At 27.5% G+C, this 64,025-nt stretch overlaps 5 protein-coding genes across 15 annotated transcripts; 3 read left to right on the forward strand and 2 right to left on the reverse strand.

Moving 5' to 3' along the window:
- Positions 1–990: 990 nt before the first annotated feature.
- On the reverse strand, positions 991–30,463 carry LOC132905672 (phospholipid phosphatase 1-like). 4 transcript variants are annotated; one of them, XM_060957222.1, is made up of 7 exons: positions 24,981–25,417; positions 24,333–24,456; positions 19,509–19,671; positions 9,610–9,764; positions 7,838–8,061; positions 7,410–7,530; positions 991–5,499 (listed from the first exon to the last, which is right to left on the reverse strand). In XM_060957222.1, the coding sequence occupies exons 3-7, from the start codon at positions 19,570–19,572 to the stop codon at positions 5,134–5,136; spliced, it is 930 nt and encodes a 309-aa protein (XP_060813205.1). In that variant the 5' UTR covers positions 19,573–19,671; positions 24,333–24,456; positions 24,981–25,417; the 3' UTR covers positions 991–5,133. The 4 variants fall into 4 exon arrangements, with proteins under 4 accessions (XP_060813205.1, XP_060813202.1, XP_060813204.1 ...); XM_060957219.1 differs by lacking the exons at positions 24,333–24,456; positions 24,981–25,417 and adding an exon at positions 30,114–30,463; XM_060957221.1 differs by having other exon boundaries at positions 24,333–25,417.
- A 1,057-nt stretch (positions 30,464–31,520) lies between these two features.
- On the forward strand, positions 31,521–34,982 carry LOC132905677 (uncharacterized). The gene is made up of 5 exons (XM_060957231.1): positions 31,521–31,702; positions 32,392–32,544; positions 32,843–32,932; positions 33,009–33,350; positions 33,425–34,982. Exons 2-5 carry the CDS (start codon positions 32,404–32,406, stop codon positions 33,677–33,679), a joined length of 828 nt encoding a protein of 275 aa, XP_060813214.1. The 5' UTR covers positions 31,521–31,702; positions 32,392–32,403; the 3' UTR covers positions 33,680–34,982.
- On the forward strand, positions 33,426–51,179 carry LOC132905657 (DNA (cytosine-5)-methyltransferase 1-like). 6 transcript variants are annotated; one of them, XM_060957170.1, is made up of 16 exons: positions 33,426–33,502; positions 41,409–41,912; positions 41,981–42,344; positions 42,418–42,744; positions 42,915–43,067; positions 43,138–43,588; positions 43,668–43,867; positions 45,428–45,845; positions 45,934–46,257; positions 46,368–46,519; positions 46,658–46,992; positions 47,071–47,182; positions 47,270–47,419; positions 47,511–47,677; positions 47,751–47,991; positions 50,699–51,179. In XM_060957170.1, the coding sequence occupies exons 2-16, from the start codon at positions 41,437–41,439 to the stop codon at positions 50,933–50,935; spliced, it is 4,107 nt and encodes a 1,368-aa protein (XP_060813153.1). In that variant the 5' UTR covers positions 33,426–33,502; positions 41,409–41,436; the 3' UTR covers positions 50,936–51,179. The 6 variants fall into 6 exon arrangements, with proteins under 6 accessions (XP_060813153.1, XP_060813150.1, XP_060813151.1 ...); XM_060957167.1 differs by lacking the exon at positions 33,426–33,502 and adding an exon at positions 39,744–39,844 and having other exon boundaries at positions 50,699–51,121; XM_060957168.1 differs by lacking the exon at positions 33,426–33,502 and adding an exon at positions 39,997–40,069.
- On the reverse strand, positions 37,696–39,621 carry LOC132905669 (leucine-rich repeat protein 1-like). Its single transcript, XM_060957211.1, has 5 exons — positions 39,479–39,621; positions 39,172–39,352; positions 38,488–39,015; positions 38,111–38,406; positions 37,696–37,943 (listed from the first exon to the last, which is right to left on the reverse strand). Exons 1-5 carry the CDS (start codon positions 39,544–39,546, stop codon positions 37,715–37,717), a joined length of 1,302 nt encoding a protein of 433 aa, XP_060813194.1. The 5' UTR covers positions 39,547–39,621; the 3' UTR covers positions 37,696–37,714.
- Positions 51,180–54,415: 3,236 nt separating the features above from the next.
- LOC132905665 (phosphoacetylglucosamine mutase) lies at positions 54,416–58,861 on the forward strand. 3 transcript variants are annotated; one of them, XM_060957206.1, is made up of 9 exons: positions 54,418–54,624; positions 54,765–54,969; positions 55,281–55,351; positions 55,466–56,043; positions 56,121–56,402; positions 56,517–56,674; positions 57,089–57,397; positions 58,271–58,408; positions 58,619–58,861. In XM_060957206.1, coding segments are annotated over exons 2-9 (1,632 nt in total). In that variant the 5' UTR covers positions 54,418–54,624; positions 54,765–54,874; the 3' UTR covers positions 58,620–58,861. The 3 variants fall into 3 exon arrangements, with proteins under 3 accessions (XP_060813190.1, XP_060813189.1, XP_060813187.1); XM_060957207.1 differs by lacking the exons at positions 58,271–58,408; positions 58,619–58,861 and adding an exon at positions 57,681–57,975 and having other exon boundaries at positions 54,416–54,624; XM_060957204.1 differs by having other exon boundaries at positions 54,419–54,584; positions 58,271–58,861.
- Positions 58,862–64,025: the final 5,164 nt, after the last annotated feature.

The raw sequence follows: 64,025 nt of genomic DNA on the forward strand, positions 1-64,025 counted from the left end.
TCCTAGCTAATCGATTAGAAGCTCTGTTTAGTTGATGATCAATAACATAACAACTGATATCTTAAACAGATAATAACTAAAAGATATATAACGACGTTAATTCGCTACTAAACTTTTAATTATCTAGCTATGAAGCTGGAAAGACATTAATTTAGCTGCATGACAACCCAAGGAAAGTCAAAAGTACTTTACGGTATAAAATATTATAATATTCATATGTTAAACTGCAAAAAAGAATAAATATTTTATCATAATACAAATTTCATTTTTCTTCGAACATAGTTTACAATGTAATATCATTGGACGGAATCATTAATGCTGATCATATTTATAAACATATATTTGTTAGATATATATACACACATTTAAATGAACTTGCAACCATTAATGGATATTGACGATATATCACTGGATATTTTGGAATGTAATAAAGACATAGAATTTTCACAAATTGGAATAGCGAGTTATTACAAAATTTCAGTTTACAAAAATATTACATAATTAAAATATTATATAATAATATTACATAATTTTATTTAAATTCTTCTTCTAATGACTTAACATGCCTTAAGGTGCTTTTTGGCTATAGATAGCGAAAATTGAATAACCGCATGTTAAAAACCTATAAATACAACTCTACTGATACTCCATGTTATGTAGAAAACTTGAATTAACCGCTTCTTTTCTTGTAACTATCTTTGTTCAGTTTGATTATAATAATTTATATACATGGCTATTAAAGGCTATTTGATTATTTATTCTATTTTAAGCTTCACTCGAATAAAATGAAATATTTCCCCTTTTCAAATGAAATATTTCTATTAACTATTAACTATTATATAAACTATTAACTGTAAAATTGAATGTTTTTTTAACACTATTGTTTCTGATCATTTTGCATTCAAAAGTATTTATCTCTTAGAGTCAATTGTTACAATCTGAGTAATTTGTTACAATCTGCAATAAAATTTACTGGCTTATTCTCCTTCCTCTCTCTTTCTCTCTCTATCTCTATCTATCTATCTCTTTCTCTGGATCATTAATTACTTTGCATTCATTTCCGATTTGTGATTGTTTGTTAAAGTTACTGTTCTCGAACTAGTTCGTTTCAATTAGTTACAAAAATAAGAATGCTACAAAGAAAGTTACAAAATTTTCTATAAGCAGATATTTTTTATTAATTATTTCAATAAAATGTGTAATGAACCAAAATATTATCGTCCCATTCCTTCCCATTATGCTACATTGTAGCATGTTCGTCTCTGTAACAGAATTAAAACGTCAAATCTATGTTTGGTGAATGAGATTCCGATAATAATAAAAAATTGAATTCTAGTTTTTCCAATACAATGAAAAGAAAAAAGGAAAGGTCAATTTTGGACAAAAAATTTGGACAAAATTATGCACCTTATGGCATTGCAGCTATTAGTGAAGACTAAAGAAGCCGAAATTAAACGTTAAATATTTTTGAAACAAATTCTTCAGTTAGAATCAAACAGACTGATCAAAAACGATTGGATCTGATGTAGTAGTCAAATGCTAACGTAACAAATATAAGAAAAAAAGAACAGTCAATTAATTCAAACTTTTGTTACAAGATTTTGAATAGCAATGAAACTGCGTTTATGGAATTTTGTATATTAAATTTTAGGATATCTAAGCCTAAGGCATGTTATTGTACTATCTGTCCGAGTCTATTTTGCATTGTCAATTTCGTTACGAATTAAAGCCATTTTATGAAAAAAGACATGAAATTGCAAAAAATTGCAAACTGCTTTCCTTTAACAAAAACATAAGTATATTAATTGAAGCAAGTTAAAAATATAATTTTTGTATCTATCTACTAGGATGTACTGAGTAAGATTATTTATATCTTCAGGAAAGAAATACATATGTATTTTTTATAATTTCTATGTTAATGTCAATTCTATTTCTACTGGTGTCTACTTGTACATACTATGTAAAGTAAAATATTTAAAATACTACTATTATATGATAAATAATTTAAAACGAAATGTCAATACTGCTTTAATAAACTAATGAAAAAAAATAATTTTTCATTTAGATTATTTTGAGTGCATATATTCATTATATACAGGATGATTCTCTCGCTTTAGGTAAGAGACTTTAGAGAAGAAACAGCTGACTGGACATTGTTTCGACATCAAAGCCAACATAAACCAGAAATAGATATAAAACTTTTCTTCCATCTTCATTATCGCTAAATAAATTCTGTTCAATCATAATTTTGTTTAAGAGCTCCCGTGCACTACCGACAATTTGTTGCTTATGGAAAGACGCATTTGTTTATATGGACGTGTGCGCATTTGACAGCACGACTACATGACGTCATTTTTTTTTTTGTATCGCATCAATCAAAAATTCAATTTATAACGTTACCAAAGCGACAATTTTGTCGCTACCATGCGTATAACCTAATACATGTTATTGTCGACTGTATTGTTATACTAGATGTTACTTTTGTTAATATCGTCAGGTTTTGTTTTACCCAATAAAAGTGACTTTGTTTTTAAATCATATACACAGATAGATTACTATAAGCATTCAAGTTTCATGAAAATTGAATCATTCAATGCAAGACATATATTAAGCATAAACATTAATGGAATTTATTTTATACCTAGCACAATATGTTTTACCACCACGAGAATTTTTTCTGCCTTTTTAAATATTATAAAAGATAGATTTGACCAGAACTTTTGAGCATTATACATCATGAAACATACATTCTGTCTAAATTTAAGAAATCATTTTCAATGTATACGCAATTACATGTACATTAATATAAAATTACATATATTCGTACTTTTTAATTTAATATATTACAAATTTCAACCAGCAGAGCATCATGATTTTTCTGATTCTCGTAAAGACATATTGCAAATCACTATGACTACTACTAGTATGATTGTTACTAATATAATATTAATTCAATGTGCATATTTCAATAATCTTAATCAAGAGAAAAATATAAATACAGAACTTGGAATGTTATTATTGGAACTTATTATTTGAATATGTTTACTGTACCCATGAGCAAGAAAAAAAATGATTCCCAAAAATCTTATTCGGCATATCAAGAAATTAAGAAAGTATCGTGTGAGAAAAATAATATTCTATTAAAGTTTAATAAATGACATATGATAGCCAAAATTATTAGTTAGAATAAAACTTAATCCAAATCAATTTTTATCTTTTCAACTTCTGTAGAAATTGAAAATAATTAATATAATTGAAAAGATTATATTTATACAAAATTGTGATCTATAAACAAAAAGTATAATAATTTTTATTCATGTACTAATATGTACTAATATTCATATTATATATTAATAATTAGGAAAATTATTTATTCAAATACTTCCACAGTTTCTGTTTTCAAGGCTAAAACTTTGACTATAAACTAGTAAGATTTTTATTCTATACTATTTTATACTTTCTTGATCCCATTATTATTTTCACAGCACTCTGTATTTGTTCAATTTATACTCTGAAATATGTGTATCACATCTAAATAAGATTAGAAATAATACAAATATTATATAAATTTAAAATGTGTAATTAGGAATGAATTATTGATCTCTCTCATGTTAAAAAAATATTAAAAAAATAATTCTCCTTATTTTTCTTACATTAATTTGAAGTGTAGAGAAAGCTAATAAAAGAAGTTTTTGTTTGTTTTCAACACTGTTGTTTTAAAATAAGGGAACATTTTTTGTAACAGGTAATTATGTAAAATAGAGTATATCTCGTCAATTTCGATGACCTTCAAATATGTTGTTTCTTAGTAGCATTTTCCTATACATATAACCATCGATCGGCTTTATTTCTCAAAATATATAACAATATATTTGATAGTATGTTGCGCAATAAATTAATTTACAAATGTTGTATTTTGTAAACAATTTTTCAATAATAACGACTATAATTATTACATTTTTAACTAACTAAAGATTAGAATACAATGTAGCATTTCACATACAATTCATCAGATGTTATTTCATCTTATTATTAGTGGTGATTGGATATCAATTTAATTCAACCTTTAAATTTTTTTATTTATATTCAAAATTATTATCATTAATGAATTAAGTGTAGATTGGCTTATATAAAAAATATAGTGCTTACGCCAGAATGTAATATAATCTTAACTTAAATTTAGCTGAGATTCTTTACACATAACTCGGAAACTACAAAAGTTGACCAACGGTTATATACGGTATAAGAAACAGTTATACATATATGTACTTACAATTAGGACGTTAACCATGACAGCATATTTCAAGACCATCGAAATCAGTGAGGTGTACAATACAGAGCCGAAAGATGGCTAGATAAAAGAATGTGGGTCTGATTGATTATTTCTGATAGACCCGACATAATTATAAAGATAAGCAAGCGTATTGACCGAAAATATCCCAAATACAAATAAGACCATATAGGATTGCGTGTGTGTGAGCGATAGAAAGCACTATGTAAGTATGTACTTATGTAGTTCCCTTGCCCTTCCCTTACCCGTTATCCGTTCCGTTAATCATTTTTTCAGCTCTGCTATTCTATTTGACATAGTTATTAACTAATAATATCGTCAAACAATGGAAAAGAAGTTTCCCACTTTCAAATAAGATATTTTCCGTCTCTAAACAAGTAAACAGAATTCATTATCATTTTCTACCGCCTAATATTATAAATATAAACATGATGAATAATTAACTAAAATCACACATGTAAAATGTAGATATGTTCGATTAATACAATTCAATTACTGGACATTTGACGTTACGGTCTAGCTTTTTAAAAATTATTTTGATAAACGCAGATCGTAAATATAATATCACTACCAAATTATAGTAATTATATACATTGGTTAAATACTTATAACAACGTATTTGTCGATATAAACTACAAAATATAACCCTTTCTTCTTGAATATTTTATGAATATATTATCAATCACATGAAGAACTAAATTTTTTAAATATAATAGGCATGTCATATCAAACACTTCGTATAAGACGTAAAATTCTATTAGAAATTTTGAACATTTATGCAACAAAATATTTATAATTCCTCTTTAAATCTTCTCTTATCAAATATTTTGATGTGTTAAGTTTTATTCTCTCCAGGTTGATGATTTAATGTTCTTTAATTCACGACTTTCTGAAGGATCAATTATTGTTTCATGTAGAAGTTTCTTGGTGTTTTGTTTTCTCTTGTTGAAATTAATTTGTTCACTTTCTACAGGCTCACTATATATTTGTGAGACGTTTTGATTTAAATGAAACTTACGGCATGGCACCATAACAGTTAACATGCTAAAAGCGAAACCCAAAATGATGCCTGCAAGTACATCCCACCAATGATGTCTATTGTCAGCGATCCTTGTTAATGAGCATATCACAGTCCACAAGAATATTATACATTGTAACCACGGTTTTAGGAAAAACGTCCGATCTGGCAAACGGCGTTGTAAGTACCACTACAACAGAAAAATGTATTTGTTTAATGGTATAAAAAAGGAAAACGATAAAAAGGATTTAAACATTACAAAAAAAAACTAAACGTACATCATTTACGTGAAGAGTATTTTCATATTCTATCAAAAAATTAAATTTTTAAAATTTACAGAAGTTTTTGTAAGAAAAAGAAAAATCTTGTTATCTAAAACAATTTAGTTTTATGTAAATAATCTTTACGGTAAATGCGTATAATAGATAAATCTACGAAATTAATATATCTACAAGAATGTCATAAAAATATAATTTAATTTGTTAAACAAACGAATAATATGAATTGATGCAATGATGCATAATGAATTAAATTCATTTTATCTAAGTTGATTAATATAATCTAGAGTAAATTATAGTTAACACTAGTACATAGCAAAATCGATATATGTATACGGGGTATCTCGTAACAAATGATATAATAAGATATGGAGTGATCCTATGTGAATACATAAATCGAAAATATAGAATATTTTTTCATATGACGCTTTGTTGTCGAAAAAAAACGAAGTTTAAACGTGTTTAATTAAAAACTGGTCTGATGCACGCATATGATACATTTCTAAACTTTTTTCTGAAAAATTTTATTCTACAGGTTTTATTTATTTTCGCATTTAATCTTCTATCGGTTATTTACTTCTATTCAGTCCTGAATTAAGTATACTAGTTTAAATATATTTGTCAAATTTTGAGAACCATTTTTTCGGAAACAAAGCGTCGTATGAGAAAATTTCATTCTATATTCTCTGGGTTATGGTACTACCGCATCACCAATTTCAAGACACCCTGTATATACAGATTATATCTTCTAAGAGTAATCATTATTTTGTAGATATTTCTGATAATGTGCCAAAGAAATGGTTTGTACAAAAGTTAGTCGGTTTTCAATCTGCTATACATTTAGATATTAAAAAATTCCAACAAACATTTTTTCGATTTGAGGTCACAGTCAGGTTGTTTTTTAAGTGACGCCATAAATTTTGTATTTCATAGAGTTGAAGCTGACATCAAGATGAATTCCACGACCTACTTTCCATAACCATAAGGTGATGTTGGATTCAAAACGGTATTATTGTTACCGTTAGATTTGTTTGATAAATTTATTAATTTGTCCTTGATCTTATTTGGAAAATGTTATTTGATGAAAATAAAATACATTTTAACATTGCTTTTGTTAATCCAACCTGAATTTCTAAATCCAAGAATTTCTAAATTTTATTGCAAAGTTATAATATAATAGGTCGTTGAATTTATCTTGACGTTCGCTACGACTTTGTGAAGTGCAAAATTTATGGCATCATTTTAAAAAATCAACCTTGATTCTTTATTGAGAAAGAAATTATTTTTTGAAATTTTTAATATTCGAATATGTAGCGAACCGTAAACTGACTATGTTTTATTCAAAACATTTCTTTGGCAGATTTTTAGAAATATTTGACAAATGGTGGTTGATCTTACAGTATACACCCTCTATGTATTTACATACGTATGTATAAATGACCAAAAGAAATAAAATAAAATGATAGAACAAAAATCTGTAGAAACAGTAATATAATTCTCAATCTTAGATAGCCGGAAACTATACCCATAAGAATTTTTTAATGTATAAAAAGTACTAGAAAATATAAAGTCATTCAAGTGATAATAAAACATGGGTCAAAGTACTTTAAATTTAATGTTCACTATTTCTATGTTATTCCAAATTCGGTATTAGAATTTAACATCTACTCGTATTAGTATTGCAATTTTTTTCTAATGGAAATTAAAAAATTCGAAGAAGTGAATATATAACAGTTCATAATATATAATCATATGCGAATGAATTATAATGTTATATAATCATATGTAAGTACAATATGTATGTATATATATACCTACTTACCACAATAAAAGTAGTTGTAAACATAGAGAGGGCAGAATGGCCAGATGGAAATGATTTGCTAGAATCCGAGACAAACCATTCTGAAAGTTCTGTATTTGTACACGTATATTTTTCCACATATCTGAAATTCAGTATGTAAATTCATAATATTAAGTACTATAGTACATAGTACTTCATAGAACTAAGATTTGTTAAATAATTAATTAAATATATTATACTGTTATTTCAAATCATATTTTTAAAGTACCTCTGGTTAGAAAATTATCTCGTAGTTTTAAATACGATATACAAATGTAATATAGTTATGTATAGTAAAAGATGCAAATATAAGAAAGAAGATCATTTTTATACTGTAAAATATATACATTCTTGTGGAAGATGAATTATTCTTACGAACAAAAATGTAATACAATAAAAAAAATGCTTACCCATTGGTGCAATTCTCTGCCTCTCGTGGTTTACACGTATCCAAAAAGTGTGGTCTTGGTTCGCCCACCAGAGTTTTCATAACATCACATATAAACGTTAAGGCAATTATTCCGATCGAATAGTGACCATACCACAACCATATTTGTTTTGCTCTTGAACCAGCGCATCCTAATTCTGCATCATAGCTATCTGCAGAGTAGCATACGAATTCAGATAGCCACATCTAAAAATATGCAAAATACAATGTTATTTACAAAATTACAGAGAAAAAGAATTATAATTCGTTAGATTTACAACAAAATTAATAGCTAGCAGAAACATAAGTATGACTTGCAGTAGCATAAATATATTATATACAGTGTAATGCCCCGTTAATATGCATTGAAAAAAATTGTTATTTCCCTAATTTTTAAGAATAATCTAGGGGAAACGTTATTTTATCAAGAAAATAATTACACGAATAAGAGTAAGCAAAAAAGCAATTTCTATCGCTCAATGCTTGACATTCAAATCCGGTGAATTAGGAGGTGTTATTCGGTTGATAAAAACTGAAATTTTTATCATTTGTTCTCTTTCTCGATAAAGGAATTCTAATACGTTGCTGAAGTCATCCTAATTAAGCTGATTCATTCATTATTACTTGATTAATAAGTAACGTTTAAGTTTAAATTCCATAAATATAGTTACGAACTATTTCCCATTATGCGTATAAAACTATCCTTAAAAAATAATAATATTTCATATAAAAAAATAAAATTTGTTTCTTCGTAGAAATAATAACAATAGTATCGTGTTGTGACGCGTAACAATATCCATTTTTTCTTTGGTATTTCCCTAAAATTTTTAAGTATCAAAATGCCGTAACGTGGAGTATACTAGATACTGTTAAACCCCAATTAAGTTCATATTTAGACTTATTTAGTTAATCGAGAAAATATCACTCGTTCACTGCAATCCCTTTTATTGCAGAAATAAAGATGGGAAGCTTTCATTTTTTATCAGTCAGCAAGTTATCGGTTGTTGGAAAACATTAAGCATTGAGCAATGATGACTTTATTCTTTCGCTTACTTTTATTTGTTATATTTACTTGACAGGTTTGAATATGATTTGAACTTTAAAAATCCCAAATATTAATTAATATCCATATCCAATGGATATTACTCACAGATTTGTTAATATTGACTTTGCGGATCTAAACGGCATATCACTTTAAACAAATATAAATCCTTATGTCTTCGATTTTGAATCTTTTTCTAGAGTTGATAAGAAATATAAGGATGTGAAATTCGCAAATCCGTACGCAACTTATATGTATTTATAATAATAATTATGGCCTTGGTAAAAAATATCTTGTTATATTTCATGTAACGTACAAAAATAAATTAAATTTATTTTAAAGGCATTTTCATTTTATACCCTATTTTTAAATCTTAAAATCCTGAAAGGATTTCAATGCTTAAATGATTTCTATATACAAACTCAATTAAATATAGCATTAAATAAATTTTCGAATTTAATTCAACATTTCTAATTCATTTAGACTTTTATTTACTCATACAAATTTTGTATTCATATTTTAGAGTAACGCGTTCAAAGAGATATTTCTATTTCTAACACAAAAGAATTTTTATTACTCTAATTAATAATTAATTTAAACAAATATTTGTGTTTGACAGTTTTTTAGAAAATTGTAAAACCTATTCAGCAAATATTTTTAAATTATTAGAAGAAATATTAAAAATATTTTATATTTATTTTATTTATACATACCACGACGATCGGTATTAACAAACATCCAAGAATCAAAAATGAAATAGAAATCGTATCTCCCACGAACTTGAATGAAATCTTTGGATCATTACAGTAAAAGCCGATATGTTGTTGCGGAACTGTCCCAAATTCCAATACTGCTAGAAATACAATGACTGGAAAGTACAAGAGTACAATCGAAAATTAGAAAATATGCCTGTAAAAAGAAGTAAAAAATTGTAACCATTCAAACTTCAAATTAGTAAATACATAGACTTTGATAGTATTTCAACATGATAAAATTCAGATAATTTTCTAAAATAAATCGTACATGTACAGAATGTTAAAAAAACATGTCATTGCTATAACAGATAATTCTACACCATCGGATCGATGGTCCAAAAAGATATAAGTAAAAGAAAGTACCGGGAAATTGATCTTGACTTTGAATTTTAAGATGAAATTTCTTTTGCTTGAATCCTATTGCACTCATAACGAGGATCAGACTTGTCAAAGGAACCACGAGTTGTAACTTGTGATTCAATTATTTTCTTGAAAAATGATGCTACAGATCCAATATGCTTGCAAAATGATCCATTGGCTGTTACATTGACAAAAATTTTGTATTTCTTAGCACGTGAGATAGTACATTCTAAGCCCTAACTTCGTAGAACGAAATACCTAACTTCATGATTTTAAGTTATTACAAAATTATTTACTGCATGAAAAAATTTTTCGCGCAAAAGTTGAATGATACCAAAGAAGAAACAATTCAGTATCTTTTTAATCATATAGTCATAGTTAGTCTTGTAGATGTTTATCGTGTGATCTTTATCGTGCTAATAATTTTTATAAAATTATATTTTTATCTGATATTTTATCTGAAGTCTGTAAGAATAAACGTATTAAACATTGTTGATACATTATATGATTATACCGGTAATATATATACAATGATACATATAAATGTCAAGTAATCGAATAAAATCTCATTATTTGCTTTATTAAGCATATATGTATGTAAGGCTTGATAATGAAGAATAAAAATCCTGTTAATTTTCTAACTTTTTCAATTTGAATTTAAAAGAAACATAATTAGCGAATGTTACAATAACAATACAAGTATTATAAATTACTAATGTTACGCACTACTTATTAGTTAAAAAAACTTTAGTAAACTGTCACTTTCGACCGATACCAAAATTGAAAACATCATACTATGTACAAAGATATGTAAGATAAAGATAACAGATCATATGATTGATATGAAATGAAATAAAGCTTTGAATAAGAATTTCAGAATACCTACGTATATTTGTTTCAGTTTCAGGAAACAAAATAAAGTTTACATATTTCTATTTTATTTTAAAGGAGTATTTGTTTAAGACATACATTTTTTTTTATCAAAGAAACAATTTGTACTAAAGTAAATATGTATAATATAAGCGATAATAAAACATACATTAAAAGCTATAACATAACAGACGAAACGTTTTTCGATAGTATATAATTTCTTAATAATTTTTTGGCTTCTGACAAGTTGAATACGACACTGATACTTTTAATTCAATATTTTAGTATTACAACAGCTTTATCGTCACTAATACGGTATAAACACAGTATAGTCATAAATAATATATTTGAATATAATTAATGATGTTTAAAATAAAAAGAAAAGATATATGTACGTCCTCATAATAATTCTACTATTTTATATCTATATATATATATATAGTACGTACTTAATTTTTCATGCAAGCGTTAGTTAGTAATTATTTACAATTAGTACAATGAAAAATATTCACAATGAGAAAGATTTTCTCATCGACTTTAGTCATTTTATTATTTTAAATTCATTTATAACTAAAAGGAATTGTATTATACAATTCTCTGCGATATAATTGTTTCCATTGAAAATCTTATTGTCCTAACAATTTGAACACATCTAAACAAATATAAGTACACGTGTTCGCGACACGTTCCATTCTTGTTCTGCTCGATACTTACACAAACTGTATACATTTAGTGGAGTTAGCAATTTAAAATCTTTCCACCGTGAGGCTACTTTTTTATTGAGTTTACCCTCGTCCATATTATGTAAATTTGACACGTGCATACAAACAATCAAAGTAACAATATCAGAAAGGACTAAAAATAAGAATGATACGTAATTGGAAGAAGGCAGGTAGAGTAGAAGGAAAGAAAGAGGTAGGAGGAAGTAAAGAAGGACGAGGAGAGATAAAAAAGAAGAGAAAGAGAAAATGAGAGGAAGAACGACGAGTGCTCTTACTTCGAACACCAGTAGAGTTAATATTACACACGATACTGTGCGCTCGCTACGTGAAGCAATAGTTAAGTATTGTGCTCAAACTCGAACGCATGCGTATAACTCATGCGATTATATAGCTTGTCTCGATGATCAAGCAGTTTTTGTTTTTGGAAAGGTATAAGGAAGTGATTAAAAAAAACAATCCTCAAACTTTTTCTTATTAATGCTATATCAATAAAAATTTTAATAAATGAAAGATAGACTATTATCTCTTTAATGTCTTCTGATATGAACCATTCAGAGATCAGAAGAAACTAATTAACATCACGAAGTAGAAAGTAAAAAAGGGCGATGATGTTGCAAATATTATTTTGCAAATTTATCTTGAAAACTACTACTATTATTTATGCCATCTTCCTATGATAAATAAACTCGTGCAAGCATGTTTTCTGCTTTTGGGAATTAAACATTAACCGTCTATTTATGTAGTGAAACTAAAAAACTGACAAATAGTTAAGTTAATCAATGTAGCGCCTGAAATATTCATATATCGAATAAATTAGATAAATATATATAAGATTATATATATATATATATTCCTTGTATTTGTATAAACATTAAATGGAATAATATCCGATTCTCATGTTATAAAGATAGTTGGACATTGAAACAAAATATAATTTAAACATTAACATGTATCTAATATTTTACAGCATTTTAATTTAAAATAGGCTTCATACGTCTGAATACAGAGTAGTATAGATTATTTTTCTCGAGTATTCTGCGCTTGTATATGCGCTTGCAATTTTTTCTGTAGTTTCTTTCTTGAAACTTCCAGTTTATCTAGAAACATAGGGTACGTATAAATATTTCAGAAACTATGAATGATACAGAAAATGTACCAAATAATTTCTGTAGGATGTTAAAGACGACATATCATACTAATATTTACAATATGACTGATATATACAATATGATATTTACAATATTTAATCCTGCGATGATCTTGAAAAGCCGTTGTGAAGGTCGCATTTAAATTTTTAGATGGGATTCTACATCCTATTGTTGCATTTCTTTTTACGCCTATGTTTCGAAATATTTACATGTCTTCAGATGAAAGAAACGAATATACTGTATACGTATATGCCGCGATTTTTTCATATTATGCTATTTTTTGTCACACAGATTTGCTGCTATTTTATTACGTACTTAAATGACAAGACTTTGTTTTCTGATTTTGAGTAACATTATATAATAAAATTCTTTACAGAACAAATGTCTGTAAATCTATTATCTATTATATAGAATAAAATATTATCTAAAAATGAAAATGTTAAATTGATGGGCATACCGCTATGTATTAATAAACCACGCAAGTCTGATGTACCCAACTAAAAATACCAAAAAGTTACTAAACTTGCTAGATAATACTAAAATTTTAGAACTAGAAATTTAAAATGGAAGAACCACCAAGGAATATCACTGCATATCTACATAGTTGAGAACCAAGTATATACATACTTATGTAGTGGAAAATAAACTTTGATAGTTTTCCATCCTAAAATAGTACTTGGTCGATACAACACGTGCAAATATCACAAATCTCGTTTGTTACTTTTAAAAGCTGCGAACACATAAACATAATAATATGGGTTTGAAGTGAAAGTATAACGTTTTTACGTAGAAATTTGAATTTTTATGCTTCTGTCAACTCTCTTCTGTTAATTTATGTTCTAGGTAGAAATATTTTGGAGATATAAACAAGGTTTAAGATCAATTGGTTTTGTAGCTTTTTTCAAAGAGTTCATAAAGATATTTTATATCAATTTTTAATATAAATATTATTTCAAGAAAATCGCATTTAAACGTTAATTACTTAATAAATAATTATTATCTTAGAAAATTTTGCTTATTTAAGATTGATATAAGAATCGCTCTATCATTTTAGAAATGCCTTGCCTATCTGATGATAATGACATGATTTTATGGTGAGCAGGAACTGTATTTCTTTGTACTATCGCGCCATCTCATCAGTAGATATCTTATTCTTATATTTAGAAAAATCTGTTGCTTTTAATCTACTAATAAACTTATAATCCCACCAGTTTTAGTGTTAAGGAGAAACTTCATTAAAAATTGCTTCCAAAATAACATCTATAATTTTTAACTATTACTCATTAGTCGAGTGCTGCTGTATGCTTGCTCATTACGAGATCATGAGGATAAATATATTAATAACGTACACAATATAACAATTCGTTATATTAGTTATATCAGTTAACTGTTTTAAATAATGCAACAGGTAATTCACAGTGTCAAATATCATATTTTGCATATTCTTAAATTATAAATAATAAATTCAGATGTCGAGATGGTTTTATTACAACATGTCCAGATACTTTTATAATGTAATAGCATTTATTAGGTCATCCGAAAAGTTTCTTTCGTTTTATAAAGAAATAATTGATATGCACAACACTTTTCGTTTTATATTATTTTATCGAATTACGTATGATTCATTTTGTTCTATCAAAATAAAGATCACAACGTTTGACAGATTAGGTTTCATGTTTGTATAAAGATGCATCCTTGTAAAAGACGTGTCTGTAAAAGAAAGACACTTTTCGGACAATCTAATACTATCACTTTTACTAAATTCTCCTCATTTTAATTACCTTGGATAATAAATACATATATAAAATTATACGCGTTTTTGCAATAAATTACGCCAGAAAATATTGATTAACATTTGATATGCAAACAATGAAACAATTCAGAGAAAAATTCTCTTGTTCGTTAAATATATTAATTTCAGAATAACAACGAGTCAGATAAGATGATTAAATAATATATATTTTATTTAAATAATGGACAATTTATCAATCTAATATATATTTCATTTAAATAATATAGATAATAATAATAATATAATATAATAATAATATAAAAATTGTCTAATTAAAGAACTAAAATAAAGTCAAATATCATTATATATAAATCAAATATGTATAACATATGACTTCATTATTATTAACAAATAATACTGGTGGACGGGAATAGTTGTAATTCGTAAAGACGATTATATCAGACATACATATTTGTATGAGTTGCCTTGCTTATTTTTTGTACACTACATTTAACTCAGAAATATGTGCATATGTTTGATATATCATTATTACTTCTTACATAAAAACGAATAAATTTCAATGCCATATGACATAAAGTTAAAACCAATTGGTGAGCGCGTACATAAGAAAATTAGGCTATAGCCAAATGTTGCAACTTACAGATTAAATGTATAATATAGGTGCTATTATTTCTCTAACTATTAAAAATATACAAAATATTTTCATATGAAAATTGTTTAATCTGGCAGAGATTATTCAATTTAATAGAATTATATTTAAATTGTTACAGATATTTTAGTATGAATATGTTTCCATCCTTTTGTGACACCTTTTCTTCTTTTTTCGGGGAATTTATTGAAATAGTAATTTATTGAATATCTCAATGTCATCATGACATTTTCAATAATACTGAAGTTTAATACTTGCCACCAATATTCACAGAGACATTCGATAAATCATTGTTACATACAGAGTGTATCATCTAACTATATCTAGAATATTTCCATTGTGAAATAAAATTTGAAAAAGAGGTTCTATAACTTTGTAGAAGTCGATATATAGTAAAAATAGTCTTATTATGCGTTGCAAACGATTAATGAGATAAAAAGATCGACTTTGTTTTCTTAAATAGAATGTTATATTTTGTTTACTTATACGTAATAGATAAACTCAACCACCTATACTCGAAGTATTTCAAGGTCAGCGAAAACAACATTTTCTGTTTAACTTTTGATGCTGCTGGCTGAAATAATACTGTTACACACTATCGACCAGTTGCCAGAGACACTGCACTGGGTTCAACCGTTCAACAGAATATACATACATACATACAAGGTTGTAAGTATGTACGCTGTAAGCACTTGATCGCAGCGACCACGAAACACGAGTGACGCGACGCAAAGGTGCGGGCGACAAATGAAATGATGCGTTGAATCATATGCACGAGTTTACATGGCAAACTTTCTTACTGACCTGACATAGGCGAACCATTGATAATTTAGCAATCTGCTCGAAATTCATTCTGTTCGACGGTCCCTGTAATGCTGACAGCTTTCGAGTTTCGAGCCGCCGAGCTTGGATGCTTGATTGCTTGGTCTTTAATCTCTCATCGACAACTCCATTCAAGCTGCTGCATTAACTCTTCTATGACTCGGTGATATTTAAAACGTACTGATATCAATGACGAGTATTTCAACATTTCTTTTGCATGTTTACACATAATTAGAAATATCCTTATCATTTACAGCTTACGACATATTGAAAAATAAGTAAACTATCTCAAGACTCGAAGATCAAACGAAACGTTACTTCTTAAGCAGTGCCACCGCAAGTTAAGTAAAAAACTTCGTTTATACGACATTTGTTAACCTTACAGTACTTAATGTTACAGAAACTTTACAACTAAACGAAACACATCATTCTTTGAAAAAAAAAAAAACAGATTTGATCGTTTCATCACGTTAACCTTCTGCAACGCTATACAAATATTTTTACTATCCACTTGCTACCATAAAACTATGCAATTTTTGTAGAAAATATTTTAGATGATGATAGAACTAGATGCTACATCCTACATATGTACATATGTATATATAATACATTGTTAAACACATCGTGAAATACTTAATAAATATATAATTTTATCATTTTTATTTATTAAGTATTTATTAAGTATTTATTTAAGTATTTATTAAGAATTATATAATTTTATCATTTTTAATTCTTTTTTACAAAATATATTGATATTGAAATCTTCATAAGTAATAATTTGAAAAAGATTTAAATATTCCCCTGTGAAAGCAGAAAACTGTCACATGGAATTCATTTAGCGTTTGGAATAGTAATTGCTGATAAGTGTATAACTTGAACTAATTTTATTCGTGTGCAAAAAGATCGATTAACAGACCCTAGTTTCTAAATCGAAATATTTTTATTTAAAATCGATATACGATAATTTCCAATTTAAATATATGTACATAGTATATACGTTTACATAGAGGAGTAATTATTATAATAATTTCACCTAAATACCTCAAGATATGTAGATAATTTTTACGAAAACATGAGCTAGTAGCAAGGAGAAAGTGTAACAAAATTTTCTTAACACTCTCCTTGACTACCACGTGCCAAAAATCCCAAAGTATTCCATAGTCTATACATGTTAATTATAAAAATAGGTGAACGACAGCTTATTACAGATGATCGGTGAAGAGCAATTTTCGAATTTAGAATAAACTGATGGAAATGAAATTTTATTAAATAGCTGAATATATTGATATCATAGACCGACAAAATAGTTCTGAAAATAAAATGTGCTAATAGATCTATGTACTTTGAATAAGTGTATCATATGTTACGCTCCTCTGAAAAATATTAGTCCAGGACAATCGTAATCATTCATTTCAAAATTTGATCAACGTTTAATGCGGAAATTAATAATTACATAATATGTCGTCTTATAAATGAATTTAAGATAATAAGGTGAACCACACGCAAAATGGACAAGAAAATAGTGGAAATTTTCACTAATTTTCCAGATTTAGTCGTTTTGAATCACATGGAAGATCTTATGTACAATGTCGAATAAAGGAAAATTTCGTCTAAGATGTATCAAATCCACTCTATGTGGATAAAGAAAATGATAAATTAATTAGGTATGGTTTGGGAGGAATGACCATAATGGCGTTGGTTCAATATAAACGCTGAGTCATGTAAAATGGACATGAGGCTAATTATTATTATACGTGTTTGGGAGTAGGGCACCCTAGGAGGGTAATGATATTAATAATTTATGTGAAAATTAGATACTTCAAGAAAATAATGATCCAAAAATTTTACAAGACAATAAACTTAATTTCATGAAATGGTCAACTCAACTATATATTGGATTTAGGTTGGATATGAAACGCTGTGGATTGATGTTGAGAAAGAAGTATCGTTTTGAAGATTATCGAATTTATATTTAAATAAAAATACTTAATAACAATGTTATTTAATGACGCTTAATGACATTTTTATCTCTAACCTTCATAAGAGGTCTAAGAGTAATTATTATTCCTTATTACTCTGTAATAATTCTTTAGTAAATGATACTTTCTTCTTCCTTTTTTTAATTTTAGCTCTTGAAACTCATTTAACATGAAATATGCCCTAATTAGTAGGATAACACAGAATTTTATGTTCTTTTGTACAGTAATGCAATTTATTTTGTCACAACACAGTTCATTGACGTTTCACCGTACGCGTGTGTACCAGTGCACCAAGTTATTTAGTGCGACACGCCCGGAAAAATTCTAAGCAGACGGTCGAGTCATACAGTATTGCATTACATGGTTTGTGGTTTTCCAGCCACCTCTCATTGCACGCACGATTCGCTCCTAGCGTGCATTTAGTTAGTTAATGTACTTAATATGTATCTTCAATACCTACTGTTATTAGATCTACAAATGTCAAAAAGACTTATACCTGGTACCTCTTTGTCGTAAATGGTTTATTTTTTAGTATATCTAGCGTTTTAATATATGCGATATTCATATAACATTAGTGATATATAATATCTTGAAAAAAGTAAAATTGTAGTAATAAATCATAACGATACACTGAAATGTCAAATTAATTAACAAATTGTCTTCTCTTTCTATGAAAAATAAATGTTTTTGTCGCAATATGAAAATAAATAGCACTTTCCTTATGTGATTATTTCTCATCGCATCAACCATTATAATGGATTATTAACGGCTCAACTAAAATAATCAATTAAATTTTATAATTTTTGGGAAAAATTAGTTTCTTTTAAAGATTATAGCAATTATTTAATTGTAATATTTTAAGTTGCCTTTATAGAAAAGGAATCAAGGAAATGTTTCTATTCATCTCCTGTCTTCTCCAAAAGAAGAAATGTAGAAATTATAGAACAAAACAATTTTAATACTTTCTCATTTACTATTCACAAGTGCTATTTAAAAGCAATGAATGACATGCTCTTCCGTATAGCTAATTGTCACTTTAATTAACAAGTGAGTTACTTCTTCATAATGATCGAAAAAATGTAAATTAATGGATATAAATATATCATATATACCTAACATAAAGTTTATACATATTATAAATATTGATGGTTATTCGTTTGATATCGTTTTAATATTTTTTAGACATGACATATTTGTACTTATATTTTTCGTACTAAGATAAAATTAAAGATCTTTATATATTATACATGCTATATGCATTCCCTTATACAGCATAAAAAATGAAGGAAAACCTCATGACTGTAGCATTCCATATTTTCATGTAAATAGACTATATAGTAATTTTTTAAGGATCTGATTAATAAAATTAGCACATATCGAATCAATGAAACTGCGGAAATTTAAATTGATTACATTCAGAAAAATATTATTATTATATGTATGTAGTTGGAAGAAAAAGAAATAAATTGAATGGTATGTCTGTTAATGATGTTACATGATAACTGCACGATGAATGTAACAATTAAGAAAAAAGAAAGAGAAATATATTCAAACCTGATGAAGCAAGTAATATATCCAGAAAGAGCACCCAACGTATAGTATTTTTACAGATACTCATGATCTTCTCGGAGACAGTTCGTGTCGTTACTCCGTCCGAATTATCCAGGATTTCCTCCAACGTCGCCGTACTACAATGAGTCAACTGTTCCGTTGATCTCTGAAAAAAAAAACATTTAGTAAAAATATGTATAAAATATGTATGTATATGTATGTATAAAAACGAAAATTAGCAATAACAAAATCGGATCAAATACTTCATTGCTGAATTCTCAAAGAGACAGAAATATACAATCTGGAAGATTATTTTATATGCGAATATAGATAAAAGAGTATAGAATAAAAGTTCTTCATTTATGATCAATCTGAATATAATGTCGAAGCAATTTTATTCATTTATCTTCACTGTCGTATCATTTTAAGTAATATTATATTATATATTTTTAGTATCATCTACGTATATATGGATGTATGATATTGAATAGATAAACGAATGGGATTATCTCAAATTTAAATCAAAGCTCTGATATTGTACATACTCAAAATCGCTGATAGTAAATTAATTAACTATGATTTTATCTAATAGTAATAATCTAATAAAGATAAAATTTTATACGTGAATACCTAGTTGATAACATATAGTTAGGAATCTTTTCATCTTAAATGAGTTTTAAACGAGCACGTATCTATTTCTTATTTCAAATTAAAAATTTCACAAGAGGCATAGCCAAATATGAAAGTTCCACTAAACCAAATTAAACTTGTGATCCATCGATTGAAACAACTTCCTAGGAAAACCATTTCGACAAAGTTTTAACCATCTACCCCTATTATTAGGATTATTGACCTAAGTATGATTTATAGTGTTGCTGTTTGATTTCTTTTCTGATTATAGCTATAGTGTTACATATCTGGGAATTTTTGTAGATCTTTTGAATGAAAAACCTATTCTTAAAAAATAGGGGAAGTTTTAAAATGCCAATTTTTTATTGTAGTTGTTAAATGACGACATTTATACCATTACAGTAGAACCTGCTTGTCATGTTTATTAACTCATAATTTTGTCAACTTTTCCGGGATGGTGCGTCATAATTAATCACAGAAATTACTTGCTCAACATTGAAGATTTCTCGAAGTATCTCAGCAGGTCCAATAATGTGTTCCATACATATAGTTAGTAAATTATCGCTGCAATAATGCAATTCTAGCTAGTTCTGTTTTTATTAGATGAGTGAATCGTAGAATGTCTAACTTTTACTAATCTTCATAGGTGTCATCGTGGATCGCAGGATTTACTTAACATTGAAGATTTTGCAGGAGGAATGACGTTTTAAAATTCACTCATTTAATAAAAACAAAGCTATTAAAAATTGTTTGTAATACTCGTATGATACGTATATTATATCAATTATATAAATAGCACAGTCATTCTTCCATGCACAGGAAAGTAAAAAATAGTAATATTCAATTTTTTTAACTGTAACGCACCATTCCGAAAAATCTGACAAAATTATGAGTTAATAAATATGGCAGGCAGCTTCTACTGTAAAATATGTCGTCATTTAAGAACTTCAATATAAAATTGGCATTTTAGAATTTCTCTATTTTTTAAGAATAGATTTTGCTGCTCAAGAAATCTCCTTTCCACTAAAAAAAGCCTGAAAAAGGTGTAACACTATCGATATAAATCTAATACAATGGCTATAATATATCAGATTTTTGTCATAACTCTTTATAAAATAAAATAAAAGCAATGGAGCACCAACTGTAAATCATGTTTAAGTTAATAACTACCCTAATAATGAGGATACAGGAGTAAAATCAGCTATGTCCTTCAAACAAAATTAAACTAAACATTCAATACAAATAGAAATTCAACATGTGTTATTAGACGTATGAGTAAAAACAAAAACTAATGCGTACAAAATTTTTAATACTTTAATTTCCAAAGATTAGCTGTTTTCCAATAATTATTTTTCCACTACCTTATAGATACTTTCAAAGACTAATGTAAAGCTCCTTATAGTTACCTATTGTAAGCTACTGCAAATGTAATTTATGAAAAGCTAAATATTCTTATGTAGATAATTAATTAGTAAAGGTCGTTGAAAGAGAAGAAGAGATGTTCTAAATATCCTTCTCTTCTTTTTGTTAAGAATTATACAGATAAGATTAAAGATAAGATTGTTAATCTCCAGAAGACATTATTTATTCGAATTGATAATTTTAATTTTGACATCAACGTATCGAACAATCTTTTTTAATTTATTTTTATCAGTTGTAATAAAAGTTGATTACCAGATGTACATTAATTTAAATTCAATTGCATATATTTTATTCATCATGTAACTTAAATACTAATTTGCATGGTTGTATTTAATACGTATCAGTTACAGAATCGTCAAAACAATATTTCTTATTCTTATAGCCACAAATTTAAATACAAATTACAACAATTGTCACTTGACTCTAATAAAATAATTATAACAATATTCAATTAAAAACACCTACTTTATCGATAAGATAACATATTTTTATTTATTTATAAGATAATTAATAAGAAATGTTGAAACAATGTTAAATTACTATGAATAATAAGTACAACACGAGCAACTAACCAGAACTGACGTTTTAATATCACTTGCCTGCCCTTGACATACTTTCTATTTATTCTAATCAAAATTTAATATCGAAATAAAAAATGCCTTAGTTTTTTATAACCAAATTTAAATATTCGAGATAACTTAAATCATAAATAAGTTCAAATCTACGAAAAAATAATCTACATCAAATATGTGAAAATACATAACGATATCTCTGACTTTAGAATAAGATACGTTTATACGTATACAGATAAAGACATATGTGTATACGTATATAAAATAATAAAGAATAAGTTTTCTAAATGTCAAATAACCATTACAAAATCATATTTCTTGCACATAAAGAACAGTATTAAATAAGTTTACTGTAGCTAATATGCTGGTGTTGCTATAGTATGTTATCATAAACAAAGAAAGAGTTTCTGATTTATAAAAGAAACAAAGATATATTTCACAGTGCATTTTTCTGAATCCTTTGTTTCTAAATCCTTTCAAGAGAGAATATGTTAAAAGTTTAAATAGAAAATGCTATCAGAATGATTGAATGAAATTGCAAAGATTGGAATAGCAGCTTAATCACTAAATTATTTATTATAGTTACTTATAAATACGATCTCATACATTGAAAAGGCGAATGAATATTAACAGAAACTTAAATGTTACAAAATTGTAACAAATTATGATAAAATATTACTGAATACGTTATAACATACGATCTTTAAAAAATGATCTTTCTTATTTAATATTTTAAATTGCAATACGAGAAATAATGCGTGTGCGTGTGCGCGCGTATGTGTGTCTGGCAATTCTTTTTTTATATATAATAATGTTTTACACTTTACATAAATGTCCATATTATTGTTATAACTACTTTTATTTAGCAGCGTTAAAAATAAATATTCTTTAAAAATAAATATGGAAAATTTTTTAATGTGAATAAGAAATGCATTTTGTAGTAAACTTTTCATATTCGTTTCCATATACTATATTACCCAAGATTGGTTAAAACGTTCGTCATGTTTCAATTGTTCAATCCTACTTAAGGAGCTCAACAAGCCTTATACATACTTCTTTAAACTCATACGATTCTTTTGTCTCTTCCAGTCTTTTCCTTTAAATGGTAGTAAGAAAGAATGAAAGCAAAAGCCGGAAAAGCAAAACTAACACAAAGAAAATGTGATTTCATAAAAGTAGAAAAAAAAAGTAAAATGTGATTCCATTCAAACCATATACGTGTATATTTAAGTACTACAATGCATTACTGTTTCTAATACTACGCATTATATAGGCTACGCAAATCATGTACGAATAATTCTTATCGCAATCTTTTAATAGAGTGTTACGTGTTTAGTGTTAAATAACATTATGCTATGACACTGATAAAAGCATTAATAAATTTCCTTCCTGTTCTTTTCGGTATAAAAAGTTTAAAATATAATTTTATACAGATATATAAAATATATATAATATTTGACTTTCTCATTTGCATTTTTAAAAGATTATCTATTTCTTAATCGAACATTTTTTTAGCTATATATTTAAAAAAAGATATAATATTAAAATACGGTCACGCGCTATTACTATTAATTAGGTCGAAGCTTCGAAAACCTCGATTAATGACACTTGATTGAAAAACATGGTAGCACATCCGCATATTCAGAGGGGAAGACAAGCAGTTTTTAACTCATTGTCAGCTATTACTATGAAATTAATTAGGGGGAAAGAGAAACCTCGGACGAATAAAGATACAAGTTCACTATACGCTGATCGATATATTAGACTTAATTTGACCGGCTTTATTAATATTTTAAATCTATCTTCTCTGGAATCCTCATTTAACTTTCCTTTAATTTTCTTTAATCTTAAATTTAACATATTTAAGTGCACAACTATATACGTGTATATATATTAATAATATATTTATATAATAATGTAACAATATATGTATAGCAATATTTGAAAACGATAATTATATATATTCTGATATATTTATGTGAACTATGACAAAATATAAAATAATTGCGTTCTTTTATGTATAAACCCATGGTGGTAAATAGGTATAGAATTAGTTTTTAAAACTACATTTAAGAGTAAAAAAAAAAAAAGGAACAAATACAAGAGAAAATATTTTGCAAATTGAATAGTTTGTAAAATTAACTTTTTAAATATTATACTAGATGCATAGAATATTGAGAGACTTATATTGTTATATACGAACCTTTATTATTAAGATGACATTCTACTTCTACGAAACACCTTTAGTGAGACACGAAAATATTCGAACATCCATATAGATCCTGATCTTTATACTTTGTGTATCGACTAGATACTCAATAATAATTCTATCAGTTGAAGAAGAAATAGATAAATTTTACGATAAAAATGTTATCAATAGCGTTATCAATGTATGCGTACATTGCTTATAATAAACACGTGACAAATGTTTTATGAAGAAATATTGAAGTCGATAAAACAGAAAAACTGTCGATTAAATATAACATTCGAATGCTTTGTAAATTATTGACAATTATTCATAAAACTCACAACATATCTTTTATGTATTTTACTTCATTAATTTCCTTCAATTATTATCCTCTCTATTGTCTGTTATCTCTTATAACCAAAATAATCACCTCAAACAATTATTTAAAAAAAATACCTTTATATGAAACATAGATATAAATAATAGAAATATAATATTTTTGGATGATAGTCGAAAAAATATATTTTCAATTTAGAAAAAAAGTATTTAGATTAGTTTCGGGTCTAATAATAATTATTGAAGGTAATAGTTTATCTCAGTTAATATTTAAATTAAGTATTAGCACTAAACACTTTTAATATTAACATATTTTATTTAAATTACGGTTCCATAAATTATGAGGTAAAAGTCTGTCATCATAAATCGAAGAAGAAGAAAAAACAGATTGTTTCGTCATTTTTCAATTTTGAGACAACCAAGCTTCGACGATAATCTGTAAAGACTACAGACACTTTTCAACGTCTTATTTTACAATCATTGACTATATTTTAACATTGAAAGTAAGCACTGGAATCATAAGAAACTTTAAAATATTAAAAACTACATCCAATAGCACTCTTTACTTTGAGAAGAATTAAATTGAACGTTAAACAACTCGCTATTTTATATGTATCGAAAAATAACGATAATCCGATAAGAAATTTATCTAAAAAAATAAGTGTCTTCGTATCAAAACTAACGACACATTTTACAGAAAATATGGAACAGTAACTGGTTCAACTCGAAGCAGCGTCGAAACACAACTGGCGTACCTCGTCTTCAATCAACGACTTCCCTCGCAAGCTCGAATTAAATGTTCTACACACCCTCTTGTCCCCTCTACAGACACACCAATGAAAGGATTCAACACGTGTGGTGCTGTGCGGTTTAACAGAAATGCTTCGATAATACCACCAAGACGAACGGTAAGAGGTCCAAAACTAAACTACGTTATAATTTTATTCAGACTTTCAATTAAATTACTTAACATACTGTCTGAAAAGTAATGAAACTCTGTATTAGATCAGTCATATAACTGAAATATCATTATAGAATAAAATATTCTTATATTGATAAATATAAATGTTTTTCATATATTATTCTTGTTACGTTGCTGTATCAGTAATACATCATGTTAAGAACTACGTACATACATATTTCACTCTTGTACCAAATCTTTAAATTATAAGGAGCAATACATTGCAATATATAATTAAAAGCAATAATTTTTTATTCTTACTCTCTCTATAATTTTTATACAGTATAAATTTACATAATATTTATAATACGTACATTCCTTTTTTATTTTATATAGTAAGTAAATCATTATTTATTTCTATAAATCATTGCTTGTTGCTACTTTTAAATGTTTATTACGCAGTAATTACATCTACAATAATTGAAAATAGAACTTATGACATTACCAGTACTGAAAATATGATTATTGTACAATTCATTAATAATCAAAAAACATAGTATTCTCATCTTAGACTTAATTCCTCAATACCAACGCCAACAGAAAACTTTCAGGATCAAAAGAATTAGCAAAATAGAAAATATACTCGTATCATCGTATTAATTGTATCATCAACGTTTTATATTAACCATATCTTTTTGAAGAAGTGAACCCTGTGAAAGTCAAAATCTATTCACCATTCGATATTCACGATACTGACGTACATACATGTATGGTGGGTTCAGAAGCGAATCAGCGTAAATCCAACTTTCTCTAAAAATGTGTTACGCAGTTCAAAAACCTCTTTATTATTGTTTATTATTATTGAACAGTTGGTAAATCAATTAAGTAATTACTTTCATGCGTATGAAATAGTTTTCAATACTTATATTGACCACAGAATTACTAGACAAAATTATACAGAGGACAATCAATGTAAGTCACTCTAAAATCGCATCAACTTTATGTTTAGTTTTTTGTAGTTTAAAAAATAATTATACGCTGTTTTACTTACATTATGAAATAAAGAAACAACAGTACGCATTTTTTATTATCAGGAAGTCACCATTTTTCTGATACTGCATTCGAATACATATTTATCTGATAATAAGCGAAATTTATCTGATTGTGATGATGGTAAGTGAAACGAAAACTTTAAAAGAATTTGTTATAAAGAAACTCTGCAGAATGATTTCCCATTTTATGAAACCAACATAAAGCCAATATCAAAAGGAAGACCTTCGAATTTACTTCGAATTTTCACTGTATCCAGAGCGTAAACCCGTGAGAGAAGTTAAAAAGAAGTACATGTTTGCTCTATTACATTTTATTGAAGTTTGCCTACAATAAATCAAAAAATACAAGCATCAACCTCAAAAGAAAATCAAATGAATCTTGGTGCAGGAGATAACAGTGAAAGTGGTAATCCAGACGAATATATTACATAATATAATTATATAATACATTGACTTATTCAAATTTTCCAATTGACATTCGATATAAATCACATTCTTTTCATTTAATCTGATTTCTTCTGAAACACCATGGCAATTTTCTTCTGCTTTTCTTGCGATCAAGTTCATTTGTATATTGTTTTATAAAAATTTATTTTTGCATTTTTACTACAATTGTCATTTTTTTACAAGTAATTTGTAAAAACCTTATTTATCTCGGTTTTAATGCTAATGGACCTATGCTGATAGGCTTCTGAATCCTCCGTATGTATGTAGGTGTGTCTTAAAAATGCATATCGTTAATTTATATATTAATCCAGTTACAAAAGACAATAATATACAAATTACATGAAAAAGTCTTCCATATCCATTGTTAGCGTGGAAGGTAACCTTCTATAGATGTAATTATTACGTATATACTTGTAATGAAGTCCTGTGAGTACTTACGTACATATATCGCTCAACATTCCCTTTCTGAATACATACTTTGCTACTTCTGAATTCAATAAAATGATTCAGTTTAAATACGAAGAAACGATTTCTAGTAAAATCCTTAAACGTACATAAATGTTGGCTTTTACAAGACATATACGGTAATTCTCTAAGAAATATCTCATATGTGCAGAGTGTATAAAAAGTAAATGTAAAAGCCGCCACAGTAAGGCTGCACTTCCCAATCAATGAAGATTTATAAAAAAAAATGCAAGCAAAATTAACCTTGACCTTGAAATTCAAGGTAAAATTTCTTTATTGCATTGTATACTTTTATCCTTATCATGAAGATAAAAGGTCTTAAAGGTATCATAGATCGCAACTTAATGGTTCTCTTGGAAAATGATGTTAAAGTTTCATCAATCGCGTGTGTGTACATAAACTTAATAACTATATATATATATATATATATATATATATATATATATATATATATATATATAAGTGTTTTATACATATATTTTTTTTATTTATAATATATTTACATTTCGCAATCGGATAGAGTTTGCAATTGAGTTGAACAATTAAGACATCAAATTGAATGAGTTTTCCATCATCTAAAAACAAACGTGTAATCTTGGGGAGAAACTTGGCAGGAATATAGGAATATGAATCCGAAGCTGTTTAAACAGTGATGGCCATATATGTACATATGTAGAATGTAGAAGCTGACGTGCAGGCACATCTATTACGCAGATGCAAAAGGAAAAAAGGAAATAAAGGAAAAACGGGATGTCTAATGGTGTATCTGGAATGTCTACATGCAACAATAGATGTTATTTATCCTGTATCAGAGTGCAAAATGTAACCATATAATAAATAAGGTGAGTCCAAAAACCAGTGAAACTTTAACATCATTTTTCAAGAGACAGGTTGAATTGCGACTCATGGCTCCTTTAAGACTTTTTATCCTCATGAGCATAAAAGAATGCAATGCAATAAAAAAATTAGACCTTAAATTTCAAAGTCAAAGTCAATTTTGTATGTACTTTTTATATAAATCTCCACCGATCCATAGGTGTAGAATCGCGCTATAGTGGTTTTTACGCTTACCTTATACGCACTTTGTACATATACGAGACAATATCCCCAAGTGTAAATCACCGATTTTAATGAAACTTATGTATAATGTAGTTTTCAGTGAAAACAGCTCCCAAAGTTGTGTTAGAAACATATTTCACGGAATATTTTGGAAACTATTAAATTTAGAAAAATGATTCGTGCGTAAAAATTGTTTGTTTTTAACTAAAAAAAAATTAGTTACGTAAACAATATTAAAAAAAATACTTGTTTAAAAATATGATAAAAATTAACATGTTTTTGTCAATGTTTATCGTAAAATGTTAATCCATTTTCATGGAAATTTTTACAAATATACATATATAAACTTCAAATAATGTAATAAATTGAAATTGTGATTTTTAACATTATAACAAAAATTATCGTCTTTGTTACTTTCGTCCGTTTTACATACATACATACAAATATAGATGAAATTATTAACCGTGTATGATCGTAAAAACTGTAAAAATTCGAACAATTTGTGGTCTTCTACATGATTATAATATGTTCTTTGAGTAACCGAAATTAGTACCCCACACGTAGCAGCTCTTCTCCATAAATCTTCATTTCATTTTAAACTTCGAAATTAACTAGAAGATACCTTATTAGAGATCGTTGAACTCGTCTTTTTAGTATAAAAGTATAAAAAGCAGTATAAAATGCACTATTAAAGAAAATATGCGATGCTATTAAAAAATTCCAGGTAACCTTGATATCTCAGAAGTTATAAAAATATATATAAAAGAAGATATAAAAAAAATAAAAGTGTATCTATTTAAAGATCTGTCATCTCTATAAAGTACGATTTCCATTTCAAACATTTCTCGATAAAATTAGTAAACACTAAGCTATTTCAAATGATCGTTCTTATTGACTCATTTTGTGTATTAAAAGTAATTATGTGTAATAAAACAGAAATGTTTATTCTTAAATAATAATTCTTTATTGTTCTTGTATCTATATTAATAATTTATGATTTCAATTTACCGCTAATATGTCAGTTTTCATAAGCATGTATATACGTATATATAATTCAGTATACGCATACGTGTTAAGATGCAAGTTATCCGTTAATAATACGTTATCTTCAGTACAATTTTGTATATTAATTCTTTATTTCAAATTCTTATATTAATAATATAGGAATCCATTAAATATATCTCAATACAATTTAAAATTAAAAATTGAAAAATAACTATATTTAAAAATTGGATTTACATGTTATGTACATATATGTTACATATTATAAATCAATTTTTAAACTATCTAAATATTTTACTTAAAGTAAAAATAAAAATAGAATATTCATATGAAATGTATTCAGATTTCTGTATTAAATTATCAAAAGTCTTATAAATATAGAGTAACACCTTTGACATAAATATGAATTTGCATCTGAGACTTATTTTCTATTAATTTGTAAATATAAATGCATAGAAATATGTTAAAAAACAAATAGTTCTACAACAATTAACTTGAATTTTAATTAATTTATATTCATTGTTAAATTCTAACCTGCATTGTCCACGTGTAGTATTGATTCTTGGATTAGTGAATAGTTTACAAAAATATCATTTATAAAATATTGCACATTAACTATATATTTATAACATATATTGGGATTGATCACAGCACACACGCAAAACAAATAATTTATATAAATGTGACTACTAAAAGTGTGTGTGTCTCTGATTGACAGCTCACTGACAAACGCTGGTTTAAATAGCGTCATTGATGATTCAACTACAGAGTTTAGAGTGGTAAAGGGATTAAATTATTTAAGAAACACGAATTTAAATATATCCTACTAATGAAACATCATAATAAAATATCATACACCTAAATAACTGAAATCAAAAGAAAGATATACTAAGCAAGTATTAACCCCATTATTTTTATTAAAATGCACTAACTCTAATATGCTAATTTTTAATACTTTCATTTCATATTTTATAAATACATAAAAAGATAAAAATACTAAAGTAATTGATCATATTGTTTTTGATAATATTTCAATTTATGCATAACAATTATTTTGTATTTAAATAATATGTTCGATATTGTTGTGAACTAGTGTGGGCCTCTCTCTAGCTCCCTCTAGCATGAATATCTTGTATGATTATAGAGTAAATTCTAGCACCGCGAATTTAACTGTATACTAGCATAGCCGAAGTAACGAACAAAAGTTATTTAACAAATTTATTGATTAAATGTTAAAATTATTTATCAGTAATAACTGTGATTATTCTCAAATTTTGTATTTACTTTCATTACCATGGGAAAGAACATTGCCAAATGATAAATCACTCGCTTCCTAATATTGTAAACTCCAATCAAAGTAATGCTTATTAGCATTAGTTAGTAAGAATTCGTCTTATTGGGCAATAAATTAATCGTGGATTGTCATGTATATGCGAGCGGATAAATGAGCCACTTTACGACCCAAAAATTAGAGAATTGTTAGAATCGTTAAATTGTTAGGACCGTCAAGTAAATTTCATTAAAACGCAAATTTTGTTAAAGTAGTTAATCTATTATTTGAATTAGTTTTGGAATTTTTTGAAGTGTAACGCGAACAGAGTTCTTATCACTCCACGAGCTGCAACTGCGCCAAATTCCCCAACTGTTAGAAAGGTCACGCAACAATATTAAGATCTATAAATGTGAATATATTCTAAATGCCAAAATAATTTTTATATTGTTTAATACTCGAATCTATGAACAAAGTAATTAATTTACAAATTGTTTTTGAAACATTGATGTTTCATAATTCATAATTTTTATTATTTACATGAAACTTAATGTTAAACAATAAATAAATACGTATACTTTATTATTAATAAACGTATATGTATATATATACATGTGTTATAAAAATAAAATTTTAAAATATATGTATTCCTGTTCAATGCCCATGCAGCAATTTTATTGGTCTGTTTTGTAATCTCTTAGCCAGTCAAAAATATGTTTCCTAGTAAACATAATACAAAATATAACGAATTGTATATAAACAATGTTGTTATTAGCACAATCAAGCTTTAACCTGACACCCTATGATAAAGTGATATTATTTAATTCAAATCGTGATAGGTAAATACGATAGGGTAAGTACGTTAATTTTGTATTACAAACAATAAGATTTAAGAATATTTCATAAAAAAATGAGTATAAGAAGAGCTACAGAATATTGGAGCTTAACTATCGCGAATTGCGAGTATAAAGGAAAATTGTAATATATAATAAGAAAAAAGTATAAGAAAATAAAATGTAATAATAATATATATAAGGGAAAAACATTTTGATTTTTTAAATTCTTTATTAAAATTACTAAATATTCCAATATTATTTATGTCTTTAAAATGATTTATAGAATCCCTTTTAATTTCATTAAATTTTATAGTTACTGCTATATATAAGAAATAAATGTGTATGTCTTCGAATGTTTTGCGTATTGATTTAAATTTCAAGCCTTCATAGATTGGAAAGATTCGTATCTTTGACTTTAAATGAAATATAATAAAGATTTTAAGTCCAATATCTTACGTTTCACTCATTTATAGTCATTGATATAGTTTCTTCAAAACAACTGAATTTATATATTTTATTATTATTCATATATGTTTCATTAAATAGTAATATGTCACTATTTATGAAAAATAACTACTATTAACTCATCAATATAATAACAAGTACAATAAAAGACTAATAAAGTAATTCCAAATAACAAATAGTTCTTGTAATGTAAAAGTTGTACATTCACTTTCTATTGACAACCATATTTTTTAACTTTCAGATTACTTTTACAATGAGTTTATATGCCGATATTCAAAAAGTAACACAAATACCTCAGACAGATGAAAATGTTGTATTTGTACGTCGAAAAGAATCTAATACAGTTAAACGAAATCCAAAATTAAGGAAGATCAAACCTCCACAGAATGTAAATGTTAGTAATTATATTGTCCCAGTATATCCAAACTAAACAACTTTTAAACATATTTTATAATATGTTACAATTTTTATATTAAACTTACTCTTTTATTGAAAAAAATACATGGAAAAATAATGTTATTAAATAGCTAAAAATAATAGCAATTAAAATTCTATCGTATTCAGAAAATCTACTGATCAATTATTAAACTGAACTGAACACAAAATGAAAAATACCTTATTTTTAATGTATTTTATAAATTATATTTAATTATATTTAATTCTTAAATTATTTTAAATGTTACTCTTTACAGTTGTATGATTACGATTGTAATGATGGCCAACATGATGTGCTGCAAGAGCGTAGCATACATGAAAATGAAATTGCATCCTCCATTATAGAAGTAAATATGATATATATATATATATTAATTTAAAACTTATGATATATACATGGGAGATACAAATTTTGTTTTGCAGGCTAATTGTGGTGTTAACTATTCAAATGAAAAACTTGAGGAACATTGGAAACTTAGACAAATGAAAGCTAGTTTAAAATCCAAAGATTATACTTTTAAGGAGAATTTAGAGTCTGATAATAGTGATTACAAAAATTCAACTATGGAAACTTATAATGGAATTTCCATGTTAGAAAATAGTGCTAAAGATAAAAACAATACTGAAAATGTAGAAAGTACTTTAAAAAAATGTGGTCTTAATAAAAATGCAGTGATTAAAGGGCTTTTAAAAAGTCACACGATATCAATAAACGATTTACATATACCAAACGATTGTACAAATATAAGAAAAAGCAACATTCAGGTCTGTATACAGAATCATTCCGTTATTTATATTCTTATCATAGATATAATCAATAATTTAAAGTATTTTTATAGAATGAAAATGTTCCTTCATCAAGTAGTTTAAGTCAAGAAAACTGTATGAAATTAATTCCATTTCCAGAAGATCCAGAGGTATTGGTTCAATCTTTACAAGTTCATGGTTATATAGATGAAAATAAATATAAAAATATTGACTTTTCTGTAGCACACATAGGTAAAAAAAAAGCAATTACAGCACGACAATATTTTATTAATATAAACGATAGTGAATTTGATTTTGTAAAACCATGTAGAATAGGCAAAAAATAATTTAAATAAGTAAAAACTAATATCTGTTACTTTTAAAAAGTATCTATTAACGAAAATAAATAGTTTAATTTTTTATTATATATAAATTTTATGTTCCGAATATTAAAAAAAAATTAAGTTACGTTATATTTATTGCAATTTTCTTAATTTGATAGTATCATTATAATAATACAGCTTTCAAACAATGGATTATTTTACTTTTTCATATCTTAAAATGAATATTTTTGTTAAGAGATGTAGGTAAAAAAATCATATCTTTGTTCTAAATGATATAGTTTTTATATATATCTTCGCAATAGGTATATTGACGTTATATTTTTCCTACTTCTAAAAATGTATTTAAACACAGTAGAACTCAGTTTATATGTACGAATCTTTCAAGGGACAAGTTAATTCATATAACCGTCGTTCATATACAGAGTAAGTTAATAAGAAGTACTATATAAAATAACTTATCTGTTGGTTTTATCGAGAAACGTCTTAAATGAATTATGTTGCATTTCAGTGAACTCATTTCTTTCCTAATATCTTATATTTTCTGGCATGTCAAGATGACCTTGAATTTTTTAAATGATAGCGTATATTTTCTACAACATTAATCGATCCTGCTGGATATTCTCTACAAAAAGTATTGATCTATTTATACTGAAAACCGTTAGTTTAGTAGATATTATAACTTTAATTTATCAAATTTAATGTATGAGAGACAAGAACAGAGGCGAAACGATCTTCTTATGTTTATGTTGTCTTTGTCTTTCATACATTAAATTTAACAAATTGAAGTTAAAATATCTGCAAAACTAATGGTTTTTCGGCATAAAAAGGTCAGTACTCTTCTGTAGAGAATGTACAGCTGAGTCTACTAGTATTATAGAAAATATACGAAGCCATTTAAATTTAAAAAAAACTGTTTAAATAGTTTTTTAAATACCATTTAAAAAAAAATAATCTCAGAATACAAAAAAATAGTGTTGTATCAATCTGATGAATATTTTTAAATGTAACATTATTCGTTTAAAATGTTTTTCGATAAATAATAATAAATATAGGTAACGAGTTATTTTAGATAGTTCTTCTTATTGAATCCACCTACATACATATTTCTGCCCACCACCTACAATTTTTCGTTCAGTTAATTGGAGTTCACACATAATACATAATAATGTTGCAAATTTGTATCGACTTTGAAACATGAGAATGGGTCACATAACGCGTACTCCTACTGTTTACATTTTATTGTTAGACGTTCATATAAGTGTATTGACGCTCGGTGGTAATTAAACAATAAAATAAAATAATACGATCTCAGCTAAAGTTCAGTTAATTTTAAGCTCGGTTAACTACTAAAATTTAGTTCATACAAATAGAGTTCATATAAACGGAGCTTCTTCTACTGTAATATTAAACTTGCTAAAATATTATAATTATGCTAATAACTAAATAGACTTTACAAGATTCATCTTTTAATGAATTGATTAATAATAGCTATAAAATGCTATAAAGAATAAAAAGAATTTGTATATTGTTTGTATAATATCCTTTTACTGATTAAAAGTGTAATAAATATTTTTTCATACTAATATAAATTGTATACTTTAAATTTCCTTATCAATTTAAAAACATTTTTAAATTTAAAACATTATTAAGATATAGTTTTAATATATCAAAATACACTATATGATAATAAAAATATAATATATATTGTATAATATTACTAGTTTTAATAATTCTAAAATTCAATAGCATAGATAAAAAAATTAGAGTATTGTAGAATAATTGTATAAAAATTAATTATTTACATTTGAGATAGGATTGATTAAACTAAATTTGTAAAAACCAGTTTTCCTTCTAATAATGTTTAATTTTTTTTAAAATAAATTTGTGGAACATGAACATTCTGTATGTTCTACAATGCAAATAATTTTAAGAAATATATTTTATATACCATTATAGATTAAAAGAGAAATGTTAATAATACTATATATAAAGTGCAATATATTATAAGGTGCAACACTTGAACAAGAACTTCTAAATATCTCTGTTTTATTTATAGTTTTACGAAAAAAGATTCTTATGGTAGAAAATCAAACTTTTTTTCAAAGTTATCTTTATGAAATTTCAAGACCATTAGCATTTTTTAAAATAGAACCAAACACTTTTTGTTCATTTACTGCTCTTCAAATTTTATCTTTATTAAACGACCCCAAGATTTGGTTTACTGGAATATTTTGTCAATTCCGGCCGTAAACATGAATCGAAATCACGCTGATGTAATTTATTGTTACTCTTGTTTACAAACAAAGGATATGTGCTGCTAGATTGCCTTTCTGTATATTTAGATAGGAAGAGGAAATGGGACACCCTTGCCACCAAGGTTTCTGGATTTAATACCTCCAACCTTTTCCTTGTAAAACTTCATAAAAGATCAAGTTTATCGGGAAGAACCTACTATTTCTAATAATATGAAGAATCGTATTAGAGATGTTTGCCAACAATAATTAGTTAGTTCTAAAAGTTTCAAATGAGTGGACTATTATTAAGGGATAGAGTAAATCGCTACATTAACGTTCAATCGTCGTTTTAAATGCAGAAGATAAGGAACAATTTCTGAATGTCCCAAGAAGATAAATTTTGAATGGCAATAAATGACCTTATGAAACCAACATACTAAATATAGAATGATGAATTCATTACGAAACGGATTGTCGTAACGAAATGAATTTAATGAAAACATATACATAGTTCGATATAAAAAGGCAAGGACCAACTTGAAATGTCGGAGATATGTCCACCAATACAAGATTCGTAACCATCACAAAATGTCCTCCTCGTAACGAAGTTTTGCTTTTTGAATAACGAATAGTTCAGCATTATTATATTATAATAGTTCATTCAACAATTGCATATAACACTTCTAATGGGACACCCCGTATACCAGACAGTTTTTTTTCTTTATCCATACAAAAGTATGAAGATCAAATGTTTAGAAATGTCGAGTTTAAAAAACATTTCAATTTTAATTTTACAAAACTTTGCGTACGAGGGACAAAGAAAAATGCAAAGTAGTATTCTTATATTTATATTCTCATTATCTTCCATGCATTTTTAATGAATTTAAAATTGTAAGTTTAATTGTAAGTAATTATAAAATTGTAGACATAGACACAACTATCTTAATACTCTTGTATACAAAATAAAAAATGTGTCAATTAATACATAAAAGATATAAAACATAAATAACTTTGAACTAACTAAAATATAACTTTGAAACTTCTTGAAAAAAAAGATCTTGAGAAAGATTTTATTTTACGATTACATATACTTCTAAGAAATAAGGTAATTTTATCCTAAAATTTTCTATGACACTAAAAATAATGAAGATATTTAAGTATTCTCATTTAAATACTGTATCTTGTGCAAATAGTATTACCTAAAATACATAATGTTCTATGCATTTGAAATACATACATATATATAAACATATACAAATATAATTGACAAAACATAGTTAAGAAGTAGACTATTGATATAAACACAGTAAAAAAAACACAAATTATTAAAATCAATATTCTAAATCAAAAGTTAGTATATATACGTTAGATTTTTAGTTATCAAAATTCTACTAGTATTATTATTAATTTATTTTGCATACAGCCATTACATTACTTACATTTATCCATTCAGGAGGCATATTGATTATTTCTATATACTGATACATCTTCCACAGAGTAGAGAAAAGTTTTAATGTTATAAATATTTCTCAAAATTGGCAACGAGTTATTTTAATATAAAACAAAGTTTACAAAAGTAAAAGTTAATCAGTTTAGCTCCTAAAGGGTCTCATTTATATATGCTTAGGATTTAATGCAATTTAATGCAAGTAACACAAATCCTTATTACTGTAACTTTTGTTTACATTAATGACTTCATAATTTGTAAAAGTACAAAAAAAATATAAGTCAGAATTCGGGATGCAGAAATTTTTGAAATAATATTTTTAAATATCTTCCTAAAGCTTAATTTAAAAATAATAAATTATTTATAAAGCGGTGGATAATATATACATTTACTTGAACAGAAGTAGCAATCAAACGGTAGTAGAGCAGATTCTGTTGACTTTATCATATTTGTTGCTATATTGCAATCAAAACTTACAAATTTTCTTAGATAATAATGAAAACATGGATTTCCACAGAGACAATACTTTGCCTCATCTAAATACTTTACCAATGTAAGTGGAATTATGCTTGCATCATATGAACATCTATATAAAAAAAATATGTTTTTTAAAATATTTCTACTATTGATACATCTATATCATCATAATTCAAACATAAATTAAGATAGATATACATGTTTCCCTCTTCATTTTTTGTTATTAATTATTAAACCAAAACTAAAATAGCTATTTAAATTACATATCATACAAACCTTGTTTTCAGAAATGACGTGGCTGCACATTCAGTTAAACTTGGCACATTTGTTTTACACCTAGAATATAATGCATAATCTACAGAAGAAAACTCATTTCTTGATACGTCTACTGTAATAAAATGTAAATTCCTTATACTTCCAGGTAAGTAACGTAATTTGTTTTTCGATACATCTAAATATTTTAAATTATGTAACTTCCCAAGACTCTGTGGTAAGAATGATAACATATTCTGACTAGCCTTCAAATTAACAAGACTCTCAAGTTTTCCAATTTGTTGTGGTAATTTGTATAACTGAATTAAAAAATATATTTAATAATGAAATATAAGTAAAACTTATAATATATATTTTTGTAAGATATAAAATGGACATACCCTATTATTACTTATATCCAATAATTTTAAGTTAGATCTTATAGCAACTTGATCTAACCATGCCCATTTTAAAGCCTTATCAAGCCGGTTTTGTGATAAAACAAGTTCTTGTAAATGCTGTAAAGTGCCAATTTCGTTTGGTAAAGATGAAATCTGATTTTCAGACAAATTTAAAATTCTTAAGCTTTGGAGTCTTAAAATTTGCCTATCGAATGATTTCCTATTTAATCCTACTATATATAATTCTTCAGTTGTTCTTGGAAAACCTTCTAAAGTTGGATATTCAGATTTATTAACCACTACTTTAATCTTTGGTAAAGAACTCATACATTTTGGGTTTAAATTTGAAATATCAAGAACTGGTGGATCAACCTTTTTAATTACTGCAAGTTTTAAAACGTGAATAAAACTTTTGAGTTGAATTTTATCAGATTGAATAATTAAATCATGAGGTGGTTCTATAAAGCGAATTGTAGCTTTTCCTTCATCAATAAATTTTGTATATATTTTGTCTACATTATTATTAATCTGAAAGAAAATGAAATATAAAATGTTTCAATCTTTTCCTAAAAAAACATTTATTTTATATTTATATATATATGTATATATATTTTTTAAAAATAATTTACACATATTCAGATATATTATTGTAATTTATGAAATGTATAGATATAGACATTTTACCTTATATTTAGTACCATGCTTATTTTGTAATGTTTGCCAAAGCAGATATATGTCTGTATTTTTTACAGTTTCTCTTCCAATTTTTATTATGGAACGTAGTGACTTCCTTGTTATTACATTTGTTGTAAATAATCTATTGTTTACTTTTATATTACAATGAAGTTTCATGTTAAACAGATGACTCTTAAGCAAAATATAAAAATTATCTTATTATTTCAGTAAATATTTAATATTAATAATATTTCAAAATTATCATAATTTTTTTTAATATTAATAATTTAAATATTTTTAATAATTTAATACGTACTAGTTTAAATAGATATTTGCAACTATACACCGTGACAATATGTTTTTTAATAGCTCACAATAAAACATAAACAAATCGTTTTTCGCGCGTAGAATAAGAAACACTGAACATATGTAAATACTAGGCACTATTAAAAACTATTTAACCTATAAATTCTCATATGTCAACTGCTATACATATAAATTTCAGTATTTTCGGAAACATAAATAATAAAACTATCCATTATTACATTCACTTTTAATTTAAATAAATCTAGGAGTTATTTATAAATTAAAATATCTCGTAGTTGACTAAGAAAGCAAATTTTAATAATAGTACTTGAAGGCGGGAAAATAAACGGACGAAAACCGTTAACAATTTTGAAAGGTATAACGAATACAAGAATTGTATTTATTACGTTGAATAGATTAATTATATTTACAAATATATAATTAATTATATATATAGATATAAATATATTTTATATAACACAGCTTGTTAATTTTACTTTAAATTGAGATTGAGTAATTCATATAATAAAATGTATTTGTATATTTATTAATGTACTGTAAAGGCTTCAGTAATAGAGAAGTTTATTCACATAAATTTCTGGTGTGTATTAATTCAGGTATTCAGTAGTATATATTCATATATTCTTTTTTTATAAAATATTTATAAATTTGTGCATATATAAATGTCATCTATTGCAATTAGAAATAATTATAAATTACATATTTTATTTTTTATAAAAATACATACGTAATTATCTAATGCCAAGTAATAATATTATATAAGTATTATACATATACATATATACTTTAACTTCAAATTTGTTTTATTAATTCTTTTCAAATATATTCACTGTACAAAGGAATATGTAGAATAAAAAGAAATATACATGATGAGAAATATATAAAAATGATTTCCTTCTATATAATTTATGTGTTAAATTTTGAAGGTCACTGTGAGTTGTTAGATAGAACATTATATTTTTTTATGGAAATTAAAACAATCTTTATTGATATTTAAAAAATTTATTGATATATACACCATGATAATATTTTCATAAATGATATTTAAACTGTATATTTTTTATAGCTATTTGGTATGATTACACATTATGCATAGAAAGGTCGATATTTATTATAAAAACAATTTTCTACTAGCTAGCTTGGTTACAATCAACATTACTTTCATGTACATTTCTTTTATTAGTTATAACATTAGTGAATGTTTTTATGCGTAAACATATAGTTTATTGTGAATTTCTATTTCACTCTCTCTTTCCTTTAATTTTTCACTCATCTGTTTCCCTCATTTTCTCAGTTCTTCTATACCTACCTGGCTATATCTACATTTATTGATACATCTTATTCTTTCCTTTTTCTATTCTGTTCCCATTTAACTTTTAATCTTCTTCGCACTTCTTCAACAGTGACTTCTTTGAATTTCTCTCTGCCTTTTCTTCAAATCTGGCTTCTTTATTAACTGATTTAATCTTGAATTTATTTCTCAATGTTTTCTTTCTTATGATATAATTAGGTATGCATTTATTCAATTTTAGAAATTTACTATTTACATAGCATTTACTATTTACATATAATATGACTGAATCATTGCAATAACTGTAAGAACCAAGAATTTCATTATCATTTATAGCATAAATATCTAGTTAATCCTTTTTTATGAAATATGTGATTTTTTTTTATTTCAATAGAAAAACGGAAAATATTCTGTTCAAAAAATTTAAAATGACCTTGAAAGTTTGATACACAAATAATATAGAAGAAAGTAATCACTGCAATATTTTTAATATCAAATTATGTGATTTTATATATTTCGTTATATAGAGAAAGAATATTTATGAATAACTTAAGACTGTCAATTTAAAACACTCAATATTAGTAATATTATCATAAGACAGGAAATGAAATAGTGAAAATATTTCTAGGTCACCAAATTTTTTATATTGTGTTACAATGAAGTCTGTTGCATCCAAATCTAATCATCAACCATCTATAGTTGACATGTTTTATAAACAACTTGCTAAGGGAAAACAAATAAGTTATGATGCAAGTAACGATAGAGAATTACAGAATTCACAAAACATTGAAGCAAAAAATCCCATATCTTTGAAAAGTGAGCAAGATAAAGAAAATGATTATCCAGGAACAAATGAGGACTATTCTGATAAACATGTTGAAAAAAAAGTCAAGTTTAAAGATACTACAATTTTACCAACATCTAAAATTAAAAGTACAAATACATTTCATAGTAAATGTGAATATTGTCATCAGAAATTAAATGATGATATCAAAATTTATCAGGGTCATCCAAATGGTGCTATAGATGAAGATATTGCTTTAACTGATCCAAAGTTATGTTTATTTAATGGAAATGAATCTTTTATACATGAAAGCGATCAGCGCCCTCAAAATAAATTGACTTATTTCAGGTAATATTTTCTGTTTTTTATAAACATGTATATTTTGTAAAAAAATTATAAAACTACCAAAATTTTAGTGTTTATGATAAAAATGGCCACTTGTGTGCTTTTGACACTGGACTTATAGAAAAGAATGTAATGTTATATTTTTCTGGATATATAAAAGCTATTTATGAAGAAGATGCATCACCAGAGAGTGGAGTACCAGCAAAAGATATGGGTCCTATAAATGAGTGGTATGTATCTGGTTTCGATGGAGGAGAACTGGCTCTTATAGGTTTTAACACAGCATTTTGTGAATATATTCTAATGGATCCATCTGAAGAATATGCCCCTTTTATGGATGTCGTCAGAGAAAAAATATATATGAGTAAATTGATTATCGAGTTTCTTTTAGATGAAATTAATCCCAGTTATGAGGATTTGCTCAATAAGCTTCAAGTAATTTAAATTTATTATTAAACGAGTAGTATAATTAATATAATACAATACTAAACTTATGTAATTTTCACAGACAATAGTACCACCTAAAGGTATTACAAAATTTACTGAAGATTCTTTACTAAGACATGCACAATTTATATGTGATCAAGTATTATCATTTGATGATTCTGCTTCAGCAGAAGATACTCTTCTTATTACAAGTCCTTGCATGCGAGCATTAGCAAACCTTGCAGGTGTTACATTAGGAAAAAGAGTAAGCTTTCGGCAAACGCAACTTAGAGAACAAACAGTTAGCAAACCTGCTTGGACTAAAGCAACTACTACACAATTAGTTAACAATATGTTTGAAAATATATTTGCAGATCAGTTAACTAAACATAATGATACGATAACAATGGTAAACTTCCAATTTTCTAAATTAATATGTATATTAATATAACAGATAATTATTAATTATCTATAATTGTATATATAAAATCTCTTTATAAAGTACATATACGTCTTAAATGATAAATACAAATAAACTTTATATAAACTTCAGGTTTGTTTCTTTTTTTATACCATTAGGGACCTAAACGATACAGATGTGGAGTATGTGAACATTGTCAACAATCTGATTGTGGTCTCTGTAATGCTTGTAAAGATATGATAAAATTTGGGGGAACAGGAAGAAGCAAACAGGCTTGCATTAAAAGAAGATGTCCCAATATGGCTATTCAAGTAAAACGGCTATTTAAGTAACTGTGATAATCACAATCTAATATAATAAAAATTTTGTATCTTTATTCAGGAAGCAGATGACTCTGATCCAGAAAATGAAGATCAATATGATACTTTAAGAATTGAAGTAAAAGAATGCAACAGAAAAGCTTTTAAAGAACTTAAAAAAGATATTGTATGGATAGGAGATCAAATAGCCAGTAATAATCTGAAAACCTTTTACAGATCTGTTATAGTAGGTGATGAAAAAATAGAAATAAATGATTATGTACTTGTTGAACCAAGAAATCCAGCAATTCCATCGCATGTTGCTAAAGTTATTTACATGTGGGAAAATAAAAATGGTATAAAACAATTTCATGCAAATTGGTTGCACAGAGGAAATGATACTATTCTTGGGGAAACATCAGATCCTATAGAATTGTTTTTGAGTAATGATTGTGATGATGTACCATTTAAATCTGTTAGATCTAAATGTACTGTTATTTTTAAAGAAGTACCGAAAAATTGGGCCGAATTAGGTAGTATATTTAACATTCATTGATTAAGTTTTTAATACAAATATCAAAACAAAAAATGTTTTTAACTCTATAATTATAGGTAATATGGATTTAAATTCTGAGAGTGAAATAAAAGACTTAGATGGTAAAACATTCTTCTATCAGAAACGTTATACACCTGCAACAGCCAGATTTGAAGACCCATTACCAGATCTAAAATGTCCTTCTGGAGAAAATAGTCATCGATTTTGTCCTACTTGTGCACATTTACGGGAAGTGGAACAATTCAATACGCCAAAGGTATGTAAAATTAATACTGTTCATTTTACTTGTGTTATACAGGATGACAAAGAAATAGGTGATCAAACTTTGGTACCGCATTCTACTGTTTCTAAGGATGAAAAAAGGATCATAGGTTCGGAAACTCTTCCTTTTCGAGATATAGACACTTCTTGCTTAGATCAAAAATTCACTAGAATAGCTGTCAGATAGATATTTCAGACGCTTCACGCAATGTCATCATTTCTTTTGCTAGAAGTAAATAATATATTAGACCAACCTATGTTGACATTGAAGACAGTGTATTTCAAAGTAAATCAGTATGTATATAAATATTTTATAGAGAAGACAATGCTATCAGAATAATTTATTCTAATATTGAGTGGACAGGTATTCATTTTACATATGGATGAGCTAACACCTACAAAATATAAAATTAAAATAAAAATGATATAAATAGTTAAAAATACATCATTCGCTACAAATTCTATACAATCAAATGTTTAATTGCTCATTCTTATACTTGAGTTGAAACTCTAGATCTGGAGTAATACGGGTGTACCAAGATCTCATCCAATCCCGTTTGAAACTTTTTCGATTGGTCCTAATTTCGGTACTCGCATACTAATAATACCCCTACTAATAAAGCATGATATAGTTAGATAATACCATTATACAAACTAGTCAAATTATAATTTAAACATGACAAAAGTAAACTGTATGAAAGTATCATTTTGTGAGTGTTATTTTTCAGCAAATAAGCTAATCAATAAAGTAAATAAGATAAATAATCAGTAAAGACAAATTTACGTTTAGTTTAGTTTATGTCAATTGCATTTAGTTTATCTTAATATGAAAAAAGCAATATAGGATATTGAGAAAAACAAAAGAATTTCAATTACTTATTTACAAAAAAGAATAGTTCAAAGTTTTCTTTCTTGATTTGAGATACTAACACATTTTTTTACAAAATTAGAATTGCTTAAATATAATATTGAGACAATTTATATATGAGGCACTTGAAATCAAAGAGATGTAAGTAATATTTTTCTAATATTGAGGAAATCAAGTTTGAAATTCAAATGTATTAAAAAAATACCATGTAATATCTCTATGAAAACTAAATTATATTTAATGCCTAACATATATGTAATAAGGAGCATATACACAAATTTCTACTGAATTTCATATTTTAGTTTATGAATTATTAAATATTTGAATTATGAGAACTTATTTCAATATTATTTGTTTAGCAGTAAATTTTTCTGACCTTAAATGATACTTTTATTCAATTAGTTGATTTAAATTATTTACAACATTATATTTAACGATTTAACTAGTCATTTTCATTCCTAATTCAAAAGCTTCAAAAATATCATCTGCATTCCTTTGGTCCTAAGTGCATATGATATTCTCATATGATATTTGAAATTTATAATGAAATAAGTATAATACAATGTATCAAGTTATTTTTTTTATTGTTGCATTATGTTATGCAAGATGATAAAAGGCAAATTTATAATTTGTTTAACATAAACTTTATTTACAATAACATAATATTCATACCTTTTATATTTTAAGGTATATGAACGAATAGAAGAAAAGAGTACTAAAGAAGTTATTTATGGTTTAGTAAAATATAAAGGAGAAGACTATAGAGTTGGAACAACAGTATTTTTACAACCTAAAGCTTTTAATTTCAAATATAAAATTATACATCAAGACGTTCAAAAACTAAAAAAGGAGAATGTCGATGAAGATATGTACCCCGAATTTTACAGAAGATCTTCTGATCATGTGACAGGTTCAAATTTTGATACCCCTGATCCTTTTTGTATAGGGTATATAAATGAAATATATGTTAGTACAAATGATATGTTAGTTGCACCATCTGACATTAATATTAAGGTGAATAAGCTATATAGACCAGAAAATACACACAAAAATCTTACATTAATGGAACAAGCAGATTTAAATATGGTTTATTGGAGCGATGAAGGTACATTACAAAAATTTTATATTATAAAAACCACATAGATATAAATTTTTGTATGTATATGTACATAATATTTTGTAAAATATTTCAGTTTGTAACATCAAATTTATCGAAGTTGTTGGAAAATGCTATCTTGCTTACTCTGAAAATTTAAATCAAACTGTTGATGAATGGGCTGCTGAAGGACCAAATCGATTTTATTTTAATGAAGCTTATAATGCACAAGAGAAAACATTTAATGAACCACCATATCACGCTATTAGCATTGGTAAAAGTGGTAAAAGTAAAGGTAACCTAAAGTTTAAAGGGAAGAAAACAAAAGAGAGTGAAAAAAGAGCATTAGTTAGTAGACCTATTGAATATAATAAAATATCAAAAAAATTGAGAACATTGGATGTATTTGCTGGGTGTGGTGGTATGTAGTTTACTGCAAAATTCTGCAATTTATTATATATTAATTATTATTATATAATTTTAACATATTAAATTGAAAAAATGAATAATTTGAACTAATTTATTTTAAAGGGTTATCTGAAGGGTTGCATCAATCTGGAATAGCTGAAAATCTTTGGGCTATAGAAAAAGAAGAAGCAGCTGCTAATGCATACCGATTAAACAATCCTAATGCAACAGTATTTACAGATGATTGTAATATATTATTAAAAAAGGTTATGGATGTAAGTGGTATTGTACAATTATACAAGTTGTAATTTGTGCATTAATTATATATTATGATTTATAATTGTCATATATCTTTTTTTACTGAACATATAATGTAATATAATTATTATAACTTTTAAACATTTCATTTTTAGGGTGAAACAACAAATGAGATTGGTCAAAAACTTCCTCAAAAAGGACAAGTAGAATTATTGTGTGGTGGTCCACCATGTCAAGGTTTTAGCGGCATGAATCGTTTTAATTCACGCCAGTATTCTTTGTTCAAAAACTCTCTAGTTGTTTCGTATCTATCATATTGTGATTACTACAGGCCTAATTTTTTTATTATGGAAAATGTTCGAAATTTTGTATCTTTTAACAGAAGCATGGTTCTAAAATTAACATTAAGATGTCTAGTTCGTATGGGTTACCAATGTACTTTTGGTATCCTTCAAGCTGGAAATTATGGAGTCCCTCAGACAAGACGAAGGTTGTTGCCATTTTAAGTATAACTCATAATAGTTTAAAGTTGCTAATTTTTTGAATTTCATTTTATTATATTAAATAGAATAATAATCCTAGCTGCTGCACCTGGACAAATACTTCCACAATATCCAGAACCAACACATGTTTTTAGTAAACGCGCTTGTCAATTAAGTGTATTAGTTGATAGTAAAAAGGTAAATAATATTTAGTACTATACTACAATAGATAAGTGACATTTACAATTTAAGCTATATTACTATAAATACTAAATAACATTTCAGTATAGCACAAATTGCAATTGGACAGAATCAGCACCATTTAGAACAATCAATGTAAGGGATGCACTGTTCGATTTACCAGAAATTAAAAATGGTTGGAATAAAGAAGAGATGTCATATACAAATGATGCAATATCACATTTCCAAAGAAAAGTAATAATCAAATAAAAATATTTTAAGAGCATAAAACAGACTCTTTGCAGACAACAAATTCATAGTATATTTTAAATTTATACCTTTTCAGATTAGAGGAAAACAATATCAACCATTATTAAGAGATCACATATGTAAAGAAATGACACCTCTTGTAGAAACTAGAATAGCTCATATTCCAATCGCTAGTGGTTCTGATTGGCGTGATTTACCAAATATTACTGTAAAATTAAGTGATGGTACTTATTCCAAAAAATTGTAAGTAAAGTATAATTTTTCAAACTTTATCTTATGTTTAAAAATATTGTATATGTTAAATTTTTTATTTAAGAGAATATACTCATGATGATAAAAAGGTTGGAAAGAGTTCTACAGGAGCATATCGTGGAGTATGTAGTTGTTGCATGGGAAAACAGTGTGATCCTACAGATAGACAATTTAATACTTTCATTCCATGGTGCTTACCACATACAGGAAATCGTCATAATCATTGGGCAGGTTTATATGGTAGATTAGAATGGAATGGATATTTTAGTACGACTATTACAAATCCTGAACCTATGGGAAAACAGGTATGCAAAACTATTATCTTAAATTTAATTATCAAATAATTAAAAACATTTAACATATACGTATACTTTATATTTATATACATTTAATTATTATTATTAAAAATATACAGTATTTCTAACACCAGGCGAGCTAGATTATATTTTCATTCCAAATAAAGTTAGAAAAGTCATAGAGGAAAATTTTATACTATTTAACAAGGTCTATCATCCTGTGGAACAATTTTTCATATAAGATCATCTGTACATTTGAAAAAATGTTCTTTTACAGTCTTTTCCTAATTTTACTTGGGGTAATGATGCATACATAAAGCTCCTTACTCAGTTACTAAAATCATTTTCTAATAGTAAAAGCTATGCTTTTAACCCACTCGCATCATGGCCCTATGTAAGGGGCCATTTGAAAGCGTAGAGGCGTTCAACTGACGACTGATCCTCATCACCGTGGTCGGTCGTAGGTGCAGTAAATGACATGCGAATTCTTCATGGAGTTTATCGAAAATTTACTGTTCAAAACGATTGGTAGACAATGTCACCTCGCAAACATCGCATCTTACACTCTTTATAACAGAGGAAAAAAGTAAAAATTATTTATTTAAAAAAAAAAATTAGATTAAAATGGAAATTAAATCATATTATTTCTCGTGGAATTCTTTAAAATGGTCAATACATAATGGTACATCGCAAATATGGCATTTAAAGACCGTTTCTCTTCGAGTACGTTTAGATAAGCATGCAACGCATCGCTTTGACGTTCTGCTTTCCTTTGCTGCAGTTGGAGGTATCCAAATAGGAAAATGCCTGCCAGTATATTGCGTTATCGAATCGTTAGATGCCTCACTTACTTTTATATTTGGTAAATATTCGCCAATAATTTCTTCGGCTAATTGTTGTTTAAAAATGTGAAAAGCTCGATCCTTTCTATGATTTTTAAAAATTACATAACTGTTTAGTAAGATCATGTCTATGAGGTAAAAAAATATTTTCTTATAGGCTTTTTTACATCTTCGCATAGTATGAAATTTACTTAATATTTGATCGTCAACATCAACACCACCCATATTCTGATTATAATCAATTACTACTGTTGGTTTTACACATTTTTGTCCAGTATATCAGTTTGGTTTCTCCGTTTCAGCAAATTCTAAGCTATGCATAGTTGTTAGCAAAACGACATCTTTTTTATCCTTCCATTTTATCGCCGCCATATCTCTTGTAGAATATACTACAGCTTCTCCCCTTTGTAATTGGTGTACTTTTAGTTCTCGAGGCATTTGTTTCCTATTAATTCTCGCAGTTCCACATACGTTTGTTTTCATGTTATGTAATTTTTCGATACAATGTCGGTGAACTGTACCAATTATCAATAAATAAACAATATCCTTTGTGCAATAACTCACTCTCCTTCAACAAATTCATCACAACATTTCTGCTACCAGATCTGGTATCACTTTTATCTTTTCCTGTATATATATATTGAAATTGTGTATGTATTTTGATTTCGAATCACACAGTTTATAAAACTTAACACCAAATCTTGCTTGTTTTGTTCGAATAAATTGAATATAATGTAAACGGCTTCTACATTGCATTAATGACTCATCAATCGAAATGTTTTTATGTGGTACATACATACTAATGAAAGTCTTTTTTATTATTTGAATAACTTCTCGAATTTTTGTGAGTGCGTCATTAGAATTATTATTACTAGAAAAATGTATATTTTTAGCGATAGAGACAAATCGGTTACAGCCCATAATATTCTTAAAATATGGTGTTTCTATGCTTTTATCTGTGGTCCAATAACTCTGAATACTTGGCTTAGAAACTAAACTCATTAAAATGTTTAAAGCAATAAATACTTTTAGTTCATCTTCTGAAAAAAGCATAAAATTTGCGTCGGTTTCACCATGTTTATTTGTTTCTGTAACTAGTTTTGTAACTAATTCTTCGTTAAAAAATAATTCAAAAACTTCCCTTCTCGACAGATTTTGCGTATTAATAGTTGCGCCACCCACACTTGAAAAATCATGTATAATTAGCGTATGATTTTCGGCTTTCCACATGTAATCTTCATTTCTAAAACTGCCGCACTGATCAACTTCGCTATCTTCACTTGATGAAATCCTACGGATACGTTTTCGAGTATGTTCTATTTGTATACTTTGATCCGAATCATCAAGATCGTTGAGTTGCCCCAATGGATTTTTAAATTTTAGTTCACATTATAAAAGTAGAATATTTTTAAAATTTGAATTTGTTAAATTTGATTAAGATTGACAGCACTTACTCATAGTGGCAGTTAGAAGGATAAAAAAGATTTTCACAACAAAAGTAAGATTTATTTATAAAATAATGAACTGATATAGGCAAGATGCTCACAAACGGGTCAGATATGATCTCCTACATCTGAAGAATACTTAGCGACTGGAATAAAAAGCAGTCGCAGGCTCGTGGATTATTCCGCGCTTGGTGATAGAAGACAATCGCAGATCGCGTAATAATCCGCGCTTGGTGATAGAAGACAGTCGCAGCGCGCTGATTAATCCGCGCTTGGATGCAAATGGGTTAAAATGTTTCAATGTTTAATTTTATGCATCATATCTTTTCATATAATACATATAATTAACTTATATTTGGTATAACATGAATCATAATTTTAATTAAAATTCATATATAGTTAATATAAATAATCGATTGAATCCTTAAGGGTCGTGTGTTACATCCAGTACAAACTCGGGTAGTAAGTGTACGTGAATGTGCTAGATCTCAAGGATTTCCTGATTCTTTTCGATTTTATGGCACTATACTTGATAAACATCGACAAATTGGAAATGCGGTTCCTCCACCACTTGGAGTAGCTGTTGGTCATGAACTAAGAAAATGTCTGCGAGATGAAAGTGTGATAACTGAAACTGATACAAAGTTGCAATTAAAACCTCATTGAGTTAAACTTAAAACACATGATAAAAACGTAGAAGAAAATACATGATGAAATATGGAGTATTAAAAGAACGAATTTAACTGTGACTTAATTGAAACATTTACAAGTTATTGCATATTCATATAATGTAAAAGTACTTTTAAATTACTATATCTTACTATTTATTTTAATTTCATATAAAACATCAAATATAATTTATAAATATATTTATTATACATGTATGTATGTGAATATTTAAAAACTTTACGTTCATTCTACTTATTTATATCTTTCATATATGAAAAAGATGTATGATTTTTATCTTTGTATGATGTATTTTAAAGTTCAAATAAATATCCATAAATATATATAAATAATGCGTCTGTAGTAGCGTATGCGTCAATATTGGTTGCCACAGATGCCAAACTAGAGGCAGATTTCATTGTGGTGGTACCGACTATTTCGCAAATATCTTGAGAAATAAGATTGACCGTCGATTACATGTACAGTGCTGGACAAAAGTATTGGCACAGCAAGATTGTTATGATACAAATGCTTATAACTATTAAACAAATTGATTTAAACAAAAAACTTTTTGACGTATTTATTTATTATCTATCCTAGTTTATTACATAACAAGAGCAACAATATAAATAAAATAATACGCAAAATAATAACAAAAATATATTTTTTGAACATTTTATGGGTGGACAAAAGTATTGGCACAGTAGAATATTTACGCTTATAACTAATTACATAATAAACTTCTAATATTTTGTTGGCAGTCCTTTTCTTTTAAGGACTTCCTTTAATCTTCTGGGCATCGAGTGGACTAATTTTTTAGTGAATTCAGGTACAATATTGCTCCATTCCTGCAGAAGAACTTTCTTCAGTTCAGACTTGCTTGTGATATTATGTTTCCTAATTCTTTTTTCCAATTCGTTCCACACGTGCTCAATGGGATTCATATCGGGACTTTGAGGTGGTGTGTTTAAATTGCACAAATCATAAACAGAAGTCGTTTTACTGTGCGTTCAGTCATAAAACGCTTTAAAAGTGAAGAAAATCTAGAGAATCAAATTAGGAGTGGTCGCCCTTCTAAGGTAACAATTCGAGAAAAAAGGAAAATCGTAAATATTGTAAAGAAGGATCCAAAAACTAATTCGACTGAAATTGCTTCGATGTTAAAAGCTGAGTGTGAAAAAGAAGTAAGTACCAAAACTGTACGTAGGGTATTGAAGGATGCCGGTTATTCTGCCCGTGCAGCACGAAGAAAGCCCTACATCAGTAAAATAAACCAAAAGAAAAGAGTGGAATTCGCGAAAGAGTTTGTTACGAAAGATACTGATTTTTGGGAAAAGATCATGTTTTCAGATGAAAGTAAGTTTAATATTTTTAAATCTGACGGCAGAATATTAGTATGGCGAAAACCCAACACAGAGATGGACGAACTGAATCTGCAAGCCACCATGAAACATGGGGGTGGTGGTTTAATGGTGTGGGGATGTATGGCATCATCGGGTGTAGGAGAACTTATATTCATTGATGAGATAAAGGATAAATATGTATATTTAAATATACTCAAGCAAAATCTTTTGAAAAGTACTCAAAAATTAAACCTCCCCAGGGATTTCTATTTTCAGCAGGATCGAGATCCTAAACATATGGCGTATATTGTTCGTCAGTGGATAATATATAATACTGCCCACACATTAAACACACCACCTCAAAGTCCCGATATGAATCCCATTGAGCACGTGTGGAACGAATTGGAAAAAAGAATTAGGAAACATAATATCACAAGCAAGTCTGAACTGAAGAAAGTTCTTCTGCAGGAATGGAGCAATATTGTACCTGAATTCACTAAAAAATTAGTCCACTCGATGCCCAGAAGATTAAAGGAAGTCCTTAAAAGAAAAGGACTGCCAACAAAATATTAGAAGTTTATTATGTAATTAGTTATAAGCGTAAATATTCTACTGTGCCAATACTTTTGTCCACCCATAAAATGTTCAAAAAATATATTTTTGTTATTATTTTGCGTATTATTTTATTTATATTGTTGCTCTTGTTATGTAATAAACTAGGATAGATAATAAATAAATACGTCAAAAAGTTTTTTGTTTAAATCAATTTGTTTAATAGTTATAAGCATTTGTATCATAACAATCTTGCTGTGCCAATACTTTTGTCCAGCACTGTATAAGAAAAAGTTATTCAAAATGTTGAGTTTACAACACATCCAAAAATTGTTGAAATCGAAGGTAGGTAACTTTTCTGCAGCTTCATTTCCATCTTTTTAATTTTATTTTTTTCTGACTAAAAAATTGGAAAACCGATACAATTTATTAATGTTGTTTTTCTATTTAACAAGTTGTATATACATATGTTATTGGTTTTTGTAAACAAACTTTTAGCATTCATTTTTAGCATATTTTTGCGAACTTTTATTTTCTGCTTTGGTATATGTTCATATGTGACATCTGCCCCTTTGTTTTGTAAATTGTAACATTTCCAGCCGATCACGATGTTAAACGTTCCGACGTACATATTTATGACAATTTTTGTATCTCTTTTGCAGCTTTCAAATGCAAGTAAAATTTTCATCGCCTAATATAATATAAGCGATAAGACTTTGAGGACATAAACAGAGACAAAATCAAAGTAGCTATATCTATATTGTTATAGAGTCACACATCATACATTGTGCGATAATAGCGACAAAAAAAATTTATGCTTTATAGCAATATCGGATCTTATCAATTAATGATTTATAATTTTGAACAAGAATAAAGTTCATAGTATTATTTTATGTTACTTATCTTCCTATTTGACTTCACTAATAGTCAAGATTTCGAAATATTTCACTTTAATGATTGATTTAAATCATTAATTTGTACCTTAATATATATATGTACTTATAGACAAAAAAGAACCGAAGATTGTTGCAGGTTTAATCCAAATTTTAAATTAAATTTATATATTTATATATTCAAAATTTTGTTTTATTTTTAAATATTAAAACTTTTTTAAGTTATTAAAAATATTGTCTTTTCAATTAAAAATTTTAAGTCAAATATGATTTTTTATAGTCTTATAAATATATATTTATTAAAGGTATTATAGTCTTCCAATAATATTTATATTGAAGATATGATATTATAGTTTAAATTCACTTAATAGTCAAAGTCAAATACTCAATAGTCAAAAAATTTGTAAATACATTTATCATATTATAATATATTTTTATTTGAATTTATTATAGAGTGAATACACTTAGATATACTCATAACCCATAAATCAAATAAATTAACTGCTGCTAGGATTAAATATAGGCATATTATTATTAAGCTACTTGATTTTATACAAATTTGATTTATTTGATAGAATATGAAAAATTAAAAGAATGTATTTATATGAAATTATAAATAAATAGAAAATAAATTAATTTATTATCCTTATTTAATACATTACCTTATACAACACTATTTCTTAAAACATCTAATCTATTTAATTTGATAAATCCAGAACTATAAATCTATCAATCTGATAAGAATATTGTAGTTTTAATGACATATGATAAAAGTACATAGTGTACCACAATGAAAATTAAGAATTATATAAATCAGAAGTAATGATATCTATTTGCAGGAGAATCTTTCTCTACACCGTTGTTAATTTGTTGAAATATTAAGGAAATATCAGTAATTAAGGTTAAGTGATGTATTGTTTAAATATAAACATTAAATAAATTTTGATTTTATAATATTTTGTAATATATACTAAATTTAGTACGAAATCTGTATTCTTAAAAAGTTACATTAATCGTTTTTTAAATTATCTGTTATTGTAGAACTACAACCTCACTTTCACTTTGTGACATTTAATCCATATGGTAACAACAGGTATTATTGCACGCGTGGTAAATCGTATATATTTTAATAAACAAAAAATTAATAAACAATGGAATCTTCTCAATTAAAAAATATTTTTAATATCAAATATGTGAAAAAATGCAGCGATGATATTCAATATGGAACAGCCGGCTTTAGAGCAAAGTATGTGATTATTTTATCCTATCAAGTTAATGAACTAACGAATTAATTTTTTATTTAATATCCTAGTTATATGTAAATATATGTATATTACATATATGTATATTCATTTTAATTAAATATTAATTTTATATAATTGTGTCCAGAAATAATTGCTTGAAAAGATATTTTAACATTAATTTCTTTCCTTGTGATATTATCTAATTTTGCATTAGAAAGCTTTATCTAGCTGCAATTGTTTTGTAGTTATATATGCATATATGTTTTTAAAGCTATAAATATAGTTTTTACATAGTTCTTTAATTTATTATTAGGGCAAATGTTCTTGAACATGTTCTGTATAGAATGGGATTGCTAGCAGTATTGAGATCTAAAGTTAAAAATGGTAAGTTCATGCATAAAATTTATGAAATTATATTTTGTAATCAAATTCTTTGTTTCATATTAGCCATGTACTTTCCTTGTAAAATTGAATTAAAATTATCTGATTTTTCCATAGCTGCAATTGGTTTAATGATTACGGCAAGTCATAATATTGGGTCTGATAATGGTGTGAAACTTATAGATCCAGCTGGTGAAATGTTAGAAGCAGCTTGGGAACATATAGCTACCAATTTAGTTAATGTAGAAGATTCAAATTTAGTTTCTACAATAGAGCATATTATAAAAGAACAAAATATTAACATGTCTATAGATGCAGTTGTAATAACTGGTAGAGACACCAGAGAAAGTAGTCCTACATTATTAAATGCTGCTCTTGCAGGAATTGAAGCCTTATACGGATTTGTACAAGATTTTGGTATAGTTACAACCCCTCAGTTACATTATCTTGTTGTATGTACAAACACAAAAGGTAGTTATGGCGATCCCACTTTATATGGTTATTATGTGAAGTTATCAAAAGCATTTAAACATGTAAGACAAAATATGGTTAACAATGGACAGTATGTTGCCGAATTGTTATTAGATGCTGCTAACGGTGTTGGAGCTAATGCCATAAGAGAATTTCAAAATTACATAGGAACAGAAATTGCAATTAATGTATATAATGATGGAGATGGGAAATTAAACCACATGGTATATTTCCTAATTATAATATTTTGATTTAATTGAAGTTCGATATTGTAATATCTGTTTTGATCAATTCATTGTAGTGTGGAGCTGATTATGTGAAAGTACAACAAGTACCACCCATAAATTTTCCTCTCAAACCAAATGTTAGATGTGCATCCATAGATGGTGATGCAGATAGAATTATTTATTTCTACATGGATGAAGACAATAAATTTCATCTTTTGGATGGTGACCGAATAGCAACACTTATTGCTGAATATCTTAAAGAACTTTTACAAGAAAGTCATTTATCATTTCAACTTGGTTTAGTACAAACAGCATATGCTAATGGTAGTTCTACTGATTATATTTCAAATGTACTAGTATGTATACTTATCTTTATTTGTTTGTTAATGTTCTGAAATATTTTAGAAAGATACACAAATCATACATTGGATTTATATTTATGTGTGTTATTTTTATAATTATCATTTTAGCAAATTCCAGTTGCTTGTGTATCAACTGGTATTAAACATCTACATAATAAAGCACTAGAATTTGATATAGGAATATATTTTGAAGCAAATGGTCATGGAACTGTACTTTTTAAAGAAACTACTATTGAAACAATTGAGAAAGCTATCATAAATCCAGAGTAAGTTTTATTTAATCTATGTATATCTATACATATCGTAATAATGTTTGATATATCCTACTTTTTTTTCTGTTATTGTAATAACATGTAAATAGTTTATTTATTATATAACATGAATAAATATAAACTATCATAAGTGAATATCTTTTGAATAGATTGAGATATTGAACTACTGTCTATTGGAATTTTTATGGCTTCATAGGATCAGATATTGAATAATTATCTATTGAAAGTTTTTAAAACTCTATTTCTTGAAAAGGCATTAAAAGTTTATAATAATTTTCATTTTCAAAACGCCTTTATCTGCCTATTAGTTTTTCTGTTGTTAAAAGATTAAGATTATCAAAATCTTTATTTTTTTCATTAAGAATACATATGTGTACACATGGATATACATATGTATATATATTACAGACAATCTACAAGTGAGAAAAAAGCTGCTTCGAAATTACTGAATATAATAAATGTAATTAATCAAACAGTTGGAGATGCTTTTAGTGATATGTTGCTAGTAGAGACAATTTTGCATGCGAAAGGCTGGAATATCATAGAATGGGAAAAAATGTACAAAGATTTACCAAATCAACAACTAAAAATAAAAATTAAAGATAAAAATGTTATTACAACAACTAATGCAGGAAGACAATGTATAACACCAGAAGGATTACAAAATGAAATTGATAAAGTAGTATCGCAATATAAAAAAGGACGATCTTTTGTAAGGTAACATGTAATTTTTATTATAGCTATATATAAAAGTTGGTAAAATGCCTTGTTAAACTGTTATTTTAAAACATCTTTCTATGAATATATATTATGAATAAACTTACAATATATGAATATTGCTCCTTTAAAATTGGTAATATAAAACATTTAAATAATAACATACTTGTTGATTTATAATATAAATTATTTTTGTTAAAGTTAATATAGTTACAAATATTAATTTCATGAAATATTCTTTAGCCAACACGACTATTCTATTTATTTATTGTTTTATTTTTAGTACATAATAAATTGGAGATAATAAAAATATACATAAATATTGCGCGTCATACGAAACCATAGAATTTTATCTAATGAAATTCTTTTCTACCTTTTAATATTTTATTTGTTTAAAGACATAACTTGCTCCATTATGTGGAGCATCTCATATAAGTATATACAAAGCCAATTTAATTTATTTTGAAGAAATTATATGTTAAGACTTTTAATTCTTAGATATCATAAGAATACAAATATATGCATTTTATGTATATAACTAAATAAACTTGTGCTTGCTAAGGCATAAAATATTCAAATATTGGGTTGTCAAATAAGTCTTGTATGGTGTAATTTTACATAGTAAGTTATGTTATAAAGTATCCATAAGTAAAGTAAATCTTATATAGTAGGATTAAGTCTTAATATAAACTTTATTCTAACACCTTGCAATAAATATAATTAAACTAAATATGCACCATTCTGTTCAATAATCTCCTGCCATCTACTGGGCAGTGTCATTACTGAACAAAAACATGACCTTAGAAAGGTTTAAGATTTATCCAATAATTCGATAATATTCACAGTATTAATTAGAAAAATTTTTATGTTTAGACCGTCAGGAACTGAAGACATAGTACGAGTATATGCAGAATGTGAAAATTTATGCGACCTTAATAAGTTAATTACAGATGTGGCATTGTTAGTTTACGATCGTGCAGGTGGAATTGGACCTAAACCTCAACTTTCCTAGTAAATAGCTATAGTTCTTCATTATTTGCTATACATATACATATATATCAATTTCATTTATATTAGTGTACAAGTCTTAAGAATTATAATTTATATAAATTGTATGTTAGTTGAGGGTATTATATTTTGTATCAATAATAAATTATATATGTATACAATACTATATACATATCATATATATATTATGTAACAGACACTACAATTTTTCAGGCACTTACGATAGTCTGATGAAGAAATGTTTTGAATGAAAGTTAATTAGCTTCCAATCGACTACAAATTGCAATGTAAAAAATTTCCTAGAAATTGATTTTTCGATAGAAAGTCAAGATCACCTTGGCTTCTTTATGACATTATGTATTTTTGGCTTCATACCGTTATAAATGATGTTAAAATGAGTTCAATAACCTACTACGTTATGATTTTAAAAATAAAAATTATTTTATTTCGATAAAATCACACGTTTCCAAATGTGTAATTTGATAATTTGTGAGCTTCAACAAGAAAAATCATACACACATTACAAAAAGACCATAAACAGCGTACAAAAATAAAAATATTTTGTCTAGTATGTTATTAAACGTTTGGAAAACCTTAGTTGGGCACTTATGAATCTATACCTTGATTACTTCAGTTACCTGATTTGTCCTCATTAGATTCTTTTTGTTTACAGTCGGTGGTCTACAGTTTACACTGTATTCAAAACCTTATATACCTAAAGCAACGAATCTGTGCAGCATGACCACGCACAAGATATTTGTAGTGACAAGATTGTAATAATAATCAATACAAATTTACTGCATTATTCGGAATTGTGCTCTTAAAATTATGGGCTATAATTCGAGCATTTATTATAATTGAACGCACAAAGATACCATAATACTACATGATCTATGTTTATTTCTGTAAACTGTTTATGCTTTTTTTGTAATATCCTGATTGACATTTTTCTTATTGAAGCTCACCATTTTTAAATATATAATTTGATCGAAATAACGTAATTTTTATTTCAAAGTCATAATATAATAAGTTGTTGAATTCATTTTAACATCATTTATAACGGTAAGAAGTCAAAAATACATGTCATTTAAAAAAAGACAAACTTGAAAAAACAATTTTTTGGAAATTTCTTGTATTGCAATTTCTAGCCGATTGAAAGCTGATTAACTTTTATTTAAAATATTTCTTCGTCAGATTATAGTAAGTGCCTGAAAAATCGTGGTGATTATTAGGTGGTACAGCCTGTATATGTATATACACACATATCATATATAAAGAACGAAGTATTAGTAATATTGTACACACCTTGATTTTATAACTTTGTAATACAATAAATGTATCTAATATATTGTAATATATCCAGAAATTATATTTTTAATATAAATAAACATATATATTTACATATTTATGTAAAAAATCAGCTGTCATAATTTTAAATCACAAAAATATTTATCCTTTGTCTTTTAACTTCTTAGGTACGATGCGCCACTATAGTGGCTTTCGCGGATGTCATATTATATTCATTTGTCTTGCTTAACACTTTTTTTGTCCTCGCAATGTTTTATAACAGTGTTAACAATATACAGGCAGAATATATGTATAGCCTTTGTTTTTGATATGCCTGTATCAAATATCAATTGTTGCTTTCCGTTAAAATAAATATACTATTATTAGATGTTTTAACATGTCGATCCGTATTCTTATAATATTTAAGAATCATGAATCTCAAAATATCGCTACAAAATAGAAGACGAAAAGCAATTTGCTACAATTCAGAAACAAAATCAGATCACTATAATATACAAAATATGAAATAAAAAAATTGAAAATTTTAGGCTTGAATATAATTTTTTATAGAATTGATTATGATATTTGTTAATATCTCGTCAAGCTACCTTAGATTTAACAAAAAATCATCGTTCTACGTTAATTTAAAAAACTACTGCTGAGATAATGTAGGTGCCAGTAGTTTTAAGATGCAATTATCCCCACTCCGCAGCTGTCCTTATACCAGAATTTTATAATTTTTATTAAAGCATAATCAATCGAAATTTTTTTCTGTAAACTTATTATATTCCTTTCTATAACCTATTTTTCGCATCTTTATTTCTTTGAACAATGACGCTCCACTTCTCACGAGTTTGAAACGCATACATCGCATTTCTAATGATCTTTCATTACCTTACTTTATTTTCTACCTACAACAGCAAGTTTGATTAGACGTCTCCGTTAGATCCGATTAACACAGGTAATAAATTAATTTACCCAGAAACCTTTCCGAACAAACGCCGTTTCATGACAGTGGCTTCATATTTGTTCAAATGATAAAAATTAACATATCAATCAACAAGTAATAAATTACGTGAATCGTCGTTAGAAAATCTTCATGAATCTGTTTAAAGTTGCTTCTCACAAACAATTAACTACTTGATAACAATCGAGAAAGATTTTTTCATTAATCGAAATCCAGATCTTAATAGCTTTATATTTCACATTTTAAATTTTACCGAATTTATACCGAATATCTAAATATAAAATAATATGGTATAAAAATAACATGGAATTACAATAGATAATATCGTAAAATACAAACTATATATTATTTGAAAAAAGTTTTTCAGATAGAACTTGTCCTATTTCCGGAGGGACATCTGCCGATGATTTTGTCCTTGCTTTTCTAAATGGTACAATACATTTTCTAGACGCCATTCAATGCAGTTTTTAATTCTCTAAAGAAAAGAATACAGGTACTTGATTCGATTGATTATTAGTTTTGTAGCAGCACACGAGTAAACGGAAAATTCGAATCAAGAATGACTCATATTATTGTGCCTTGGAATATCAACGTTGTTTTGGTTTGAAAGATTTAAAGGCAAACGAACACCGAACAAAACATCATTGTCCTTATTTGTAATCTTTAACCGGAATTATATATGAACTCTAACTTTGAACTTTTTATAATAACACCTGTCAATATAAATGTATGAACGTGCTATCTAAGACAGTCGAATAATTGAATAGTTAGCGAGTTGAAGAGTTGAGTTGTTACCGATATACGAGTTTCGAACGAGCGACGATTACGATCGGCATATACTATTTCTGTACTTGTACTTGAATTCAGTTTAATATACACTGACTATTACGATTTTATCACTCGTTTCTTTATAAAACAATCCAACACGTTTAATAACATTTCAAATTGGTGACCCCGACGTGATTAAAAGTGAAAAAAGGTGAACGTGTTACATTCGAGTGCTAACAGGGACTTGAAGAAGGTCGCTCCCTCATCGGTCTCAGACGACTTCGTACTAGTTATCTGGAAGGATCACCTTCCAGCGAATATGCAATATGTTCTAACCGCGCTAAGGGTAACAGAGGTGAACGTCCTGATCGAGATGGCCCACACCATCCACAATATACGTCCGGAACCCGGACAAATAGTAGCGGCAAGCGAACAACCGAACTGCGCCTCGGACATGATGTATGACAGACTATGCAGATTAGAGGCGCAAATTAACACGCTGAGCCTCAACAATCGGCGCCGTCCACGATCACACTCGAGACGCCGCCGTTCATACTCCCGAGAAAGGACATAGCAGACCGGCCTATGCGACGTAAACGCGGCGTGCGACGATGGTTCAGAATCCCGTTGCATTTTCGTCAGAGAAAGGAATTCGAGTATCTCCTTCCTCGTGGACACTGGCGCTGACTTATGCGTGTACCCGCGCAATAAACTAGGCGGACCCGCGACTGAGGTTGTATCGATTAAGACAATCGTCAGCGAATCGATGTATCATCGACTCCTTGCCGAAATTCCGAATCTAACTCGTCCGTCCGTTTTCGGACGAGAGAAAACTCAACATGGTATGGTACACCACATGAAAACCACACTCGGCCCTCCCGTCTTCAGCAAACTTCGACGCCTCGCCCCCGACCGACTCAAGCAAGTGAAGACGGGATTTGAGATGATGATGGAGCAAGGAGTGATGCGACCATTGAAGAGTCCATGGGCATCACCACCTTGCGGCGACTACCGAGCGTTGAACGACTACACCGTATCCGACAGCTACTTGCTGTGCTACTTCGCGCAATATCTGTACGGTAAGCGTATCTTTTTCGAGATCGACCTCGTCCGCGCTTACCATCAAATTCCGATCGCGCCCGAAGATGTTGAAAAAACTACGATCACGACTCCATTTGGAGTTTTCGAAGCAGTCAATACGATATTTGGACTTCGGAACGCCGCGCAAACGTGTCAGCGATTCGTTAACGAAATCACGAGAGTCCTAGATTTCGTTTATGCATACATTGACGGTTTTCTAATAGCCTTGGAAGACGAGAAGCAACGTTGCAAACACTTGCGAACGTTATTTAACCGCCTAAACGACTACGCAATCGCATTCCTCGGATATGCGCTAAACGCCGACGGAATAAAACCGCTAGCCGAGCGTGTGGAAGCTGTGGTAAACGTTCCAAAGCCCGCGACTGTCAAACAACTACGTAGGTACTTCCGTATAATTAATTCTACCGACGGTTTCATAACGGAGGCCGTGAAGACTTCAACCATTTAACAACTTACTAAAAGTTGTAAAAAAGGGCAACGCGCCCATCGAGTAGTCGGAGCAAATTGAAAACGCCTTCCGCGAGTCGAAACGTGCCCTCGCTGACGCCACGATGTTAGTAGCACCCGGTACTAGGCGCGCCCGTCGGCTTCGCGGTAGACACGTCCGATTACGCGATAAGAACGGTTTTGCAACAGCACGTGAACGACGGATGGTATCCGTTGGGATTTGTTACAAAATCCTTGACTCCCGTGCAGCAAAAACATAGCGCATACGACCGTGAACGACTTGCGATGTACACCACGGTTAAACGCTCTAGATACGCTGAGGAAGGCAGAAATTTCCCAATATATACCGACTGTAAAGCCCACACGTACGCATTTAATCAATATCTAGACAATATCAATATGTTCGCATCAATTTCGACATCTCAACTATATCGGACAGTTCATATTAGGTACACATAAGGCCTAGATAACAATGCAACCGACGCTCTATCTCGCATCCAAGATATCGTCAACTCCGGCACATACGCGTTATGATTAAAAAAGATACGGTTTTCTGATTATGGCGTAGAAATACTTCGCGACGTAACGAGTGAAGTCTTACGACCGTATGTACGTAATAATCTTTGTAAATTAAACAACACACAAAAAAAAAAGTTATCACTGGTAAGGGAGTGATATAGCGGTACATGAGTCAACGTAAAATTCGAATCGGAAGAGACTCATATTATTGTGCCTTGGAATACCAACGTTGTTTTAGTCTTCAAGGTCTAAAGGCAACCGAACTCCGGACAAAATATTATTGCCATTATTTGTAATCTTTAACCGGAGTTACATATGTACTCTAACTTTTAACTTTTTATAATAACACCTGTCGATATAAATGTACGAACGTGCTCTCTAGGACAGTCGAATAGTTGAATAATTAAAAAGATATTTTTAATTTAATATTGTAAGACTTGCCGTATGAATGGCAAGGGAAGTTTTTATTTAGTAATAATACTGATACACACACGCGCGCGCGCGCGCACACACACACACACACACACACAC

Source organism: Bombus pascuorum, chromosome 3, assembly GCF_905332965.1.
Source record: "Bombus pascuorum chromosome 3, iyBomPasc1.1, whole genome shotgun sequence".
Lineage (NCBI taxonomy): Eukaryota > Metazoa > Arthropoda > Insecta > Hymenoptera > Apidae > Bombus > Bombus pascuorum.

Coding starts and splice junctions, on each gene's coding strand:
- LOC132905672 (XM_060957219.1), bottom strand. Junction 9,765..19,508: donor TATATTACTTGCTTCATCAG/GTTTGAATATAT, acceptor TGTACTTTCCAG/TCATTGTATTTCTAGCAGTA. Junction 5,500..7,409: donor TTACAACTACTTTTATTGTG/GTAAGTAGGTAT, acceptor TTTCTGTTGTAG/TGGTACTTACAACGCCGTTT.
- LOC132905677 (XM_060957231.1), top strand. CDS start 32,404: ATGAGTTTATATGCCGATATTCAAAAAGTAACACAAATACCTCAGACA. Junction 32,933..33,008: donor TTGCATCCTCCATTATAGAA/GTAAATATGATA, acceptor TTTGTTTTGCAG/GCTAATTGTGGTGTTAACTA. Junction 33,351..33,424: donor TAAGAAAAAGCAACATTCAG/GTCTGTATACAG, acceptor GTATTTTTATAG/AATGAAAATGTTCCTTCATC.
- LOC132905669 (XM_060957211.1), bottom strand. CDS start 39,546: ATGTTTTATTGTGAGCTATTAAAAAACATATTGTCACGGTGTATAGTT. Junction 39,016..39,171: donor AGCATGGTACTAAATATAAG/GTAAAATGTCTA, acceptor ATTTTCTTTCAG/ATTAATAATAATGTAGACAA. Junction 38,407..38,487: donor TGGATATAAGTAATAATAGG/GTATGTCCATTT, acceptor TTTTTAATTCAG/TTATACAAATTACCACAACA.
- LOC132905657 (XM_060957170.1), top strand. CDS start 41,437: ATGAAGTCTGTTGCATCCAAATCTAATCATCAACCATCTATAGTTGAC. Junction 43,868..45,427: donor AACAATTCAATACGCCAAAG/GTATGTAAAATT, acceptor TTATATTTTAAG/GTATATGAACGAATAGAAGA. Junction 45,846..45,933: donor GGTTTATTGGAGCGATGAAG/GTACATTACAAA, acceptor AAAATATTTCAG/TTTGTAACATCAAATTTATC.
- LOC132905665 (XM_060957206.1), top strand. CDS start 54,875: ATGGAATCTTCTCAATTAAAAAATATTTTTAATATCAAATATGTGAAA. Junction 54,970..55,280: donor ACAGCCGGCTTTAGAGCAAA/GTATGTGATTAT, acceptor ATTTATTATTAG/GGCAAATGTTCTTGAACATG. Junction 56,044..56,120: donor ATGGGAAATTAAACCACATG/GTATATTTCCTA, acceptor AATTCATTGTAG/TGTGGAGCTGATTATGTGAA.